At 52.7% G+C, this 70665-nt stretch overlaps 1 protein-coding gene across 5 annotated transcripts; it reads right to left on the reverse strand.

Annotated features, from left to right (window-relative positions):
- Positions 1 to 18245: 18245 nt before the first annotated feature.
- CHST3 (carbohydrate sulfotransferase 3) lies at positions 18246 to 55732 on the reverse strand. 5 transcript variants are annotated; one of them, XM_075534873.1, is made up of 3 exons: positions 55667 to 55732; positions 25204 to 25444; positions 18246 to 24008 (listed from the first exon to the last, which is right to left on the reverse strand). In XM_075534873.1, the coding sequence occupies exons 2-3, from the start codon at positions 25341 to 25343 to the stop codon at positions 22757 to 22759; spliced, it is 1392 nt and encodes a 463-aa protein (XP_075390988.1). In that variant the 5' UTR covers positions 25344 to 25444; positions 55667 to 55732; the 3' UTR covers positions 18246 to 22756. The 5 variants fall into 5 exon arrangements, with proteins under 5 accessions (XP_075390988.1, XP_075390986.1, XP_075390984.1 ...); XM_075534871.1 differs by lacking the exon at positions 55667 to 55732 and adding an exon at positions 55510 to 55606; XM_075534869.1 differs by lacking the exon at positions 55667 to 55732 and adding an exon at positions 55112 to 55499.
- Between the last annotated feature and the right edge of the window lie 14933 nt (positions 55733 to 70665).

Consider the following 70665-nt stretch of genomic DNA (forward strand, 5'->3'; position numbering starts at 1 on the left):
CTTCCCCCTGCTTCTGCTCACTGTGTGTTCCCAGGGAGAGCATTCATTCCGCTGGCCCTCGGAAATATCCACAGACCAAACTGTTCAATGCCAGACCTTATGATTACTGAAATAATGTTTCAGGAGTCTTGCCATGAGCTTGTGTCGAGTAAAGCATGATATTGTAAATGTCATCCAATCAGATTTTTTTTAACTTCCTGAGTACTCTGTATTAAAGCTCTGTGAAAATTTCTCGGTGAATACTTACAAGGTACTGTCTGATCCTGGATAAATCTGCTCCTTCAATAAACGTTTTTCTTTTAATAAAAGCTCCTGTTTGCTCATTGACGTTTCTTGGTGTCAGAGTGGGAGTGTTGAAGAAACCACTCCTCTTCTGCAGCCTCCAGAGGACAGGGACTTGGGGCTCTGGCACCAACACAAGCCATGGAAATGTCCGTGGTTCTCAGGACTCACGGGGTGAGGCCCTCTTGGAGCTTGAGCTCCGCCTTCTTGTGTTGAGCGCTTAAAGAATTGCTGAAGGAATTTTAATTTATTTGTTCTTGGGCTTGTTTTTTCTTTCCTTTTGTCTGGCCTGTTTTCATTTTGGTCTTGCAAAAGTGGTTGCTAAATGTTTGCTCTGCTCGTGGCAGGGCTGTGAGGTTCTGGAAAAGTTACCATCATTGAAGCTTTTGAGTTTGTAGAATCTCACACCTTATGCGCCAAAAAGAAATAAAGGACACAGGATGACCCATCAATGTCAATAGGCCGTCACCAGTCATGAAAAATGGCTCTAGACTCCTGGGTCAGGATAAATGGGCTCCGGGGTGGGTCAGAAGCAATAAGCTGTGCCCATTGGTCACAAGACAATGCTCCTTGTGATTGGTGGTTTTTTGTGCCAACATGGCGCCCGCAGAAACATATGGGTGGAGTTTAGCCTGTCAATCAGAACAGAAATGACCGTCCGAGGCTGCCTGAGTCAGCTGCCCTGCCTCCGCTGTGCTCCCTGTGGGCCGAGCCCACCTGTGGACGGTGGGGACTGCCACCCTGGGTAGGGCTGTGCCATGCCCCGGTGCCGCCCACCTTGCTGGGCCTGTCCTGGTCTTGCCCCCACTCCAGACACTGCACCTCCTGCCACTTTGCATTGCTCCACCCTGAGGCTGCACCACGACCTGCTGTGCTTGGCTTGCTGCTGACCTTGCTGTGCCCAAACAGCTTGTCTCCCTGCTGTCCGCTCCCTTGGCCTTGGGCTAGGGGCCGGTGTGGGTTGGAAGGACCTTCAGTATAGTAACTACTCCACCAAAGTGAGTTAGACTGAGCTCTCTGTACTGCGGTGTGGACTAATTGCTGTTGTATTGCTGTCGCTATATCAATCAATCAATCAATCTATCAATCAATCAATCTATCCATCCTCATCTTCATCATAAGTGTTCTGGTTTTGTTTCTCTAGAGAACATTACCTAACACACCCCTGAAACAAGGTGCACATCGGTGTAAGCAAAGCCCATGTTTCGATCTCTGCGGTGACCCCAACGGGATTGTGTTTCATCTGAGAGTCCTGCTCTTTGGACATGCAAAGGCAAGCCGGAGGTGATAAATACTGGGATCGTTAGGTATTCTTATGCCAACATGGCTCCCGTAGGACCATGTGGGAGGAGTTTAGCCTTCCTCTGGTTCCTTGAGGCTTCCTCATCCCCCATAATCAGGACTCCAATCCTGCCTTTCACTGCGGGCTAGACCCAAACATGTGCACAGGTACAGATAAGAGATAAGAGCTCACAACACCTGGCATCCAGGAACCTGAACTCTAATGGCCAAGCCTTCTGCTTCTCCTGCAGTTTGGGATTTCCTTCCATTTCTGCATCTCAAAGATACTTAGTATGTTTTGGGGATATGACTGTGCCTTGGGTGACGGAGGCAGTCATTTGGGTTTCCCTTTTTGTATTTTTGTAAGTACTTACTGTTTCTGGACACGCACACAAAGAAGTCAAATCAGTTCTGACTGTGGTGACTCCCAAGTGTGGCAGAATACAACTACACATGGCAGTTTTAATCGCTGTGATCTTTTGGAAGTAGGCCGCTGGGTCTCTCTTCCCGATTACCAGTCTAGATGAAATGAAGCTACCAGTTGTCCAGCCAGGAGCTGCATGCATTCCTATCCGGGCAACCAGCGAGCCTCTGGGGCCACGGGACCTACAAGCATGCATGTGAAACCCTTTCTTGACCAGAAGCCACTCGGCTCTCACGGTTTGCCTTTCACATGCGGTGAATTTGAGGTTCAGACACACAAAAGGCGCTGGTAGGGCCAAGCTTTGAAAATAACACACAAGACTATTCATACCCAGACTCTAAAATGGTTAGATGATTTATTCCTGTGAGGCTATGGGAAATCTTGCCCTACATTTCTTCTTTGTTGATTTGGCTGGGAGGCTCCCCGGGAGACTTCAGAAAATAAAAGTGGGGTTTGTTTGCGGAGGGACCGGGAGGAGGGGGGGTAGGTATGGCAGCGGGGAGGGAGCACAGACAGAAGGGCTCTCTGAGGAGGTTGTGAGTTTATCTCCTTCATTGCTGGTGTTCTTCTAACTAGAACAGAGTGGGCCGAGAAATGAACTGGGCATTACTTTTTGTCTTGCTCTCCCGTTTATATGAAGAAGATGTCCAGAGGATGAGACCCCTATTTGCTCTCCCCGACAGAGAGTAGAGAGGAACATTCCTCAGTCTGAACTCGGGCCCTCTGACGGAGCAGTGCCAGGGGCCACACCCAGGGCCCTGCGACAAGCGCTGGCAGGGCGGCCCTTCTGGACAGGAGCGTATCCAGTCTAGTCTGCATTGAAGTCTTTGTGAATTTCCCAATCTCAGGGTTCAAGGTCTACACTCCCCTCCTGTCAGGCCTCAAACCAGGCCCTCATAGTCCCGTTGGCATCCTTGTGGGTTAGAGCCATGCAGACCAGGGGCTAGACAGCCGACCCTCAGTGGTGGGTAGTGGTGCCCACTGGGACTCAGCCTTCCCACAGGTCCAACGGAGTGGACTTCCTTTGTGCTCAGTCTCCGAGGCACAGCACAGGAGAGCTCTACACCATGTGTAAGGGAGAACACTTGTCTCAGCAGCAAGGAAAGAGGGGAGAGACACGAGCTGGCCAGGAACCTCCAAGCTGGTCCTCAGGACTCACCACAGGGAGATCTGGGTGCATTTGGAAAGCAAATTCCACCAGGGCACCACCTGCGTCCACTACACACACATGTGTCACCACCATCCAAAGAGACCTCGAAGTGACCAATACCCTTTCTCCCACCCTGGCCCTTCATAGTCACGATGCTTCCAGCCCCAAAAAACCACAATTCAAACTCTCATCACCATGGAGGAGTTCGGTCTGGTCTTAAGTCCTTCACCTATTAATATACCAGACACACACAACCATGCCCCACATTTTTCCTGAAGGCATTGATGGCTCCAAGGGAGAATTCTCCACTTCCATGCAGGGGACCAGGGCTCAATGCCCAGAGAAGCTTGTGTGCTGCTAGGATGCTGTACAGGTTTGAGCAAAGCTTTCAACTCAGACAGACCAGGAAGAAAGGCCTGGTGATCTATTTCTGAACACCAGCCGTGTGGGAGTGTGCATGTGTATGAAGGGACTGTTAAAGATGTGCAGAAAGTGGAATTAAAGGAGAATGGAATTCCTCCCTGCACTCTAGAGGCCTCCTCATGTGTGTGTCTGTGTGGATCCGACCACATTGGGGTCGCCATGAGCCAGAAGCCAACTTGATGGCAGCTAACAGCAGTCCTTCTTCCCAGGTCCCAGCGAGCCAAGAGCCCCTGCCGAGGCCTCTGCCTCCTCCACCGGGGCAGCTGCAGCCCAGGGCCCTGCCTTCCTGCCAGCGCTTGTCGCAGGGCCCTAGGGACTCCCGTGTGTGGCCCCTGGCGCTGCTCCGTCAGAGGGCCCGAGTTCAGACTGAGAAATGCTCCTCTCTACTCTCTGTCGGGAGAGCTAAGGGGTCTCATCCTCTGGACATCTTCTTCATATAAACGGGAGAGCAAGACAAAAAGTAACGCCCAGTTCATTTCTCGGCCCTCTCTGTTCTAGTAAGAACACCAGCAACGAAAGAGATAAACTCACAACTTGCTCAGAGGGGCCTTCAGGACTGTATTTTGAAACTCTTCTGAGATGCAAAGCTGACACAAGGGCCTTTGCTGGCCCTTAGTTCCACGGAAGTCAGGGTCATGCTTGGCAGACGCTTGTCCTAGACGCTGCCACATCCGTCAGCCCCTGATCCTGGAGAAATTAATTTCTCATCGTGGAGTAATAGGATAGTTGTGGGAAGTGGACAGGGTGGGCATTTCTAGGAATCACAGCGCCCCTCCCCCCGGCCCCCTCATGTCTTTCTCTCTTTATCCATCCTGTGGGCCTTCCCGAAGCTTCACCCAGTGCTTTATGCGGAGTCACCGCAACTGCAGCACCTGCTGGCACTGAGACCGTAGTCTTCTTCTGGGTCTCACCAACCAGAGGGAGAGGTCCGGCTGAACTCCACAACCCTTCTGGAAAGGTGTGTGTGTGCCTGTGAATGTCGGGGTATGCAATATGTATGTGAGGATGTGCCTGTGCATGAAGGATATGGGTATGCATGCGCGCGCGTGTATATGTCGATGTGAGTGTGAAATTTTATGCATGGGGTGCGTGATGGTGACTGTGTGTGTGTGTGTGTGTGTGTGTGTGTGTGTGCCTGTGTGTATGAAGGGGAATATGTCCCTCGGTCCCGCTCTTGTCCCTCACCAGGAGAACCCTGTCACACCTGGGAACCGGCTCCTGCCCAACCAGGGTGGATGGGAGAGGACAGAAACCAAGGGCCGGGGAAGCTTTTCAGCAGCCAATGTTGGCTCCACGGGCAGGTCTCTGTGTTCACGTGCGTCAGGATTTCATCGGTCCTGTGTAGGAGTCTTGCCCCTAGCTGTCCACTGAACCCCACTTCTGGTGATCAACGACTCTCTTCTTCCCTGTGCACCTCTGTGTCTCTCAGGCCCCTGCGGGCCACACAGCAGGCTCTCCTGGGATCCCAAGTCTGCTGGGCTGAGGGAGGTGTCTCAGATCCATGAAAACCAGCCCCAGTTGGCACCAGACGCCGCCCAGGAATGGAAGTGGTCCTCACCATAATGAAACAACAGGGTCAAGAAGTGACGCCAGACTCTCCTAGGCCTCACCAGAAATTCTTGCCACCCTCACTTTGCTCCAAGTACAAGCTCCGCTGCATCTCTTCGCCTAGAGCAAACATTGGCTTATGCTTCCCCTCAGAAGTCATGTTTGTAAACTTCCGTGTCTCCCTCCGAGGCCGGCAGACCAGTGTTTGCCAGACTGCTCCCTCCGAACGCCCTCTGCAAACAGGGATGAGGGCCGAGGTACCGCAGAGGCCGCAAGGGTGGGCTGCAGGCCAGCGGGAGGCGACTGAAGGGCCAGTGATGGGGGGGGAGTGGTGTTGGTGGACAGCCGTCCGTCTGTCAGTGGTGCGGCTGCCTGGGCACAGCGAGCGAGCGAGGTCTGGGCTTCTCGCCTTCCTAACGATGACCACGATCGCCACAATCCCCATGGAAATCATTGCCATCTCGTCAATTCCTGTGAGAGAAAGACGGGCTTTCTACTCCCGGACGAGCCACAGTCCTGGAAGCCCACAGGGCCCACCCTGGCCCGTACGGTAGCAGCTCAGTCCAGTGAGTCGGCTGGGTTCTTTCAGGCCCTTCCTACCCGTAGTGACCATACAGAGCGCTGACCCCTAGGGCTCCCAAGGCGGTAAATCTTCATGGCAGCAGACTGCCTCACCTTGGCGGGTTCCACCGGCAGGCCTTCAGGGTAAGCAGCTAGCCTCCGGGCCACCACAGTGGTAATGACAAGGGACTGACTGGGAGGCCTGGTGCTAAGACCTGGGCATGTGTCTTTTTTTTTAAATAGCACGTTGTTTTATTTTATGTGGCTGTTATATTTTATTTTCCAAGGAATACTGATTAAAAATATTTACAGACCTACTTTTAAGTCCACAGTTTAGCACTCTTGTGTGTCTGGCTTTAAAAGTTATAGCACATTAAGGATTGGCGGGGGGTGGGGGTGGTGGGCGGTTTCCATTCAAACCAAAGCCTGACATATTATACACATGTTTTTCTCTGCACTTTATTTTAAATACATTAATTTCTCAAATGATGCTCATTTCTCCCCCCCCCCCAAGCTGGTGATAAAATACCAGTGCAAACTTTTCATCAAAATAAAGTTTATCACAGATGTAAATAAATTTTCTCAATTGAAATGACACTTCGGTTGTCATTGAATTAAACGCCTCAGCCTAACTTCAATGAAAAAGAATTGGTACAGATAAGAGCCTGAAACATAGGGAATCCTGGATAGATAAACCTCTTAGGGTCAACAATGAGAGTAGAGATAACAGGAGGATTAGGGGAGGGTTGGGGGAGAAAGGGGGAATCGATCACAAGGATCGATCTATAACCCCCTCCCAGGGGGACGAATAATGGAAAAGTGGGTGAGGGGCAATGGAGGAGTATGTAAGATATAGAAACAATAATCTATAACTTATCAAGGGAGGGTGAGGGAGGTAGGGAAGGGGAAGAAATGGGGAGCTGATATCAGGGGCTCAAGTGGGAAGACAATGCTTTGAAAATGATGATGGTGGCATATGTGCAAATGTACTTGACACATTGGAGGAATGTATGGACTTTGATAAGAGATGTAAGAGCCCCCAATAAAAGTATTTAAAAATTAAAAAAAAGAATTGGTGGTTCACATTTAAAAGTAAAAATATAAAATCCTATAGCATCATCTATATCGCTCCTTACCACACCGACTTTGAAAGAGCTAGAGATGCTTTAGAGAAACTTGGTGTTGAAAAGGCACATGGGTGTGGTTTTAAAAACATTTTTACATTCTAGAAATTTCTGTTCCTGTTGTGGAGACGGCATGTGTGACTCTCCGGGTCGACAAGAACGCTACTCAAACTCAAGCAAGCCAGGAGCCAATGTGGAACTGCACGGTCACCATGCACCTTTCCTCACGCAGCCGGGGGGGGAGTTTCCTCCACAGTCAGTTTTCTGCCATGCATTAGAATCACAAGTCTGTATTCTGAGGCACACCACCGCCAAAGCAGAAAACAATAACAACAAACCCCAGCAACCTGAAAAGGAGTGGGGAGGGAGGGTAAGGCAAGAGGAGAGAAGGGGAGGGAAGAAAGAAAGGCGAGCCTGGGGGCGGCCCCTGTGCCTTGGGGGCCTGAGCCACATGCGACTCTGAGCCTGGCTGGAGCGAGGTGGGGGTAGCTCGGGGTGCCAGGGCGTGCAATTCGGCCAGGGAGGGGACCCCACAGCCACAGGCTCTGCTAACGGCCTACAAGCCCTCCTGCCTGGTCCGGGCTCCCGCTGTCCCAGGACCGGGTCCCCACAACGACTCCCAGGGTCACCTCTTCCAACCCCCCCCTCCCATTTCTCTCCCACATCCTACCCCTGATATGTGTCTTTCAATACCCCTCTGAGCGAACTCTTAACAAGCAACTTTTTCATTTAAAATTTTTGAATTTTATACACTTAATTCTTTCTAATTAATAATTGCATTTTAAATTTCACTCTTATAAAATTCCCACCATTACAGATATGGTTGAAGTCGCCCTAGCTTCCCACTGTAATGTCATAATTTTTTTTTACCGTTTAAAAAACGGGCTCTTCTGGGGACGCTGTATAGAGGCCTTCAGAATGGTTCCACGTGACCTACCGGCGTAGGCCGCCCTACAATACAGCCTCTAACAAAACTAGGCTGTCCCGAACCCCCGTAACAGAATTGTTTACCTTTATACAAAGAAGGTTGGGAAATCGCCAAAATCCGCATGTGGCCCAGGCCGACTCCGAGGGGTCCGTGCTGTGAGACCCAAAGTTCTCATGAGGTTGTCCAACACCAAAAAACACGTCCGCAGGGCTATGGTGGGCCCATGTGCGCTAAATGTGTCTGAGACAGGATGGAGCGTGCTTTCCTTAGTGAGGAGCAGGGCATCGTTGTGAAAGTGGTGAAGACACAAGCACAGAGTCAGAAAGCTAAATGAACACAAATGAAGCTTGTTTGAATTTTTAAAAGGGCTATATCTTAGCACAATTTTAGGTTTGCATAAAGGTGTTTAGTGTCAAAGGCATCTATCCCCCTTGCTTCCTTATAGCCCGGGTGACTCGGCAGGTCCCGGACCTCCTCAGGAGGGGTCACTTTCCTGGTCAAAGTGGATGGCCCAGACAGCAGAAATTGTACAAACCCAAGGTCCAACCTTCTGACCATGTTCCTCTTTTCTTGGTTGGTTGTTGGATCCACGAGCCAACAATTGTAGGTTGTGCGTAATGTGCTCTGTGAAGCAGGTGACATCATGAAGAAGAGATCATAAAGCGGATCAGCAACTGAAAGTGCAGAAGGTTCAGGGAATTCCCGCATACCATCTTCCCGGCTGCACACCATTCCCCAGTTTTTAACGCTTTACCGTTTGGTCTTACAATTGAGGACACACTATTGTCCACTACAGTGGTCGTTCACTTGAAGGCCCTCCTCTGCGCGTGGGATGGCCTCTGGGTTTTGGAAAGAGTCAGTGTGAGCCGGCATTAGCTTTACTGCCCTCCCTAGTTTATACCTCAAGGTGGAAACTGGGATTTGAAGGCAAGCAGCTTGGCCCAGAGGGCGGGACCCGCACCCCTGGGTGACTCACACAAGGAGCGCGGGTCCACTGAAGATGTGACCTCCGCATGCGTCAAGGGGACGCCCTGCAACAGCCAGCATGTTGGTCCCCATCCTTGTGATCCTTTCTCTGTGCACACAGACCCCCAGGACAGATAATGCTGTGTTTGTTTGTTTTAATGGAGTTCTGCGGTACTTGTGTTATTAGAACCTCCTTCAGTAAAGAGGTACAGTCTCAGAAACCCACTGAGGCAGTTCTACCCTATCCTACAGGACAGCTATGAATAGAAATGGATTTGATGGCAGTGAGCTGTTTGTTTGTTTGTCACTTACTATCTCCTAAACAAAGTCCTCTGGGTGAGCATTTCACGCTGCAGAGACTCCCATCAGATGCACAGCCATGGTTTATTCCACCAGAATGTTGGACATTCACTGTGTATAAACGACGTTTATAATAAGCATCTTATTGCCTTAGCTCCGTTCCAGGAGCTGGATTTGAGGAACAAGAAGGTGTGAACATATTAAGGTAGTTGATACATGTGATCACATTGCCATATGCAGAAGACTTGTGTTTAGTCTCCCCATAAATGAGTGGATGTTCCCCCACACCTTCTGCAGCACTGGGTTTTCATATTTAAATTTGAAACATGCGAAGTTCAATGATTGCAAAATTCAGTTATTTAACTGTTGCTCATTTAAGAAGTCATTGTTGTTTGTGTTAGCACTTCTCTTTGGTCCTGCCCCATCCTTGGTGGCGAAAGCCAGGTTCTCAAGAGAGTCTCCGGGTCGCACGGCCTCTTTCTTGACCAAGTTAGAGTCCCATGAGCAATTGTCAGCATTTGATTAGCAGACAAGATAAGAACGAATGTAAAACCTGGAGGCTGACTGCCTGGTCTCAAAGCCTTGCTGTGTGGCCTTGCGCAAGATCCTCCACCAGTCTGAGCTGCAGTGTTCTCGTTTATAAATGGGGCTTGAGACAGTATCTACCTCACTGAGTTTTTGAATGAGATAAGTTGACACAGCCCTGTTCAGATGACACTGCAGGGGTTGCTCAAGGTCCCGCACAGCCTGGCCTACTCATCCATCTTGCCACCAAGGGGAGGCACAAAGGTGCTAAGGCCTTGAATGCACTCATGTCCCAGCAGGGGACGCCCAGCTGGACCACCCTCCCTCCACCTCGCGCGCTCTGGTTTCCCCTCTGCAAACGGGTGACGGCAGGCGCTCAGCCCACAGGTTGGAGGGCTTCTCGAGTGAGACAGTGCAGGAAGGTGCTCGGCACGTGGTGGACCCCCGACAAAGTAGCCTTGTCATTACTGTCACTCACTTATGAATATCTCGAGGTTTGCGGGGGAAGAGATTTATTTATTTATTACTATTAATAGTGATGCTTTAATATGTTTAATACTTCAGTACCACATCTGAAGCATTTCTCTAGGGAAGTGACACATACTTCATTAACCTAAAATCTATTTCTAACATTTTATTAGGAGCTCTCACAGATGTGATTACAATCCATAATTCAAGCATTAGATCAAGTATTATTGTACAGTTGCTGACATCATCATTTTCAATACATTTTCCTTCTTCTTGAACTCTATGATATCAGCTCCCCTTCGTTCCCTCCCTCCCCAACCCTATCATCCCCATGAGCCCTTTATATAGTATATATTATTAACCCTAAATTTTTTACAATAGCCTAATTTGAAAATTATATTGTACATATAATGCATGTGCCCGGGCCCATCGGCCCAATATTATAAATTGTTAGGCGCCATTGAATGTGTTCCAACCCATAGTGACCCGGTCTGCAGCAGGACCACTCCCCGGTCCTATGCCGGCCTCACGACTGTTCCAAGGCTTGCTCCCAGTGGGCCGCCCTCTCTTTGCACTGCCCCTCCACTTGCCAAGCGTGATGTCCTGCTCCAGGGACTGGTCTCTCCTGACAACGTGCCCAAAGTGCGCAGACAAAATCGCACCACCCCTGACTTAAGGAGCGCCCGGGCCATCTTCCTCCAAGACTGCTTTGCGTCCTTTGGGCAGTTCATGGCACTTTCAGTGTTCTTCACCAGAACCACAGTGCAAACACATCTATTCTTCTTTGGTCTCCATTAGTCAACGTGCAACTCACCTGCATGTGCAATTGAAAATACCGTGGCTTGGACCAGTCTCAACACAATACAAAACAAACACCCTTGCTCGTACATCTCTTGTCACAATCCATCCATCCATCCGTTGTGCCAAGCACATTTGTACATTTATTGCCATCATCATTTTAGAAACATTTGCTTTCTTTTTGAGCACTTTGTATCCCTTCCTCATGAACCCTTGATAATTTATATATATTTTTTCATGTCTTACACCAACTGCTGTCTCCCTTCACCCACTTTTCTGCTGTCTGTCCCCCTGGGAGGGGGTTATATATAGGTCATTGTGATCAGTTTCCCCCTTTCCGCCCCCCACCTTCCCCTTACCCTCCTGATATGGCTACTCTCATTATTGGTCCTGAGGGGTTTATCTGTCCTGAATCCCTTGTGTTGCGAGCTCTTAGCTGTATCAGTGGACATGCTCTGATCTAGCTGGATTTGTAAGAATTGGGGTCATGGTAGTGGGGAGGGGGGGGTGGATGCATTAAAAAACTAGAGGAAAGTTGTATGTTTCATCATGCTATACTGCAGCCTGACTGTCTCCCCTCTTCCTTGTGACTCTTCTGAAAGGGGATGTCCAATTGTCTACAGATGGGCTTTGGGTCTCCACTCCGTCCTCCCTCTCATGCATATCGATATTTTTTTTGTTTTGAGTCTTTGATGCCTGATCCCTGATCCCATCGACACCTCATGATCACACAGGCTGGTGTGTTTCTTCCATGTGGACTTTGTTGCTTCTCAGCTAGATGGCCACTTGTTTAGCTTCAAGACTTAAGGGCTAAATTACCCTTGATCAAGCCCTACCAGGCATCCAATCCTCTCCTCACCATCAATTTTAGATCACTTGTTGTTCCCTCGTCCCTGGGTTTGTTGGCATCCCCCTTCCTTTCCCCTGCCTCCCCCACTCTCATGTCCCCCAGAACCGTCAGTTCTACTGTTTTCTCCTCTAGATTGTTTATCCCACCTATTTTATCTAGATAGACATGCAGAGACAATAAGCACAAAAACAAGACAAAGCAAAACCAAACAACAAAAATAGAAAAGCCTATAAATAGTTCCAGGTCTGTTTGTTGACCTTTAGCAGTGTTTTCCAGTCAAGTCTGATGGGGTGACACGCCCTGGCCCCAAAGTCTATTCCCTGGAGACTTCATTGCTTTGCTCCCCTTGTTTTTGCCCTTGTGTGGTGGGGTCAGATCGGGCACATTCCCACTGTGTCTCCAGTGTTGTCTCCCAGAGCGCTATGGGTCAGTGAGGGATGTCATGTGTGCCAACCCTATGGTACTCTCTGGACATTGGCTGCTCTGAGCAGAAATATCGTCCTGGGCCAGGATGTGTTCCACTCTCTCTCCTCTGTGTGCTCTGATCAGATGCACCCCTCTCCTTGAGCTGTAGATTCAGTGCTGTCCTCTGAAGTGCAGAGGGGTGCGTGGGTGAGGTGGAGCAGCGGGGGTGTGGGTGAGGTGGAGGGGTGTCCACGTAGTTGGGATTGCGGGTGGGGGGGAATTTTAAAGGAGAAATAATATTACAAATGTTCACTTACTTCAAACATTCCTAGATATATAATGGATATTGGCAGATCTTAGAAGAAAAGCATCAGTATTCTGTTTAACTCTCTTTATTCCCACCTCTGATCAGTTTCCCAAATACTAACTAACGTTTATTACTTTATGCTGATTATTTATATAAATGAGCTTTACTTAATCCTTACAACTCAGTCAGCTGGACACTACCCCAAAACCCTCAAACCCCAAAGCTCACTGCTATCTAGTCAATGCTGATTCATAGCAACCCTGAAGAACAGGGTAGGACTGCCCCCATGGGTTTCTGAGACTGCAACTCTTTATCGGAGTAGAGAGCCTCATCTTTCTCACACGAAGCAGCTGGTGGTTTTGAACTGCCAACCTTGCAGTTAGTAGTCCAACTGGTAACCATTACCCAGCAGGGCTCCTTGAGGTGGATACTAGGGTGCTTAAAACAGTTCATGGAGAAGTCCCATTATCTTTCCCCGCTTTTCAAAGCCTCTTCGTACTATCCTCAGACCCATTTTACAGACGAGGAAGCTGCACCTCAGACAGGTTCAGCCCCCTGAGACCAGGTACTCTGGTTCCAGATTGCACTGATCATTTTCCACACTGCACCGTGGGAAATGCTGTCATCTTCAAAGATGGTGGAGCCTCTGGCTAGTTAAGAAAAACGCCTGACCTCACTTAGACTTGCCTTGAGTTTGCCCTTGACAAGGCTGAACTGGGTGCTGAACTTTTCTGCCTCTGGAAAAGAGATGTTGGGTGTGGATTTGGAGTCCCCCTAAGTCAGCGGTTCTCAACCTGTGGGTCACGACCCCTTTGGGGTAGAATGACTTTCACTGTGGTCGCCTACAGCACCTATTTCCTGTGGTGGGGGGGCGGTCACCACACATGAGGAACTGTATTAAAGGGTCACGGCATTAGCAAGGTTGAGAACCACTGCTCTTAGTCCTGCCGCTTTCTGAGTCTGCTGGATCCTGCCCAGGGCCTATAATGGCGAGGAGTTTCCGGTGGGACCCGCTGTGGGACCGTCTCACACTGTTCTCTGAGCTCTACTCTGCTCCTGCCGCCATGGCGAGCTCCTCGGGCAATGGCCAGATGTCCAGAAACCAGTGAGCGCCAACTGTGGGGGCTGGTCATCTTGTGGCCCCCCCGCCAAGACAAAAGGTGCTGCAGTGCAGTTGCTGGGTCTCCTTGGGGGGCTGGTCAAAGCCCCCTTGGTCAGCTGTTAATGCAGACAGGGGCCGAGTGACTCTCACTGCCAAGGGCAGAGGGAAGCCCGGGAATTGCGCTTGAGCCAGAGAAGTCCAAACCACTTCAGACTGGACAGCCCAGTGTGGGGAGGCACTGGTTCAGACACGGGTCGGATGATGAGTTCTAGTTGGCCCCGAGCGAGACTTTGCAAAAACATGATGACAGTCCAGGCCTCACTGACGTTTTCGATGAGTCTCCTGTAGTAGACCGTGGAAGAGATGCAGCCCTCAGCCTGCCCTGGAGCGTTTGACCTGAGGGGCTGGGACTGTCCAGGTGCTGTGAGCTGTCGGCGCCTGGGCTTCCCTTCATTTCTGTGCCCTGTGCCCTAACACAGCATCTGGCTTAGGACAGGCATGTAGCCACTCATCGGTGGACTGAACCACCTCTTCCTCTTTCTCTCAGTAAAATCCATTCAGCCTTTCTGCGCCTCAGGTTCCTCATCTGCGAGATGGGCGGATGATAGCCACCTGGTTGGGCAGCTGTCGGCACAGTCAGAAACAGTGAGCAAGCACCTCAGTGCTCAGCACGCTTGTTCCAGGGAAGTGCTGCCAACAGTCTAACAAACCCACTGAATGCTGGATAACTAAAGTGCACCTAGCTAGACAATGGACTAAGAGTCTGCTCTAAAAGGAGACGTACTGAGACGCGCTCCAACGTGGACGGACCTTGAAAATGTTGCTAAGTGAACAAAGGCTGCAGACTGTAAGGTCCCACTGATTATGAATAGGCAAATCCACAGAGGCAGCCATCAGCTTATTGGCTGCCAGGGACCGGGGGGCGGGTATGCATGCTTACCATGAAGCTTTCGGGGGGGTTCTTTCAGAACGATGAGGCTCTTCTCGTAGGCTGAGAGGGGCGACTGCACAGCACAGTGACTGTACTACATATAGATGCTGCCGTCACAAAATATCAGCTGAACCCAAACCAAACTCACGGCCCTGGCGTGGATTCTGACTCAGGGTGGCCCGATAGGACAGGAAAGAATTGCCTCTGTGGGTTTCCGAGGCTGTAAGGCTTTGGGGGAACAGACAGACTCCTCTTTCTCCCACAGAGCAGCTAGTGGTTTTGAACTGATGACCTCTTGGCTAGCTGCCAACTTATCACCCGCTATGTGACCAGGGCCCCTACCATCAGCTAGGAGGCTTATAAAACCAGCGATGCCTTGTCTCACCGGCCTGGAGGTTAGAAGTTCAAACGATGTGTGCTCCGGACCATTCTTTTCCCAAAATCCTCAGGGGAAGATACTTTCTTAATCTTGAGCGGCTTCTGGTCGGCCCAGGCCTCCCTCACTGTATCCAAGTATCTTCACCAGGCGGTCTCTCTGGGCATATCCTCCTCTTTCCTAAGGACACCACTGGGATCGAATTAGAACACACAGCACTCTTTAATTTATTGATTACTGACTGATAACACCTTCAGAAACCCTATTTCCAAACAAGGTCTTGTTCACAGGTACCAGGGGCTAGGGCGTCAGCATATCTTTTGGTGCTGATGGGGGGCATAATTAAATCTTTAATTAAGTCCTAATGGCAAATTTTACACTTTATATGTCTTACCACATTTTGAAACATGAAATTGCTTCATTCCAATTTCTGAAAGTGTTTACTCCAACTGCTTGTCTTATTCCATCATCCTTCCTTCTACCAGCCACATTGACCCTGCATTAGGCCCAATGGGAGACGAAGGGAAGAGTGAGATCCTTGGGTGCCTGCTTCCATGGCAAGCCGTGGCACACATCTCTGGAATGTTCCATGACTCTCCAGTCAGGCAGGAAATGCATCAGGGAGCCGTGGGCGGCAGGTCAAGTGCGAACTTGATGCTCATTGGATGATATTTTGAGTTAATTGATTTAAACCAGCTTTTACTTTGGTTCTTAAGTGTCAGTCTCTCCATTCATGGAGTTAGAAGGCAGAAGGTTCCCCCTTCCCCTCCCCTCTGGCAGAGAAGTTGCCAAAATAAATCAACATCAGGTCAAGGGAAAGAGAATATTAAAAAATAGAGGTGGAATTAATGACAACTTCCAAAAGGAAAGAGAAAGCGTGCCTGAAGTCCTATCTGTCCACTCTGGGGGGGTTCCTGAGGGGGACAGGGCGCTGACCCTGGAATCTCAGCTCTTGTTTCCAGTGCGTGTCCTGCAGTGGGCAGCCTGTCTTGGGGGACTGCTGGTTTCATTATAAGGGAGTCCCTGGGTGGTACAAAAGAGGAATGCCCTCAATGGCTAACCGAAAGGCTGGAAGCTCCAGTTTGCCCACAGGTACCCGGAGGCAAGGCTGGGCGATCTTCCTCAAAACCAGCCTGCAGGAGCACAGCTCTGCTCTGACTCAAGCGAGACCCCACATCGCGGAGGCGACTGGGGGTGGGGGCGGGGGGACCCGGTAACTTGATAGAAACCCTGCTTGGCCTCGGTTTCACTTCTAAAACACTTGATGAAACGAGCAACAGACAGGGGTCCAGGAGAGGGTGAGCACAGGGCAAGGGGCCTCTGACCACCTGCAAGGGACGGACACCAACGACCAATCATGCTGTTGAGTGGATGCCAACGGAGGGCGGGCGGCCCGGAGAGTTTCAGAGTACAACTGCCCTCAATCAGGGAGCCAGTGGCTGGCAGCTTTCAGAAGGAGATCACCAGGCCTGACTTCATGGTTCCCTGGGGTGAACGTGAACCAGCAACCTTTTAGTTAGTCAAACCCACTGCCATCAAGTCTATCTTGCCGCATGGCGACCCTAGAGGGCAGGGTATAACTACCCCGCCTTCCTTCCCCCTCCCCCCATTCGTTTTCCTGGGCATCTCCAGCTGAGCTTTACTACCTGCCTGCTCTTCCAATAAACACCAGAGCAGTACTTGGGTCGGGTTTTACTAGCTATGAGAGGCTCACACCTCCAGGGAACCTGTTTACTGACGGGAACCTTTGTGCAGCTGTGTCCGAAACTGGTCCCTGAAGAAGTACCCCAGCCCTGCCTCCTCTGCTACACAGTGCAGGGGGGTTTGCGACTGGCCTGGCTCCCCATCGTCCGCAGCAGTCCCTCAGGCAGCGTGAAGGCGAAGTTGGGGAAGCTCCAGAGACCAGTTATTGTATGGCAGCGGCTTCGATGTCTTGGGGCAGTGAACCCTGGTCCTCAGTGACCCCCAAGTCTCCACAGGCCTCATCTCACCTCTTGGCCTGCAGGTCAGAAGAAAATGGCCCCAAAGTGCCATACAGCCTTTTGGTCCCCCCTACCGACCCCCCGCACCCCATGTCTTGAAAATATTTCATGAGCTGAAAGAAGCAGGGATCCCCAGTCTGCAATGTGCCATGGGCTCCGTGACTTCCCAAGGGCTGCTGGCGGCACCCTGGGGCTTGCTGACCCTGGGCCAGGCCTGGCAGGGCTCCGCCACGCCAGGCCTCTGCTGGCCAAGTCACTTTCTGGGATGGGTTCCTGCTGTCAGCTCCTTCGAAACCCTGTGGGGTGTCAGGGAAGCCCCGGCTTCCAGGGTCTGGGAAGGGCAGGGCGAGCAGGAGGGAAGATGGCGGTGCCCAGGCTGTGCTGGTGGTGGAGGGGGTGGGGCGTCCACCTTCTCAACTCAGTGATTAGGGGCAATTTGTATCTCCAGGGGGACATTTGTGGTAGGAAACAGCCCAGAAATTAAACTAAATATATCCTGTCCTCAGAGAAGTGGTATCTGGGTGAGGGCGGCAAGATTCCAAACAGGGGCGGCAAGACATGCTTGGCCTAGTCATGACTCTATGATTTGGGAGTTAGTCTGTGACCAAGGTGAGACGTAAGGAGGCAGGGGGAGGTGTTCAGGGGGAGGGGCCTGGCCCACCCCTCCTGTGTTGTCTATTGTCTCCACTCTCCCCAGGCTGGGCTCTACAGCATCTGCCCTGCTGGCCCCTGGCCCCCAAGTCCACAGGGCCCCACAGGGAGGGCTCAGTCTTCTCAGCGGGGAAGCGACTCTGTTAGTGCGGCTCATTCTTCTCAACCTTGTCAGGACTCAGCGTGCAGTCTGTGGCTACAATCTGAAAGGACACCCCTAAATCTCTTAGCTGAGGGGCCTTAGCAGTCTCCCAGAGTGAGTTTTGAGAGTTTAAGAAGCCAAATGAAATGGAATCTGAAGTGCTAGCTCAAAAGCAAGGCAGATCAATGGGTTTCCGTCCCTGCTGCCTGGGGCCCACGAAGACTCCTGGCGATACTGCATGCATTCAGAGTAGGGCTGCGCTTCAGAGGGTTTCTACTGTGGGTTTTTCGGAAGGAGCTCATCTGGCCTTTCTTCCGAGGCACCTCTTGGTTAGCAGCTGAGTGTGTTGACTATCTGTACCAGCTAGGGACTCCGTAGAGGGCCTTTTTCTAAAACTATGGTTGCAAATCATGGATCATCCTCCTCACACTAAAGGACACGACTTGACCAAGGTCACGTAGCCAGATGGGACCTGTCCCCAGGCTCCTTGACCCCAAGCATGGCACCCCAGTCTCTGGCCCATGCGGCTCGGGTGTGTCTCTCTGACCTCCTTCTTGCAGCCACCTCCCTCTGGTACCCTCCACACTGACATCTTGGTACCCCCCAAAAAGGCTCAATTTACCATTCAATGGGGAGGGGGATCCCCTGCAAGCCATCCCTCTGCTCTGGCTGTTCACTGCTACTGAGAACAGAGGCCACATAAAAGCAGTCACACGCGAGATTTTGCTTGTTGCATGTTTTTGTTTTTAATTAAATGACTCGAGTGCTTCATCAGGGGACGGGTCCCAAGGTTCACATTCTGTCCTATACGCAGACCCTGCCTGGTACCCCCAGCACTCTGAAGGGCAACCCCTGCGTCACCAGGGAACAGCAGATCATCTGTGGCCACGGCCACACAGAAGTACATTACACACACACAGGTGTGGAGACACCTGTACATACTATGGCCACATATAACCATGGGGGAGGGCATGGCACGCCTGCACCACTGTGGCCCATAACACAGAACCCATGTTGTGCAAGGAGACGAGAGTTGTAGGGCCCCAGAAGGATCCAAGGAAACTCCGTCTGGCCGCTCGCAGACGGAGCCATCAGGGCCTGCCCAGGTGTAGAGGAAGCAGGCTGCTCTATTTCCCACAAGTAGCACCTGGTCCATCATGTGAGCCACGGTCTGCTACGATGGCACCAGGTCTGTACCCTGTGAACACATAACGAGTCCCTCAGACACAGTCACCGGAGACAAGAGACAGGGGGCAAAGAAAGGGTCTGGACCCCGAAGTTGCCAATGCGTCTTATGACCCCGAAGTTGCCAATGCGTCTTCATCCTTCTGAGGTATGGCGCAGCTTCCACTATTGCTGAAACCGCGGGCAGATGAGAGATGAGATGGCTGGCACCCTCTCCCTCCTGCCGGCTGGACCCATGCACTTGGCCGGGGCGGGTGGTGGTGGCTATAAGAGGCGTCGTGAGCAAAGGTTTCTTCACAAGCATACCTACCAGCCCCAGGCTTCCGGAAGTCTGCAAACACACCTTGTTCAGTTCACAAAGCTAGTTGGAAAAGACCTTCCTTTCACCGGTGTCTTTGAAAATGGGTTTTTCCAGGCATCTGTCTGTCTGTTTTCTCTGCTCCCCATACCTCAAGACTGAGCCCACCCCCCTTGAGACCCGCCCAACCTTTGGAGGTGGTCTGGGAGGGGTCGTGCCCAACAGACTGGGACTGTCTTGGACAGCTGCCCAGCCCACTCCCCCTTTCACAGCCTAGGATCTGCCGAGAAGCCAGTCCCACAGTCAATGTAAACAGACCCCAGTGTGGGATCACCGAGGGTCGGCGACTTCAGGGGTCAAGTCCAGACCACGACTTGCTGCGCACTACCAGCCAGGCTCAGTTCCCGTGGTCTATAAGTACCATCAGAGCACACCTTGCTGGCGTACAAGTGGCAGAGATGGTGGGGAAGACGGCAATCGTGATGGGATGGGTGGGTGACTTGCGCTGCTTTGGGGTCCTCAGGCTGAGAGCCCCAGCAGTGAGCCTACTATGCTTCAGAAAGAAGGTTTTGGTCATCTCACGATTGTTTTCAAGTGTGTGTATCAATTAAAGAGACAAAAGGCTTGAATTTGCGGCCTTGATCTTGGTAGCACTGCATGCCTATTGCCTTTTCCTCGCCCAGAGGATTCAGGACTCCTGCCCCACATCCACTCTAAAGTTTATACACCAGGCCCAGGCTGGAGCCAGGCCCGGCCTGCAGTGGGTGGGCTATTTAATCCAGGCCTGGAATATTTAGAACTGTTTTAATGGACAGAACAAACAGGAGCTGGCCTCCCTGAAAACAGACACACCAGTCCCAGCGCTGCCACCTTCCCCACTGCAACTTCCATCTGCAAACCATGAAGGCATGGCCCACGCCCACGGAGTGTAGTCAGTAGTAACCCACCCTGCCCTTCCCCAAGCCCTGGGGGTTCCCAGAACGTTGCCGAGCCCAGAGGGGTACATTTCAAAGCAACACACACTTGGATTGTGTGCCGTCTCAGACAACTAGGCCAAGGGCCCTAATATTGCATCTTCAAATCTATGAGGGGAACAAACAAACAAACAAACAAACAACTTCCTTAAACAATACCCCGGGGCCACTGAGTCCGGGGACCCTGGGTTCAGCCCCTCATTCTGAACTGTCCTCGAATGTCCTTGTGGGTATGGCTATTATTTTGTCCTTTTGCTTTTGGTACAACTTTGCATCCCTGCCAATCATAAGGTATTTTCTGTTTCTTCCTTTCCCCAAAATAAATAAATAAAGTCAACATGCAGTGTACAGAACATCAATGTCCTGAGAAGTTGTTCCAAAGGTCTGTTCTCGGTGAAAGCCTCAGAGAGCTGAGTGACCAGAGCCTCAGGAAGGAGGGGCAAGCCTGCTGTCTACTCCTGGGGGTCCTCTAAGAGCCGGTGTAGAGGTCACTGTCCCCCACCTCACCCCACTTGGAGAAGAGAGGATAGGGCAGTGTGGGGGCTGGGGAGATAAGTCAGCATTTCTGAGCCGGCCAGAAACGGTCCAGGGTCAAGTTTTCACAGCTGGAGTCCTTTGGACTGAAAGCCAGTTCTCTAGACAACGTCCCCTTGACCACGCAGAGTGGAGCGACGTCGGTGAATGGCTGAAGAGAAGGGTGCCGGAAGCACAGTGCAGCCCAAACCTGCTGACTGTGGCAAACCCCACAGGAGGGCTGCGTCCTGCGCCCTTTCAGACAGCAACTTCCTGCGGCAGCACAGCTGGATCCTGCGCTTGTCTGTGTATTACTCAGACCTGAACTCAGCCCTCAGCTTGAGAAGGGCTCATCTCTGATGAAGAAGCTGTCCGGGAAATCAGAAGCGGGTCCCTAAGCAGGCAGCCCCTGCTGAACTGTCAGCGCCTCCCCCAGGGACGGAGGCCTGGTACTGAGTTCTGCTCCAGGTTTGGGCGGGGCGACGTTGGGGACATGTAGTGCTTGGCTGTACGGCCTCTGGCCCTGAAGGCAATGTGTTGGCTTCAGAGGGGTTTCTTTGAGACTTTTCAAAGCTGGCCTCCTCTCAGGGAGGAGGTGAGGACGGCCAGTTGGTGCTGCTTTCTGGACACGCAGCATGTTGGTGGCTTCTGAGATTCGTTCCACATGGGGCTTAAACAGAAGGGCCTCAGGGTTCAGTGGACCACCACGTGGCCCCTTAGGACAGATCCTTCAGGGAAAGCCTCAGCGCCCCTCCCCCCTCTTCCTTCCTCTTCCCTACCCCCACCCCTACCCAGCCCCGTGTTCTCTAAGGGTTCTCCCCCAGCCGTGGCTGCCTCCAAGGGCCACTCTTAGGAGACAAAACTGACCATGCAGGCACCAAACCATAAACAACTTCAAAAGAAAACACTCAGCTGGACTCTAGTTGAGCAGTTCTGTTCCCAGAGCCCTAAAGGAGGAATTCCAGACACTGCTGTAACCATGGTGACTAGCAGCTGACCATAGTCCCCAGGAGAGCGGGCTGGGTCCTCAGGGGAAGAGGGATCCTGATGTGCCTTCTCCCTCAAGCGTACACGGTACTTTCTTGTTGGTCCTGCCTCAGATGAGGTCTGGCTGGAAATGGCAGGGCTGTGGGGCGGCTTTTCCGCTCCTGGGACTCCAGCTGCTTCAGCTGGTCAGACTGGAAGCAGCCTTCACACCCGAGCACGTGCACTGGACTGGCCGAGTGAGGATGGGGGCAGCCATGTGAGGGTCAGCCAGGATGGGCAGGGACCACAGACTGGGTAGGTCTAAGCCGACTATCATTCACTCCTAACTGCTCTGGGCACTGGGTGGGACTAGATGAGTGTGCATGCCCACACCTCTTGCCTCAAGGATTCTAAAAACACAAGTAAAGGCTCCTTAGGTGAGTGGAACTTCGTGGGCACGAAGCAGCGGGAAGTCTGATGTCAGTGTGTGTGTGCTTGTCCTGGCATGTGTGTGTGTGTGTGTGTAGGCGGGGGGGGGGGTGGTCAGCAGGGCACAGGGCTGACGGCCATCAGAACACCAGCACAGCCACAAACGCAAAAGCAAACCGATGCCATGGCGTCCACTTCAACTCCCAGGGACCCCACGGGTGACAGAGTAGAGCTGCGCTCCATGGGGTTCCCCGGGGTGCATTTTTCCCAAGTAGCCCACCAGGCCTTTCTTGGAGGCACCTCTGGGTGGACTCCAACCTCCGGTCTCTGCATTAGCAGCTGAGCAGGTGACCTGTTTGTACCGCCAGGGACTCCTGCACAGTTACGCCCAAACTCCACCATCAGCTCTCCCAGCTGCGGTCACCGGTTGAGCCTCAAATGGTCCCTCCTCACACAGGACACCAGGAAATCCGATGGTGCCTGGCCAGGGCCCACTTTCACGTTGCTGTGTTTGAACTTTTTACCCAGAAGGCATACGAGCGTTATTTGTATTTAATGTCTATTTCCCCACGCGTGTGCGTGGCTTGACACAGGCCCAGGTCTGCCTAGGCCTGCACTGAGACTGCAGCCCCTGGGTCTGGGTTGGACAGCCCCCAGGGGGGTGGGCACTGTCTTGTAATCAGGGAGAAACCCCAAAGCCACCCCCCCACACCCCGCTTCGCTGGGAAAGCCAGCAGGGCCCAGGGCGCTGCACAGCACACACCTCCCGCCTGCCCTCCGAGGCCACGGTCTCCCTGCAGGCCAAGGAGGGAGGACGCAGGGTGGGATGACCATGAGCCTTGAAGGGTGCAGGTGCCCCCTGGCTCCCTAGGTGACCCAGAAAGTGCCATGCTCCTCCAGCAGGCTGATGGAGCGATTGGTGAGGGAATCGGCATCCCGGACCAGCTTGTACCCAAAGAGGCGCATGGCAGGGCCGCAGGCGGACTGCACCACCTGCGCCAGCTTGAAGGGCATGCTGAAGCGCCACTTGTCAAACTGCTCCGAGGAGTTCTTCTGCGTGGAGTAGACGCCGCTGCCGTCCTGGGCCGCCTGCGTGTTCGTCTGGATCCAGTCCTCCACCTGCGGGGTCCAGGGAATGCCCGCAAAGCGGTACATCTGGCGCGCCTTCTGCAGGGGCCAGCGCGCCACGTCCTCGTAGCGCACCAGCAGGTAGCGGCCCCGCAGCCAGGCGGGCTGCCGCAGGCCCAGCTCGGCCGACAGGCGGATGCTCTCGCAGTTGCCCCGGAGCCGCTGCACCTCGTCCTCCCGCAGCCGGTCCTGGCCCTCGGCCAGCCACTTCTTCCAGGTCGCGTACTTGCCGGCGAAGGCCACCATGCGGGAGGCCAGCACGGCGCGGGGGTCTCGCACCAGCTGGATGATGCGCAGGTCCAGCCGGGGGTCCTCGGCCAGCGGCTGCAGGGACTCCAGCTGCCGGATGCGGACGGCCTTGAGGGCCACGTGCTCCTTGCGGCGGCAGGCCTGGGCGGCCAGGGTCACGTTGAGGGGGCCGCAGCGGCGCTCCTTGCAGTGATACTTCTCGAAGACCCTCTTGACGAAGGGTGTGCACACGGGGTCCTCGCAGAGGGCGCGGCTGGAGCCCCGGCGGAACAGGGCGGGCGTCAGGTGCTGCTCGGGGCCCGGCCGGATGAAGTGCTCCAGGCTGTACAGGTCGCACAGCAGGAGCCGCTGGAGCACGTCGCGGTAGACCAGGGCCCAGTGGGCCGCGCTGGGCGCCCCGGGCTCGAAGGTCACCGTCCGCTCCACGTGCCACAGCGGCTCAAAGAGGTAGAAGACGTTGCCCTGCTGGTTGAAGAATTCGCCCACGAACGAGGAGCCCGTGCGCGTGGAGGCCATGAGCAGCACGTGGCGCCGGGCCCGGGCCGAACCCCCCCACGCCCTGCTCTCCGCGGCAGGCTCCAAGCCCAGCTGCAGGCTCAGATTGTGCAGGCGCCTCTGCAGTCCGGAGAAGGCGGACTCGAGCTCGCTCAGGGACAAAAGGGACGCGTTCTCGGCCAAGACCAGGGCCGAGTCGGTGCCGTTGGTATCTGCTTGGGGTATCTGCTTCAGCTTCTCCGACACCCTGTGGGGAGAAATATAGAGTAACTGGCTGGCCTGAATGTCCCGCAGAGGAGGACCAGCCCGGGAGAGGCAGGGCCGCCCATGGAGGTGGGCAGGATGTTTGTAAAGGACTCAACTTGATGGAGTTCCCCTCGCAAGGGCGGGTGCTGGAAGCAGCTTCCTCCAGGATCGCCCTCCACCTGGCTGAATGGAGGTTCTCCAGTAGCTGACTTTAAGGCAGGGATTTGACTCAGTGGTTTATTGGGGCCAAGATCACAGCAAGAACTCGAGAGGGGAGTGAGGCGGGGGAGGGAGAGCAGGCTATCAAGGGTCTCAGGGTGTGGAGCAGGCTGTGGGCTCATTCTGACTGGGGAATTCCATCTCAGGATTGGTCCCCCACTGGCCTGCAGAGCATTCTTCCCTGAGGTATCAGCTCTGGGCCCTGCTGGCTGGTGGAGGGAGGTTTTGGGCGGAGCCTACAGAAAGACCTTGACTACGTGAACAGATCAGTTCAAGCTGAGGAGCTTCAGCCCGGCCAGCCCCTTGCCTTTCCATCTCAGGCCCCTTTCTATGTCCGACAGGCCTCCCAGCAGGGCCATCGGCCACAAGGGTACCCTGCCAGCCCTAGGGAGCGTCTCTCCCAGTGCAGCCGAGGAGAGCGGCCCTCTGGGGTCTGAGCAGTTCATAACCTGGACCACTACACCTGGCAGCCCTCCACCAGAGTACCCACACAGGCCCAGCCTCACTTGGGCTCATTCTCACCTGTGACCATCAAGACTGGTAAGGGGCTGCTGGTTCACGTGGGGTATTAATCTAGGCCAGAAAGGTAACTGGGTCCTAATCATCAGAGCCAGACAGAACTGGATACCAACCCCATGTCAGCCAGGGAGCTAAATGTTTCACATTTCACTGAACCCTTGCAGTTCGGCAGGCATTGTTAGCACCAACTTCCTACAGCAGGAGACCTTACTGCTCAGCAAGAGGAAGTCACTCACCTAGCTAGACCTGATGGCTGGGAGAGCCGGACGTAGCTTTCGACACCAGGGTGCCTGAGTGCAGAGGCCAAGTTCCTACCACCCTCTCTTCATGAGGACAACTGATAGGAACCCAAGCAATAACAGGGAGGTGTTGTGTCATTCCTGGGGGAGTGAGGGGATACCCTCTCCACCCCGACCCACCCTACCTTGATAAGGAAGGCAGGCGCTCGCCTCTCTCACCTGGAAATGATTTTGTTTTCCTTCTCGATGAAGACAAAAACTACCACCACGAAAGCCAGGAAAAGGGCATATTTGCCCCTCATCCTCAGGCCACGCAGAAAGTCCCGGCAGTCCTGGGGCAGAGCCAGGCCCTTATCCATGGGGAGAGGAGGGCGGCAGGCTTCTCAGCCAGTCCCGGGACTCGGCTCGGGGGAGTCCCTCGTGAACTGGTTCATTGACTTCAGGGCGCAGGCCTCCTTGCCTGTGGAGAGATGGGCAGTCAGGATAGCCTTTGTGGGCAGGGAAGACCCTTCCCCGTGAGTCTTGAATGGATCAAGCCCAACTCAGCTGGCAGAAACCCAGACCATTTCCCCCCTACCACCCCACCCCCACCCCCACCCCGGTGCTGCAGAGACCCAACATCAGCCATCCCACCTCCGGAATTTATCCCACTGACACACTGGCTCACAGGCCGTAGACCCTACATGGAAAGGAATGTTCTGGGAGCATACGGGCTTGCAACAGCCCAGACTGAGAACACCCCAATAGAATGAGGAAGCATCCAAGCTAAGGGTTCTGATGTAGCCACAAAGAATAGCAGGGCTGGCTCTGCAACGCAGGAGAGAAAGGATCTGCAAACCTCCTTTTAAAGAGCAAAGTGCAGAGACAGCGCGCGTCCGCAGGGCGGGCTCCCTCAGGCCCGGCACCATTGGCATTTGGGGCTGGCTAATTACTTGTCATGAGGAGGACAGCCCTCTTCCAGACCACAGCCTGGGGACCTTCCACAGGGGGTGCCTTGTCCCGTGCACCATAGGGGGTTAACAGCGCCCCTGGTCTCCACTCATATCACGCCTGTAGCACCATCAAACTGCCTCTAGACATTGCAGGGGTGGGGCGGGACGGAAGAGGAACAGAGCACTGAGGTGGAAGGAGCCCTTGGCCAGGGTGGGGTACCGAAATGTGCACACCTGGACTGGCTGCAGGGGACAATGGTGTCAGCTAGGGGGATAACGAGTGGGGTGGGGGTGGGGGAAACGGTAGGTGAGTGTGCACCTGCTGGGTACCGAGTGAAACTGCTGTATGTGTGCCCCTCTGTCTACAGTATTCCTAACGGGACGTCGTGCTCTGTGAAGGCTGACGGCTCATTTGAAAATGGGTAGCGGTGATGACCCAACCACAAGAGAACCGGACTCACGTTCCTGAAGGTGCACAGAACAATGCTGAAATGGCAAACGTTTCAGTCCGTGAATGTGTGTCACAATAAAAAGCTAACTCTGTCTCCGGGGAAGACAAGCCCTCACCAGGCCACAGGGAATCCAACACACTCCCGAGCAAGGTGTCAGTCGGCAGGCCTGCCAACAGTTGGGAAGCGTTTATATGCACATGGAAAGTCAGGGAACGCCTGAACCTCTCAGTGTTGTGGGCGGTCCATCTTCTTGCTTGGCAGACTGTCTTTGAAGACCCATGACCCTGGGCAAGGACCTGAACCTCGGGGAGGGCAGTCCTCATCTGCAGCCTGGGCGCTCACAGCATTCAGTGCGTCCCCCGCTGTGATGACGTTGGAGAAATGCTGCATCTGAGCCCCAGGGGCAGTAAGCAGTGGCTCAGCTGGCAAGGAGCTACGGCTCTATGCTTGTGGGCACTACAGACCAGTGGCCTGCCCTCTGCTGCTGAGTGTTGGAATGCGGGTCCCAGAAAATCAAACCCCACTGCTGCGGAGTTGATTTTGCCCCTTTCTCAGTCCTCCACGACACAGAAGGTGAAGGAAACAGCGGTAACCAGCTGGAGCCACTGCCCGGTCAGGCACCCATTCACTCATGGGTGACCTTTGATCTGGGCATCCAGCCTGCCTTTCCAGCCTCTCCTGGTCAAAAATAGCTGGTTTTCTCAGTCCAAGCATTGCAGCCCCCTGTGACACCGAGGCAGTAGGCCAACCAGAGCGCCAGAGACTCCACAGTCAGACTGCAAAGCTGCTCTCTCCCTAGTTTCCCAGAAGGCCAGAGCACGGCATACACCGCACATGGTGCGTGTGGTCTGAATGCCAGGGGATTGGGGTCTAGGGTAAAATCGTGTTGTCAGCAGGGGCTCCGGCAAGCAGCCCCCCACAAAGGACCATGGCCTTTCAAGTCTAGTCCTCTCCTTCTAAATGTGCAAAGCCTCCAGGTGGTGCAAACAGTTGATGTGATTGTCTGCTACCTGCGCGCCTAGAGGTGCTTACAAGAAAGGCCCAGTGCTCTCCTTCTGAAACTAGCATGGGAAACCCCGTGGGGCATAGTTTTACCCCGACACACATGCGGGTGCCGTGAGTTGGACTGACTCAGTGACACACGCAATTTTGGCACCAATGTGCCTTTTAGAGTGGGCAGTTTTCTGAAAGGCTCATGAAAGATCTGTTCACACACCACCCATCATGAGAAAGCCTGGCTCTTGCCTAAGACGGCAAAATGCCAGGGCTGGACAGGACTTGGGAATGCCCTTGTTTGCCCCTTTTCGATGTGCAGTTCTAGAAACTCAGGCAGAGGGAAAGAAAGTGTTTGACCAGAGCCATACAGCTTAGAAGAGAAAAACTCAACTTGATCTGTTTTCTCCCAGGTTAGAGATGGCCCCCGCCCAACTTTACCACCATGGTTCTCATAGCTGACCCCTTTCCGACGCCTTCAACACAGGGATGGTAGCAATGGCGGGCATACTCCCCTACTTATGAGTCCTGCAACTGGAGCAGACATCACTAATCAATTACCGACCCACTTCCAACGGAGATTGGAGGTAGCCTCGGGTGCCTTTCTCAATAGAATACCACTCATTAGAGCTGGATGTGAGATGAAGCCTATCGAGTACTCCAACTTTATAGAAGACGCCCCTGTCTACCAAACAAACTTCTTCACCACCCCTCGAGTTTGGCATTCTAAGCCAACACCAGACCCAATTTCAACTCTCCTCTTTTTACGAAAACCTCCGTTCAAGCACATACGCTCCATGCAGTCCAGCCTCAAAAAGCCTCTGCTGCTGCCCGCCCAGCCCTTCAGCAAGCGGAACACCGCAGAGGGTACAATGCACTGCGAGGTGCTGAAGTGTGATAAAACAATCGACGTTTGGGGGGGTGGGGGATACTTCTTATGAAGAAATGCTGACAGTGGTTGGAAGGCTATTCTTTCTCTCCCGAAGCTTCCACGAACAGTAGAGGCAGGGTTATGACCGACCGAGGAAATTTCCCAGGACCACTCAGTGCCAATGGCTGGCAAAGACATTTAAATGACGGATTTTATATTATTACTCAAGTGCCTTAATAGGTTTTGATGAACAACAGCCAAAATTCTTTAAAGTCTGAAGGCATCTCCACCAAATGCTTTTTTGGGGGGGCTTGGGGAACATGTTGCAAGCCCATGGGAGCGCGCCTTGGGTGCGAACTTCAGCTGCTACAGGGATTCGAGTGGAGAAGAGGCCGAGGGCCCCTGCCAAAAGCAACCACGTCGGTGACAAGTAAAATTGCATCTCAGTGCCAGTTTTGGAAACCTACTATGCCAGTTTTGGCATGGGACAAAATATCCTGGCACGGGTCGAGGTGAAATGCTGAGGACACTCCCTATGGCAGAGTTGGGGTTCCTGCAGCATCAATGAGCTCCCAGTCTCACCCCCCAGCAGTAGAGTTGGGGCCGGCTTCAGATCCATGGGTTGTGGGCTGTTGCCATTGAGTCTAATTTCCATTCATGGAGACCCCATACGCAATGGAACAAAACATGGCTTGGTTCTGCTCCGTAGCTGCGATTGTTGGCGTGCTTTAGTCTGGCGGGGGGGGGGGTGCCCTTTTTCTGCCAAGGACCAGTTGGATATTTATAACATCACTCACGAGCCATTTGGGTCAAATATTTCATCAGCTCGCCCCTAATGGGATGACTAGGACAGCTTCTCTTTGGTGAGGTGTGCAATGTTACATGCCGGACGCCCCCACTCCTGTTTCAGTCCACCCTTGTGACGACGGTGTGTTTACAGAGCTTCCGACTAGGGAGTTCATCTCTAAGCATGATGGCAAACAGCATTCTGTTGGGCCCCATAGGGTAATTCTCAGTAGAGAGCCAACCCTTTGTTCTCAGTCTGCTTCAGTCTGGAAGCTCCACTGAGCTGCCATGGGTGCCCCCTGGCATGTGAAATGCCAGTGCCAAGGCATCCAGCATCACAGCCACCCACCTGCCAGTTTGCTGCCCTGGGGCGATGTGCATGAAAGAGGCGCAAGCAACTTTGTAGGCTGGTCCTTAAAACGAGCCCCCCAGCCCCTGGCCCTCTCTTCCCTGGTGTCACCATGCTGAGGGCCACAGGGTCCTCAGAAAGGAGCCTGGACCCCGAGAGTTGCTGCTTGGAGAGCCGCCCAACCCGAGTGAGATGTGGGGTGAGCGACGAGTCTGCGAACCCCCAACGATCTGGAGATTGAGTTGTTACTCCTGCTCAGTCTAGCCTGGCCCGACCGACACCAAAGATTCCCACTCAGCATCGATGGAGCGGCTTTCTGAAGGACCATTTGGCAAAACCGTCGCCATTTGGAATATACAGACTCTGACCCAGGAGAAGGCACCCTGGTGGTGTGCTGGGCCGCTGACCGAAAGGTCGGTGGTTCAAACAGACCAGACACCCTCTGGGAGAACCAGGAGGTGTCCGCTCCTGGACAGCTGCAACAGTCTCGGAATACGATAGCTGTGAGTCGAAATCAACTCGATGGCAATGAGGTTTGGTTTGCGACCCAGCAAGTCCAATCCTGGGATACTTTCACAAGGACACATGCAATCAACTGTGAATAAAGTGTCTGTATTTTCAAAAGGCCATGCGACAGTTTGATAGATTATGGTACATTGATCCGGGTGCTGCTGTGACGGCTGCAGAGATGCTGTTCAAGAAGCAAAGCATAAAACGTGGGTAGGTGTATGTGGCGCACACACAGCCCACTGTGCAATAAAGCGTGCGGCACGGACCAGTGCAGGGCACACATGGAGTATCTCTAGAGAGAAAACAGAAATGGGCAAGAGTGGCCGAGGGGCCAAGAAATTAGATGGGGCGGGGACTCCCCTTGGGCTCCTCCAAAAAGAAGTGGTCATAAAGTACACAGAAATCATGAATGGGGCTGTGTCCCAATCCACACAGTGCTTGATGGCTGCTGGGCTGAGCAGGTCTTCCAAAGAATTCCGGTATGAACCTAATCCAGCACAGGCAAGAGGGAACTTGACCAAGAAGAGGACTGGATCGGGTTCTCGGGATCCTGAACCATGGTTTTCACCTCAGTTGCCACTGACTTGATTCCCACTGAAGGTGATATGCCCCATAGGGTTTTGCATGGCTGATTTTTCTGAAGTAGATTACCAGGCCTTTCTTCCAAGTGCCTCTGGGTGAATTCAAACTTCTGACCTTTTAGTGAGCGGCTGAGCTCAGTATCTGTTTGCACCACCTAGGGACTCTATATTGAACTGCTGAGTGCTGGTAAGCTGAGGACGAGAAATTGTTTTCATTTCAGGTGCCAAAGCCAAGAGATTGACAACGGCTACCTGGGGCACTATCAGCACACAAATTCTGAGGTCAAGCTTGGTTTGAATAGGAAAGACTATGATAGTTGATTAGTAATGTCTGCTATGTGTATAGGCTAGGAGAATGAGAGAGAGGAGCAGTGGGGGTCTCCACCCACACATCTACATTGCTACTCTCTAGCATCACTCCTGGCCATAACAGACCCTAGGTCTATACAGCTCTGGGAGGGGGTGGGTGGGGTCTGAGGCTGGGGAGGCATGTCCAGGGGTCAACTGTCTAACTTCCCTGAGTACTGGACACAGGGCCCTGGACATGGAATCCGACTAGGCTTGGATTCCAACTCTGCACATTGGCAGTGACCCTGTGCAAGTACGTAATTCCCCTGAGCCTTGGTAATTCCCTCAGGTTGTTGTGAGCTTTGGCTACACATGTGGGAAGCTCCGAAGCCCTGACAGCTGCACACAGGGTGGCCATTACCTCAGTTCTGGCCAAGCGTGATCAGGGATTGGGCATGTCTGGACTGTGAGCTGCTACAGGCAAGACACTGGCTTATTCATCCCGCCTTTCCCCACGGAACCAGCCTGCCGAGCCTGTTGCCACCAAGATGACTACTGGTCAAATGCACACCTTTCTAGCACATCTGGACAGGTCTGGACATGGCCTTAGCCAAACAGTCCAAGGCTTCCCAGCTAGGATGGCAAGTTGATTTCAATGTCCAGGCCAAGGTTGATCAACTGGAAGTGGCTGCCTGGAGTGGAGTCTTTCAAAAGGCTGATCCTCACCAGGAAGAGTTCGGTAATTGCTACTCTGCCTGGGCAGAAGGATGAGATGACTGCGCTCTTTGTGGAGTCAGCTTTAGAGCACTGATTTTCTTTCTTTTTTTTATGTTATTTTTTTAAACATTTTATTAGGGGCTCATACAACTCTTATCACAATCCATACATATACATACATAAATTGTATAAAGCACATCCGTACATTCTTTGCCCTAATCATTCTCAAAGCATTTGCTCTCCACTTAAGCCCTTTGCATCAGGTCCTCTTATTTTCCCCTCCCTCCCTGCTCCCCCCTCCCTCATGAGCCCTTGTTAATTTATAGATTGTTATTTTGTCATATCTTGCCCTATCTGGAGTCTCCCTTCCCCACCCCCTTCTCTGCTGTCTGTCTCCCAGGGAGGAGGTCACATGTGGATCCTTGTAATCGGTTCCCCCTTTCCAACCCACTCACCCTCTACTCTCCCAGTATCGCCCCTCACACCCCTGGTCCTGAAGGTATCATCTACCCTTATTCCCTGTGCCTCCAGCTCCCATATGCAGCAGTGTACAACCTCTGCCCTATCCAGTCCTAGAGTATTGATTTTTCAACGCTGACTTCATGATCCAATCTCCTGCTGAAAGAGCCCAGTGCCATCGATGGAGTTATGCAGACCCACGGCAACACTATTGGGCAGGGTCTGCCCCTGGGGGTTTCCAAGACTAACTCTCTACACCACTAGAAAAATCTCATCTTTCTCTTGAGGAGAAGCTGGTGGTTTTGAACTGCTGACTTTATGGTTAGTAGCCCAATGTGCAATCTCCATGCAACCTGAGGAGTTTAGAAATTTCTGGGGCCAGACCCCCGGGCATTCAGGCTTGTTTATTTGGTTTTTCTCAGGGGGATGAGCAAAGATTCTAAAGCTCTGGTTTGCAGCCCTCAAGTTCTCCAGGCAGATTCTGGAGCATCTCAGAAACAGCAGGGGTACTTAGTAACCCTACTTGCTGGCTCACCAGGGCCCCCAAACTGGCAGGCTTACTGGATCTCTCCATGACTGGGGCCTAGATGCTGGCTGAGTCTCTCTGTAGTCCTTGTTTTATTTGGGACACAGCATTTAGAGAGCTCCTGGGACTGCGTCTGAATAGACCATTTAAAATCACCTCCTCCAACCAAGATCACGATAAAAAGTTAAAAATAAAACGAAACAAAACCAGCCCTCCCCTGCCAGCCCCCTGCATGGAAAGCCACTCAGCAAGAAGAAAGAACGAGTGACCGGCCCCCACAGTGACCCAGAACACTCCCTCCCCAGCAGATGATGCTGAGCGAGACCGCCAGCCCCCAAAGGGCCACACTACACGATTCTTTCTGTTTATATAACATTCTGCAAATGATGGGATTATCACAACAGGCCTAATTAGTGTTTACCATGGGTCAAGGAGGGGTGGGGTGAGAAGGAAGTGGGTGTGGTTGTAACAGTGACACGTGGCTTCTTTAGCAGGAAGACGCTCGTGCTGGTATCCTGACGGTGCTTCCACTGTAGCCCCGGTCATGAGCCCTGGGCCAACTGGGGAGCAGGCACATGGCTGTCGCTGCAGGATGTCTTACAGTTGCATGTGCACCTCTAAGTATCTCAGATTTAGAAGTTCAATTTTTCCAAAGAGCTAGCTCTCCACAGCAGGCAGGTTTAAAGGAGCTTTTGAGAACCAGAGCTAAAGGTGAGGCAGTACGTCTGAGGAGACCTCTCTCCTTGGGCAGCAGAAGGCTCCCGGTGCTCTGTCTACTGCCTGGGCCTTTGTGAGGGAGGCTGGTGAGGATGCGGGACGTGATGGGGAAGCCCCAGTCTCACGGTCCCATCACCGTCACGTGGATTCCGGCGCATGTAGAGCCCCCGGGGTTTGCCCACAAAGCAGACTGTTCCCAAGGGCTTCCCTCGGAAGTCTTGATGGAGGCAGGTTGGCAAGCTGTGGGTCTCCTGAGCACCCGAGTGGACTTAAACCCCTGAACTTTAGGTTTGTGGCCAAGTGCCCTTAGAGGAGCTGTTGTATGCCACTGCGTTGGCTCCGACCCCTCATGAGCCTGGGGCACAGAGCTGCCCACAGGCCTCGGAGGCATTGCCAGCCCTTGCCTGCCTGGAGCCGCTCGCCGGTGGGTTCAAGCCACCACTTTTTGGTTGGCAGCCAAACACGTAACCACTGGGCCAGCAGGGCTCCTTCACAGTTGGCTGCAATGCCGCGCCGTCGTGTCTGCACAAGAGACTGAAGCACGGCCCGGTCCTGCGCCATCCGCCCATTTGTTCTTGAGTCTGAGCCCCTGTTCCACGCCGTGCCAACCCAACTCACAGAGCGCCTTCCTCTCTGGGGCTGCCCCTCCAGTTCACCAAAACAAGGGGACCGGAATTTGGCCCCAAGAACACGACCCAGTTGGAGGACATGGTGCGGGCCCCAGTCCGGAGGATCTGGTCTGTTTTCACCGGGAAGCTGACAGTTTGAAGCCACCAGGCGCTCTTCGGAAAACAGACGAGGCTTTCGACTCTTATAAAGTCTTATAGAAACAGAAGAGCTACAGCCTCAAAACCCACAGGGGCAGCTCTACCCTGTCCTATGGGGTCGCTATGGGTCAGAATCGACTCGGTGGCAGTGAGTTTGGTTTGGTCTGTTCTATTATCTAGTTCACTGCAGATCACTCGGGGTCTTAAAAGCTCGCAAGCCACTGTCCCAGGCACTGGATTGCTGTGTGCCTGGAGCAGCAGAGGGAGGAGGAGGAGCGGGAGAGGGAGCAGGAGGAGTGGGAGGGGGAGGAGGAGTGGGAGAGGGAGGAGCAGGAGTGGGAGGAGGAGGAGAGGGAGGGGGAGGAGCAGGAGAGGGAGGGGGAGGAGGAGGAGTGGGAGGGGGAGGAGGAGGAGCGGGAGGGGGAGGAGAAGGAGAGGGAGGGGGAGGAGCAGGAGAGGGAGGAGGAGGAGCAGCAGAGGGAGGAGGAGGAGCAGCAGAGGAGGGAGACACAGGATGCTGCCTCCGTGAACACTCGCCCCCATGGCATGAAACCAGGAGCATGGACGGTGCCTGAGGCACAGTTTAGAATGTTTGACCCAAGATTCTATGGAAGATTCCAGATCAAAAGGGAGAACATACAGAACAGAATTGAAGCCCTGAAACTATTGCCTTCAGATCCTCTGTAAATATTAAACCAACCCCCGCCCCCTGCAGTCTTCCTAAAGCCAAATAGCAGCTTGGTTTTGCTGGTAATGAATTTTTGCCCTGAGCATTCTGCTCTTCGTACGTTAGCTCCATGGGTGGGCTTAAATTAAGAGCAACTCAAGATTAGCGTTGCCATAGTACTGTTTAGTTTCCCTACTGCTAATGTAACCAATTAGCACAAATGTAGTGACTTAGGACAACCTGAATTTATCACTTTTCAGTTCTGCCTATCAGAAGAAAGAAACCAATGTGCTGGGCTTAAATCCAGGTGTCTCAGCTAGAGCAGAATCTGTGCCCTCCCTTGTCCAGCTTCTAGAAGCTACCAGCTGTCTGTGGCTCGGAGCTCCTGCCTCCCCTCGAAAACCAGCAACAACTAGGGGTAGGGGGCTTTCTCACTTCTCACTCAGATTCTCCTCTTCTGTAGCCAGCTCTCCCTGTCCCCCCTTCTGAGGACCTTTGTGATGATCCTGGGCCCAGCCAGATAATCCCGGATAATCTCCCCACATCCCAAGATCCTGAACTTCGCGTCTGTTGGCAAAGGTCCTTTTACCATGTGAGTGAACATACTCCCAGGTTCTGAGGGGTCAGCTGAGGACATGTTTGGGTGAGCGGGCGCGCGCGCGCGCGTGTGTGTGTGTGTGTGGGGGGCACAATGTTAGCCTCATAAGCACCTAGCCCAGAAACAGGTGTGCCTGGTCCAGGCTTCAGACAGAGACTAACCGGGAGCAGGTAGAGATGCTCACTTCCAGCTGAGCCAAGAATCACTGAGAGAACAAAAAAAATTTTTCCCCACGATCTAGATTCCACACTGAAGATTTTGACCTGATCTGTGCATCAGTTTTATAAGTTCCCTCGTGACTCCCGAGGCCCGGGCGGTGTCATGGTCGTGAGGTTGGCAGTTGGAATCCCCCAGGGGATTAGGGGAGGCTTTCTGCTCCTATGAAGTGTTGCAGTCTCGTACACCCGCAGGGGCAGGCCTGCCCTGTCCTGGAGGGGCTGCCGGGAGCCAGAGTTGACTGGATGCAGGGAGCCTGGTGGTGCTGTCAGGTCAGCGCTGGACATTGAACCACAAGGTCACAGATCCAGTAACCCTACGTAGAGTTGCTACGAGTCAAGGGAACGTGTGGGTGGATTTCAGTGACCCAAGGGTGGGTGGGGTGGGGTGGGGGTGAGGGTGGGATAGCCAGCCTGTGATAAGCCCTGAATGCCTGTTACTGTTGCTTTACCCCACGGCCTCGGCCCTGCCTCAGTGCCCTGGGGCTGCTCAATGTATGCTTGTTGGACTGCACCGAGGGAGAGGGGGCTTCCAGTGGACGCCGGAGGGTCTGAAGAATGAGGTTCTGTGGATAGACAGAGGCTGAGGTCTCTGAGTCAACCTCACACCCAGAAACGGCTGCCTGGGGGGCTAGAGTCCTTTCTCCTCCCTGAAGTCCAGTCGAGGGGGCCACCCCAGACAGAATCCAATCATAAACGGGCCATTGTTACGGGAACAGTGGGGCTCTGTGCCCAGTTAACACTTCCCTCCCCCTCAAGGCCACTCCGGCGCGGGGTTAGCTTCTGCAGGGCGGCGAGGCTGGCGAGGGGCCCCAAACCTGGGGACTCAGAGACTATGGAGGAGGGGGAGGGTCAGTGTGGACGCTGAGGGTTCCCCTGGGAATCTGGCCCCGACTCTGCAGTCAGCAGGCTGGAAAGTGGTCATGCCAGCACTCGGCTCCGATGCCCGAGACAGGTCCGGGTTAAAGCTGGGAACCTGGGGAGCCCATGAAACCTACCAGACCCTAGTCAGGACTGGCGGGGTGGTCATGCCTGACCTAACTTCTTCCCTTTAAAAACACAGAAAAGGTGCGACTCGCATGCTAATGGTTCCTTTCATTGCTCTGTAGAACAACAGTGCTTCCAAAAGGCTGGGGAGGTTGTATGTTCTGCGGGTCTGGGCTTTTGAGAGGCAGGTACTTCAGCCAGGGCAGGCACTAGCGCTCCTCTGCTTAGCCCCTCTCTGACCCACAGAGCTTCATATTATTAGCATAAGCCAGATTTCAGGAGGGTGTGGTTAAGACCTGCAAAGGCAGCATCCGATCAGCACCCCCAAAGATCTCCTAGACCCACAAATGTTAGGCTTGGGCATCAGCAACTCTCATCTGGTCAATAGGCAGAGCCCCTACGGGTCATGACCAAGGGAGCAAACTGATGCTAAGAAGATTCTAGGGTCTCAGCGTGGTCCCTGGGCCAGCGGCCTCAGCATCACCTGGTGCCTGACAGAAACACAACTTTTCAAGCGTCACCCCGGACACCTGCGTGCGGACAGGCTCTCTGGGGGATTTTCATGCACCCACCGTCTCAGAACCACTGTGGAGGAGGGCAGATTAGCTTTTAACTGCAGAATAAAAAGCCATTTGGTAAACCCGTCAAGCTTTAAAAAAGAACAGAGTAGCCTAGTCTGGGACAGACAGTATCACAGTGCATCTGTCACAGGCGGGCACTCAGAAGTCCCCGAGTAGTATAAACGGTTACATACTAGGTGCTACCCAAAAGGGTAAGGGTTCGAGTCCACCCAGAGGCCCCTCAGAAGATGGAAAAGAACAACCAAGGCCCAGAGACGCACTTCTGAAGAGCCGGCCACGGAGATGCCCCTGTGAGCGCGGCTTGGCTCTGACACATGCGCGGCCGCCCTAAGCAGGGGTCCAGCGGGCAGCTCGCTGCCGTGAAGGATTGTTTCAGTCATGTGTACGAGGGCGGGTCAGGAAGCACCTCTAGGAAGGATCCAGGCCCTACATGCGTGGATTCTTTCCAAATGAAACCATTTACATGTGTCTCGGTGACCAGGGTGGGCTGCCTCGAGTCAGTCGACTCACAGCACCCTGTAGGGCGGTCGTTCTGGCCCTGTGAGTTGCTGAGATGGTAACTCATGAGGTAGTTAGTTTATTGTGCCAACCTGGCCGATAAACGCATGTGGGATTAATTGAAGGGCAGAGAGATAAACGGCTCGGTGAGCCTCGCCTTTCTTGTCTCTTGCTCTTTGATCATCGGACCAGTGAGAGGCTGCCTTGCTTGTTCTGTGCCTCCATTTACAAGCTGCACTACCTGTGGGACACCTAACCCACGGACTGTGTCACCGTCACTTGAGGTTCCTTCAAGACCTGCTTCGCCACACTATTGGAATTTACATCTCTGGAGCTGGGGACTGTCAGACCCTGTCATCTGGCTGACTGTTGGCGACCTGCCTTGCTGTTTGCTGCCTGTGCCCGGATAGCCTGAAGTGCTCCATGGAGGACTATCCAGCGGCCCTCCAGACTTGAAGGACTGACAGTGTCTCACAACTGTCTCACGAGAGTGAGTTGCACTGAGCCATTTGTACTGCCTTATAATTTAACTGTTTATTTCTTGTGTTATCTTTCTATCTGTATATAGATATAAAATTATTAGCAATCTGGTTTTGTCTCTCTAGAGAACCCTGTCTCACACACTCGTCACGGGAGTAGCCAGCCAGAGGACGGGGGAAGAAAGACGCCAAAGATCGAATGAAAACTGTGCAGCTCAGAGGTTCTAAAGACCCATGGACTCCTGGTCTGAGCCCAATAAAGACTTAGTTCTTCAAATAAAAAAAAAAAAAAGAAAACTGTGCAGCTGTAGAGGGGTCTTCTGGCCTCGGGGCCAGTGACATTCAAGGCGGGAAGTCAGCTCAGCGGGTTACGGTGACGGAGTTTTGAGGAGCCCAGATGGTGTAGTACTTACTCATTGGTCTATGAACTGCATGGTCAGCAGTTTGAAACCACCAGCACCTCTGAGGGGGAAAAAGTGAGCTTTCTGCTCCCATAGACAGTTACAGTCTCAGAAATAAGCAGGGGGGTGCCATGAGTCAGCACTGACTCGATGGCAGTGCGTTTGGTTTGCTATCCCCCAAAGGGCCGATCTGGATAGATTTTTTTTCAAAGGCTACAGGGACTTATCAGGAAGAAGTATGAAGGAAATGGAGGATTGCACCGGTGAGAAAAGGCAAGTTAGGCTGTGCTGATCAATGATTTCCATCACCAGGATGCACCTGCTCCTGACCACATCCACCCTACAGCCTGATCCCACCCTTTCAGACTTCTCTCTGGTCCCCCAAACTCAAAGAATACTGAAACGGAGCACGATTTGAGTCCTTTGAGGTTGTCCCAAAGCGTCATCCTATACACCCTTTACTCAGTGCCGGCACGGTTCTACAAGTTTTCCAGACAGTTACCACGTTACCCTGGCAACAGGGAGTCCGTCCATCATGACATGGTAGCCTTTTTACAGAGGAGGAGGCTAGTGCCCAGGAGGATGTCAGATACGAGGGTCCTGTGTAAGGGCAGGAGGGGTGCCCTTAGAGAATACAGAGTGGGCTCCACCCGCACTTGGAGAGAGCTGGCCTGGCCCCTTCTGCCCAGGCCTCAGAAATGGCCTTCAAGGGGCTCCTATTCAGCTTGGCTCATGAACTTGGCAACAGATCGTACGTATTCACTCCAGGACAAGGTGGGAAGTGGTAACTGGGGCACCAGCAGAGAGACGGTGCTACGTGAGGAATGTGCTTGAGTATTGCCCCCAGGAGACCTTGCCCTTGGAGCTGGGTGCCTTTGGGCAGATCACTTAGCTTCTCTGAGCTGCCACGTCTCATTGGACCAGACCATGGAGGTGATGGAGGAGAGGGGGATGGGAAGCCTCCAGCTTGCACAGAAGACTAGTGGGAGGCTCGGGCAAAGAGGAGGAGACCTGCGGGGCTGAGGATGGTTTTGAGGGTAGGAGCAAGGGGCGCTCTGGGGACATGCGGGGCTGGGCTTGTCCATGAGACCTCATAAGACGGGGATACCAGTGAGCCAGTTGTCCTTTGCTGTCAGTTCTGACTCCTGGGATTCCCTGGGGCAGTGAAGCTTCACTCCACAGTTTTCCAAGGTTGACTTTTGGGAAACAGATGGCCAAGCCTTTGTTCTGAGTTACCTGGGGGTAGGCTTTACCCGCAGCCTTCCCGTTAGCAGCTGAGTGTGCGAAGCACTGTACCACCCAGGACGGCACAGGTGGAGAAGGTGGAGAAATGTTTGGCGGGCACCCCCCCTACCCCCCTGCCACAAACTCACCCACGACATGGATCCTCCTCTGTTCTGCATTCTTTGAAGCAGACACTTCACGGTTTATAATAATGACAAATGTGTAGTATATGATGCAAGAGTCAAAAAAATAGGTCAATATCCTGAAGAAAGCAAGAAATCACCCCAATCCTACCACCCGGGCACAAGCGCCTCGGGATTCGGCCCACATTCTTCCAGACCCTGCTCTCGGTGTCTTTTCAAAGAAGGCCGGGTCCACAGAGACAGGAAGTGGTGGAAGGATGAGAGAAATGCAGCAATTTCATGTCATTTGGGCCCCCCTGAGAGTGGGAGCCTTGGTGGTGCTGTTGGATCACTAAGGCCAGCAGTTCAAACCCACCAGCCTCTCCCTGGGAGAAACATGAGACTGTCTGCTCTCATGAAGACTGACAGGCTTGGAAAGCCTACAGAGAGTCTCTGTAAGTAGAATCAGCTCGATGGCACTAGGTTGGGCTTGGGTTTGGGCTGGCTGTTCTCATTTGTAACACGGGGTCCCATGAGTTGGAGGGACTCTGGTAACAAGTGGGGCATGGGAGCCCCCGCCGAGCAAAGTGAGTAGGCCTTTGAAACAGTGCTATCCTCTCTGAGAAGCCGGTGGTGGGGGTGGGTGGGGGAGCTTTGTGACAGGAGCCAGCTGGTGACGGCTTGGTTTGGAGCACGACTGAGTCCATTTCAACTGTGTGACACCAGCAGGTGTTCGGCTGCTCTGCTCTCAAGCTTGCTTTGTAAGAGGGGGTGGCAGTGCCCCTCACCAACCCACTACCATTGAGTTGATTCTGTCTCCGGGGGACCCTGTGTAGGATTTCAGAGACTGCAAATTATCTCTTCTTTCTCCTGGGGAGCAGCTCGTGGGCTTGAACTGCCAACCTTGGGATCAGCAGTCTAACACTTGCCCAATAGTGCCCCCAGAGCACCTCATGGGTTGTCATAAAGATGAAATGGCACAGTGCGTCCCAGCCGGTGGTGCAGTGTCTCACTGCCATCGAGCTGATCCTGACTCCGAGTGAGCGAGTATGCAGGGCGAGTCTGAGGAGGGAGTGGTGTTGCTAATCTGGAAGGCAGGGTGGGTGTCTCCTGGGTGCTCCCCCCCACCCCCGTCAGCGACTGTACATGTGCAGGAAGGTGCTATGAGGCCGGGAGAGAAACAGACCACCCAGAATCTTTGATGTGATGGAAAAGGTGAAATTGTTCACAAGACATTCATAAGTTGACGCAGGTGAGCCCAGGCTGACTTTGCTGAGAAATGCAACATGGATGGAATGCTATGCGGACCTCCCTCTCCAGGAATAATCTATGGGAAATACTTTTTATTTTTCAAGTCAAGGTTTGGGATGGACAGGAGCAGAGAGGGCTGGCCTCCCCTGATCACACGGCGGCTGGGGGCAGGGTACGGGTGGGGTGAGGTCTAGAGCTCAGCGAAGCCAGAACGGCCTGGGAGAGAATGGCCACCTAGCCACGATGCAATCAGGGTCTTTGGACAGATTGGCTATCCTTCCTGGGCCCAGGATTTCCCAGGCTGGGTCAAAGTTTATTTAACCGTAGGGCCGGGAGCCCAACGGAAGAGGATTCAAACTGTTTTGAAACTGGACACATTTAAGCCTAAAGATACTGGCATCGATCAGGTCAAAATTTGTTGGGTTGCTATATGCTGGGTTGAGTATGTTTTAATCATAATAAAAATTGCAACACACACACACAACAAATGAATGGTTTCATTGAATTGTGTGCTTTACAATGGTTTACAAGGCGGCTTTTATGTGCCGTGCATCTTACAGAAATGAACGCAAACATTTAAAAACAGCATACACGCAAACTCACTGCACCGGGGTGATTCTGATTTGCAGATTTCAGGGAGCCACTTTTCGGGAGCAGAAAACCTGGGGTCTCTACCCACCTGTGCACCAGACACTGGTCGTGCTGGCTACGCCGGTGGCCAGACCCGGGAGTCTGTGCAAGGCGCGGGGCAGAGCCGGCTCTGCACCTTTCTGTAGAGCTGAGGCTTGGTACCATGTGCATGTGGCCCCTTTAAAATGAAATAAAGTTATGTGCTCACTTTCGGGTGGAGGGTCAACCCCAGTGAAGGACCCCCCAAGAGATGGGTGAGCCCACAGTGGGCTCCGACACGCCAACAGCTGGAGGAAGCGTGGCCGCAGGTGCCAGAAGGTCGCCACACGCCGGAGCCAACAGGCAAGCGGTTTTCTACCTGCACAAGTCCCTTGTCTGGAAGCCTCTTTAACAAGCCTTGGAACGTCAGCAGAGGACAAGCCCAAATCCTATCCCAGAACAGAAAACTCGTGAGGTAGGAGGTGTTGCAGTCTAGCTTCAAAGTCCACCTTCTCTCCAGGATTCGCGGTTGTCGCAGGCTGGCGACAAGGGGGCTGGGGGCCAACTGCTAACAACATACCCTCAAGACAAACTCGTAGCCGTGGGGTCTGGGCTGACTTAGGGGGACCCCGTGGGACAGAGCAGAGCACACCGAGCCTATACCTCTGTCCAGGACAAACGCCTCATCTTCCTCCCAAGCTCTCTACAGGGGGTTGACTTTGGAGTGATGGGGATGTTTGAGAGTAGCTAAAGGGGTGGTGGGTGTACAGCACTGTGAACGTACTAAAAGCCTCTCATTTTAACAGGGTTGCTTACTATGATATGGCTCTAGATCAATCAAGAAATACAACAAACTACCTTCTGCCGTCAGAAAAAGCACAACTCTCCAAAAATCATCATGGTAGTGACTAAGCTTGAGACTGGTATCTGGTTTGCCTCTGCTTCCCCCACACCCCCAATTCCTGTTGGGGAAGAATGCTTATCCCCAAAGCCTGATATGGACTGAGGGGCACAGGGCTGGGAGGGAGTCCCTGCACTTCCAGGAGAGAGGGAACTGAAGTTGTGCTAACCATGTGAGTCTGGGGCTTGGGGTGTCACTGCTTGGGTATTAAAGGGTCTGGGGGACCCCAGAAGGCTAGGATGACCACAGACCTCTGGAAGTCCAGTGACTGCCCATTGAGCAACAGCGAAGCACTGTATGCTGGGGAACCCCCAGAGGCAGGCTCGTTCTCAAAGGCGGTTTCTTTCCAGCCCTCTCTCGCAGACGGGCTGGGCCAGGGTGGGGCTGGCACCAGAGTGGAGAAGGAGTTGGTTCCCAATGCCTTGTAGAGGGCTCCTTATGGCTTCAAACGGGCTCCAGGAAAAAACGGTGACTCATGGCCCACGGGAACTAAGAGCTTTTCTCTCACCGGGGAGGATTATTCATAGTGCGGTCGGTGGACAGACCCATTGCCCGTCCACGGCAGCACAATGTATTGGAAAGGCAAGTCCTACACAGCCTGAAGACGGCCGGAGAGCCATCTTCCAGCAGAGGCCAGGCCCTTGGCCCTCGGCAGCGTGAGTCCCCAAGCCTTCTCTTTGGACTAAGGGAGCTCAGGCGAGCCAGACAAACCTCCTCAGCCTCACTGTGCGTTTCTGGGACAACCAAGCCTCTTCTGTAAGGTGGTGGTGAAGACGAGGTCGTTCATGTGCTGGGCCTTCCAATGCACGTGGAGAGTCTTCTCGGTCCCGTCCGCCCTGCCGCTTTGCCCTGGCTGTGGGCTGGAAGGGGAGGAGGCTCAGCCCGCAGCAGCAGCTGAAGCCATCTGGTGTCTGGTGCCCCCAGCCTGGTCCAAGGAGGCTGGCACTCACCCCGACTTGACTTGTTCCCTTTTCCAGGTCTGACCATTGGGAACTGCACAGGCACCTCTGGGGGCCCGCGCCCCTCTCTGAGGAGAGGGTCTAGAGAAGTTTTAAAGAGCCCCTCTCATTCCAAACAGCCACAGCAGCAGCATTTGCCTGGCCAAGAAAACTGGGCACCCACCGTCTAGAAGAACCTGTGATCTCTAGGAAGCTCTGGGGGGCCTCACGCTCGGAGATCCAAATGCCCTGCACCTCCTCCCTGTGCTGCACACCTGGCAGGCTCAGAGTGGGGAGTCCACCACCCACCCATCCTTGCGCGGAGGCTTCCTTGGGGCTGGATGGCAGCGGAAGTGGTGACAGGCCTGCAGTCTGGAGCTCGGCAGCCACAGGCCCGAGTTCTGGCTGTATGTGCGGCAATGACCAAACTACTTAACCCCTTCGTGCCTCTGTTTCTCCGTCCGCCGTGGAAACCACATGGGGTGATAGGTGGTCATGGAGTGAGTTTCTCTACAAGGGGACTTTAAAAGTTCACAGAAAATCGAGTGAAAAGATAAGGTAATTTCCCCACGAACTTCTTGAAGCTCCTCATATCAGTACTCAGAGCTGTGTCTGGCCTCCAATAATCACTCAAGAAGGGTGAGCCGTTAGTTCTTTAAAAAAAAAAAACCACCCAAAAACACTCGATTAAAAAAAAATGCAGCTAGCAAAGTGAATGTGGTTGCACAGGGGTCTTGAATGGCATTAATTTCCATTCACTAAGCCCCGCCACAGCACCTCTGTCTTCTCCCACCGACACCCGCAAGGTTTTTAGTAATGTCTCCATTTCACAGATGCGCAAACGGAGGCTCAGAGAGGCCCCGCAGCCAGGCGTCAAAGGTGATCATCACACCCAAGTGTGTTTGCCACCAGGATCTGCTTCACACGCGGAGGCAGGGCCGGATGGATGGGGCTGGTGGTTGGGGGGCCTGGAAGGAGAGAGGCCAGGCAAGTCTGGAGGGCAGGGTGCTGGGAGTCCTAGGGGACACAGCACATGGCTCACCCTTCACAGCGCAGAGCACGCTCTGGAGGCACTGGGAAAACATGACACTACTGAGTGTCACTCAGGGTCTGCTGCCCACCTGCCAGGCTGTGCTTCTGCTGGTGACTCAGAGCCAAAGCCAGACCTTTGAGCCTGGGCGGAAGGGTGGGGCTGGCTCCCCACCTCTGTCCTCCCTGCCAGGGGCCCTCCCCCAAGACCCGCCCATGAGGCTGGAGCATCTGTGCATGAGTGCAGAGGGCACTGGATTCGGACCCTGGGCAGGGAGGGGGTGGCTCACACCCTTGGGCTTAGGTCTGCTTTTCCTGGGCACCTGCTGCTCTTTGGGAATCACTTTAAAAAGACTTAAACACTTAAAAAGCGGTTGGGGTGTGTGCCCAGCCCCCTATCAATCACCGTCCAGTCCCGCTGGACTGTTCACCAGTACGGCACTGGCTCTGGACCCCCCAGCTCCAGGGTTTGCCATGGTCCCTTCCTGTGCTGGGGGTCTCCCTCCCCCCACCAGGGCAGCTTCTAGGCTTGGAACTGGACCCTGGAGCAGTCCCTTCCCACCTGGAGGAGGCAGCGCTGGCTAGCCCTGTTTCCTTCTCTGGGCTCAGAAGCGAGGACTGGAGGCTGGGGAGGTTTAAGGGACATCCACAAGGGGGCAAGATCACTTCCGCATCCGCCCCCCCTCCCCTCTCCCTCAGACGGGGCAGTGCTGTGGACTACAGAAACCCACAGTCCAATCCCCCACAAACTCAAGTAACTCACAGGGGTGTCATCTGAGGGAAGTGAGGGCGGGAGTGGGCTGGAGGGGGCTCTCAGCCCCGTCTTCAGTCTGGCCAGGACAGAAAGGCACCTCGTTCAGCCTCAGGATCCCAGCAGAGTGTCCTCAGGGCAGGAGCCCTTGACGGGGTGATCTGCCTGGGCCTGCCTGTCTCAGGAGCTCACCTTCTTGCCTCAACTATAGCCTTGGGCCCACGCCAGCTAACCCTGTTGCACCTCCCCCTACCCCAGCCTTTGTGATCCACCACCTTCCCCCATTGGGGGCATCCTGGACTGGGACTCAGTTTCATACCCCCACCCCCACCCCCCAGCCAGCAGCTCCTGTATCCCAGGTCCCTGTCATGTCTCTCACTCACTTGCTCCACTTACTCAGGCTGACACTGGGGACATGCGGCAGCTGCCGTCTTTCCCTCACAGCACCCCCACCCAGTGGAATCCACAGCCCAAGAAGCAACAGTAGCAGTGTGGGGTGACATGTGACCCGCTTCCAGCAGGATGGGAACAGGACATCTCAACAGAGGCTGGTGAGTCATGAGCGCTGCCAGAGGGCGGAGGGGCAGTTCTGGGAGCGGGAAAGGCTACAATGAGAAGGAGGACCAGGAGGACAGTTTGGGGGTGCTGGAAGGCTGGGAAGACGGGGACTGATCAAAGAGGCTGAGGAATGAATATTCGCTGAAAGATCGCTGGGCCCTGAACAGCCTGGCACAGCCCATGTCCCGAGCCACGTGGGGCGGCCATGAGGAGGCCCACTCCTCCTTTTAAGTTGACTCCCTCTGGCGAGCAGAGCAGGTCAGAGTAGAGGGAGCAGTATCAGCAGATGGCCAGGCCAGAGGCCGTCGAGTGCATGGCCCCCGAGGATATTACACAGGACGAGAGACACTAGTCGCCCACGTGGGGCGGGATTGCACGTGTGGGAAACGTTGTTCATTGAAACGTTGTTCAATGCACAGGGAAGCGCCGGAGGTGAGTGGGCTTTGCACTCACCCTGCCTTCTCATCTGTGACAGAGGGGTCTTAAGGAGAGACCCCCGCAGAGCTTGGGGCAGTGCACAGTGGTGCCACATCTCATCGCTGTCACCCGCACCTGCACCAGATTCAAACGGCAGAGGAGTGTGGAAGAGAAATAGCATTTATCAAAAGAAAAACAAGACAAGGCCTTGAGCAGCGGTCCTCAACCTTTGGGGGTAGAACGACCCTTTCACAGGTGCAGCAAAATGATAGTAATGAAGTAACAACAAAAATAATGTTATGGTTGGGGGTCAGCACCACATGAGGAGCTGTATGAAAGAGTCGTGGCATCAGGAAGGTTGAGAACCGCTGCCCTAGAGTGCCCTGAGAGAGCGCTTCCCCCTTCCCCCCTGACTCAGAGGTTCTAGGCTGGGAATCTCAGGGCATCTCCAAACATGTCTGTCGTCAACCCTGCCGAGATAGGCCCACAAGCCTCTCCCCGACTCCCTCACAAGCCCTGGGCTTTTCTCCACCCCCTCCCCCTCCAACCCCACTCTGTGTTGTGAAATTCCTTGCTGAAAATAAGTGTAGCTTCAGCCAGAGGGGTGGCCCAGTTTATTTTCAAAATATTTCCTTAGATAGATAGCACTGCTTTAGCTCAGACACGTTAGCGCTTTCCAGAACCCTGCAGATGGTGCAGCAGCTGGAGAGGAAGGGAGATGGGGGTGATGGGGAGCAGGAGAGGCCAGGGCCAATCCTCAGGGAGCTTCAAGGGCCCAGCTTTGCCCAGGTGAGGCCTGCAAGTCTGAACAAGGGTGCACACCCCCCTGCGGTGGGGGTTTCCACACATTTAAATGGCAGAGACTTTTAAGAACAAACACTTCCCTCAGAAACCCAGTCTGCAGAACAAAAGACTGGGTGAAGGGCATGGAACACCTCCCGTGCCCCTCCCATCAGACACACACACACACACCGTGGACCTCGGGACTCCACAGGACTTCATTTGGAAACATCAGGACATGCATGTAAAATTGGTTGGACATAATGACTTCCTCAGGGAAGGTGCTCATCCAAGTACGTTCCAGTTGGGAGTCGAGGACGGGGAAGACCACATCTCCTGGAGAAGCCGGCCGAGCAAGCGCGGAGCCGGCCTCACTCACTCCCGGCTGTGGGTGTTCCTCGCTGAAGGATGCCAGGCAGAAAGGAACAGTGACTACAGCGTGAACTTGCTCTGGCTTCTGGGGCTCCTACTGCAGAAACAAGCTGGTGGCTTCCGTGACAGTGACTTCTTCTTCATAGCCCAGGACGCTGGACGTCCACCTGCTGGGCCCACGGAAGGCTCCCTCTCTGCTGGCTCTGGGAGGAGCTCTTTGTTTCTGGGAAGGTGCTATTTCTCGTTTCCTTGGTCGGGTCGTTATGTCATTTCATGTCAACGTGAAGATAGATCAAAGCGGAGGGGCGCCTCCTTCTGGGTGGCCTTCTCATCAGGAGGGCCAGGGGAAGCTGCTTCTCTCTCGGCCTTCACCTTGCAGCTTGCTGGCCACCCTGACAGCTCCGGGAGCCCTGTCACTATTGCACTGAGCCTGCACCCACGTGGCTCGGCACCCACTGCCTGTCATCTTCCTGCATTCTGCATCCACGTGGCTGCGGCTGCGTGAGTCACAAGAGGGGCTTGTGGGCTGGTGCAGGCCTTATGGGCTTCAGTTGCATTGGGCTGCAATATTTGCAATTAAGTAATCTGCCCAAGGTCATCCGGTTCTAAACTGCATGATGGACATCCCACCCCGGGCAGCGTGGCTTTAGGATCTGCATGCATCCCCACGGCATTGTTTGTCACTGAGATGAGGATCCCTGAATGTGACGATCCGCATGTATGCACACAAGCACGTGGGCCTGCAAAGGTCTTGATGTGCATCTGTTATGCGTCCAGCTGTTCCCCGGGTCACCTTTCTGTCCACGACAACATGAGTGATGCTGTGTGACGAGGTGGTGGGGAGCCCAGTCCGCTGGCCCCTCTCCCACGAGGCTGCAGGCTGTGGTGTTTCATGTGCAGCATGTGTGTGAAAGCGGTCTGTCAGTGTGGTTAACACCTCCAATCAGGGTGAAGGAAGGCGGATCATGTAGCTGGGCCTCATTCAATCGGTTGGGTGCTTTCAAGAGGAAAAATGAGGATGACCAGAAAAGCAGAACATTCTGGCTCGAGGCTACAGCATCAACTCCTCCAGACCTTGCAGCCTGCCAGATTGGTCTGTAGATTTCCAAAACCGAGTGAGCCAATTCCTTACAATAAACTCATCTATACTTATCTCTCTACTTATTTATCTCTGCTCTATTCCACCACGCACCTGTCCGGTTCTCACACTGTGGTGGTTTGTGGTTGCCATGGTGTTGGAAGCTACGGCCGTGGTAGTTCAGGTTTGAGGCAGGGGGAACTTCCAGACTGACACCGACCAGGAGGAAAGTCCTAATGGTCTACTTCTGCAAATCGGTCATAACCCCACAGAGATGGATGTCCACCAAAGGAGCCCCTAGATTGGAGAGCATGACACAAAGGGCCGTGACAATGACCCAACACATACTCATGATTGGGAAGACGGTGCAGGACAGAGCCAAGAATCATTCTGTTACATGAGGGGGCTTCAAAAAGTTCATGGACAGATTCAATTATCTTCCCGCTTCACTTCCCCACGAACTTTCTGAAGCCCTCTTGTCCATAAAGTGACTCTGAGTCAGGGTCGACTGCTAACAGTAACAAGGCGTATCAAGGTCATCCACTGTCTCCTATTGGTTCCATCTTTCAGGAGAACCTTCTCTGGCTCAGCAGCAGCAGGACAAGTAGCTCCCTTCCTGGACGGAGTGTTCAGCGCCTTCAGGGAGCTCCCAACTCCACGGATCTGCCGTTTCAGGGTTTGCTGAGCCAACGTGGTACAACCACATACGAGAGAAAGGCTCCCTGGGCCAGTCCCTGTGCCTGAGGTGGGTGCCCTCAGCTGCCGGGTCCACCTTAGAGCCAGCCCCCCCCCCACCATGTTCTAGAGTTGGTCAACCACAGAAATTGCAATCATCAAGTTATGTTATGATGAATTTGCTTCCTACCCCGAAGACACAGCCATTACAATTATGCTCCTGTGGTTCTTGTCACCAGTGGTGTGACGTGACATACCACAACACCTCGAAACGGACGGGAGTCCCACCCAAAGCAACGAAGCTCTGCACTGCACTCAGCCTGGGAAGCCCCCAGCCTGGTAGACCCCATTTTGGAGGGACACTCAGGCGGGGACCACCTAGCCCCTCCACCCAAACCAATGTCTAACGTGCAATGCTTTCTCAGATGGAAGAAAACAGGGGGCGAGCCCTAAGGTTCTCCACCATCAAAATCAAACTCACCAAAAAGGAGACGGACAGACCACCCGTCATGTTACCACTCCTGGCAGTGCTGGGCTCAAAGACTCACTCGGGGCAGGGAGAGCTGCGATGGACCGCCCGGCTCTGTCTTGGCCCTGACATGCTCCTTCTGGTGCACCTGACCCAGAAGGACAGGGACGGCGAACTGTTGATGTGTTGTTGCTAGACGCGCTAAAGGCTAAGAGGAGGGCCTTGGCGGAGGGGACAGGACAGAGGGAGGTGAGTGGGAGGCAGCCAGGGAGCCAGGTGTAACCACAGAGGCGGAATCCACTTCCCAGGCTGGCTTCAGGGGTGGGTGTTTACCGTGGCGTTCAAATGCGGGAGCCAAGACCTGGCCCATTTATTTTCCACACTCTTCTTCCAACCCCCTTTCAGAAATCCTTCCTGAGCCCTGATGATAAATTTCCTAGTGCACATAAGCCATCTTTGTGAACAGGCCGGTGGGTATGCAGAGGGAGGCTCCCAAGGCCCCTCCCTAATCTGGTGAGGGGCCAGGAATGACCAAGCCCATTGGGGACAATGGAGAAAGAAGGCTGAAGTGTCCCCCTTCCAGCCCCACATAAACCCTCCAGGCTGCAGGTGGCAGGGCAGTGGGACCCCGCGCTCAACGTGGGCAAGCACCGCCTCTGTGGTCTGCTCAGGCCCCAGAGAAGAAAGAGCCTTAGCACCAGTGCTGTTGAAGAAGGAGAAGGACCATCCCCAGAGTTCTCGGAGGCCCTTTCCTTGGGGCAAGCTTCCTTCCACCCCTGGCTTTCTTTTGACCTCCCAGCAAAGGTGCCCGCGGGTTCTCCCTGGGCTTTATCCTTCGATCCAGACTGTTCCCAAGCACAGGCTGCTTCTCCCACACCCAGCTCTAACTTCCATCCCGGGCAGCAGGGTCCCTCGGGCAATGAAGGCGGGCCAATCGGAAGGCACTCAGAACTCACTGAAGTGGGTTTCCTGGGGAGAGGAGGCAGAGGCTGATCACCCTCTGCTCCCTGCTTCCTTTTACAGATGCCAGTTTTGCCCATACATTGGGCACAATATGCCCCTGAGGCCCTGGGGGTGGGTGAACAATGATGACCCTGGCCCAGCCGGGCTAAGTTGGGTCCAGAATACCAACCAGACTGAAAACCAAACTGCACCAGGGCCTCAGGGTCAGCAGGAGAGGCCTGAAGGCAGCAGGGCTGACAGCTAGTGCCATGAGGCCTTGCCTGTCCCTGGAGAAGGCACCACAGGCAGGGGCTTGGGCCTCTGCAAGCTCCCCCTTGCTAGCTTCAAGACCTTGGGAAGTCCTCAGCCCCTCATAACCTTGAGTGTGAAGTGGGGACCATGACTCTGCCTTTCCAAGGAGACGTGTATTTTGAAAGCCTCAGCGCCAGACCTGGTCGGCATGGCTGTCCCCTTTCTCAACCGCCTTGGCTGCCCTGTCTCCCTCCGGAGGATCAGATGCTGTAACTGAGACAGCTCTGCCGGGACACGTGCATGATGGGTGCGAAGGGGCTGCCTCCTGGACGGGGTGAGGGCCCAAAGGGGACAGCACGTGACCATCTGTTTGAGGACCTTTCCAGCTAAGTGATCATGTCTCTCACATTCCAGGGGCAACCAAAGCAACACCAGTGTCCCACTTCTCAGAGAAGCAGAGATCGCTTTAGAATGACTGCATTCACCCCTGAACTGCCCCCCTCCAGTCCGCCCCCAACTCCTGAGCCATGGAAGGTTCCAGCCCCTGGGGCCACCTCACCATTGATGAGGTGACCCAGGCTGCGCTGGGTGCATGGAAACCAACCTCCAGGTCAGTAAGTGGGTTTGGCGCTGTTTCCTTGTTGTCATGGAGACCCAGGAGGGAACCTTAGAGATAGCCTGACATGATGGAGACATCAGGGGACCCAGGAGGAAAGCTTAGAGACAGCCTGACATGATGGAGACACCAGGGGTCCCTGAGTCAGACTGCCCAGGCTCAAATCCTCACCACTTGCGTGACTTTATAAAAGTGACTTCACTTTGTGGGCTCCCAGTTTCCCACAATCTGTAAAATGGACGTGAAACTTGATACATATAAAACTTGCGCCTCATAGGGCTGTAGGGCCTCAAGAGATAATGTATGTGGGCTTCTGGTTCCAAGAAGACGACATTTCGGTAGCGAGGTAAAAAGGAAGAGTGGCTGTCCAGGCCAACCAGAAACGGGAGGGCAGCCAAAGCCAAACTGGAGTCTCTAGCTGGTGCGAGAAGTCAAAACATTCACGCTGTGAACGGGCAGGCTGGAGGTCTGAGTCTCTCCAGATGTACCACAGAAGAAAGTCCTGGCTATCTACCTCTGAACAGCCAGCCTCTGGAAAGCGTCTGGCGCAGTCTACTCTAACACACAGAGTCACCATGAGTGGGAATTACCGACAACTGGCTAAGCTGAGATCTGGCCCTCTCCTTCTGGGCCACTGTTTGAGGCCCCACCCACGTGCTTTGCTTATTTTCACGAGTGCCACTCCGAAGCTTGAGAAGTCTAGTCAAGTTCCTTCACAACGGAGTGGGGAACGGGGCACTTCTTTGCCATTACACGCCCTGCCCACCCCTACCTCCTAAACTAGCAGGATATCGTTCCCCAGATTGCTTGCCATCCCAGTTCCAAGAACAGGAGATGTTTCTGATCCTCTGAGAAGCTCAAGCCAGTTGGCACAAAGGAACCCACACCGAGGCTCAATGCAGGGACTGTGTGACTGCCTCTCCACCTGCCACCACCGCAACTACAGGGCCAAGTCGCTGGCATAGCTCCTTCGGGAGGCTCATCTCCAGCCAGGCCTCCGAGTCCACCTGCTCCCTAGCCCAGTTCCTTCTCCCGGTTGCCACCCTTCTTCCCCGCTGGCAGATGGGATGGTTGATGGACTGGGGTGCCCTCCTGCTGTAGGTCGGTTGTTCTTGAAGTCTGCACCTGGGAGGAGTGGAGGCCTTCAGGCAGGCAGATGCACTCTCTCTGAAGAGCTCTCTCCTGCTCTGGGGCTCTCCCACAAAAGGCTCTAGTCTGCTCTGAACTCGGTAGGGATACAGCCGGCCCATGGCACACAGATGGCTGTTGCTGAGTTGTCTCTGATCCTGACAATTCCTCTTTGAGACTCCCCCAAGCCGATATCCAACATGTCATCAAGCTGGACTCGATCCACTCCCAGTTTAGCAAAACGGAGCTGTTCCTGCTGCCCCTCTGTGGGGTTATAAAGAGATTTCCCCCCAGATATGCCAAACATTAGAGACTATTTGCCAGCATATGGTGGGAGGCCAGATGCTTAGAGACATTCTCCCTGAAGGCAGTCCATCAAGGGACCAGAGAGTACAATAGGCTACTTCTCCCTAAGGGCTTGAGGCCATGGTTTGGTCCCTGTGGGTGGGGTTTACACCCTACTGATAATGGTTTCTATGGAGATCCAGAGAACAGGTCAAACCTGCTCAGTGACACCCAAAGTTAGGCTGCCATCCTGAATCTAGGATCTGCCTTTCTTGTCACATGTGTGCCCCCAATCCTTCTTCCTATTGGGGGTATATCCCTAGATCACCCCCTCTCATTGCTATATTACCTATAGCACAGCCTCTTCTTTACCAGTAATTAGTGGGCTTGCATGCCCCCCAAAGATACTTAAGCCTTGGTTAGCAATAAAGATTCCTATTGCCCTCTGCTCCCCCTTCCTCTCCCCTTGTCCTGCTTCCCCTCCCCCTCTCTCCTGCCCTCCGGTCTCCAACCTACCACCAAGTGAGGGGCTGAGGTGAGCAGGCTACCACAAAATGTGTCTGACTCCATTATTTCAATCTCTCATGCTCTCTATGACTTTATTACAATCTTTATATATATATATATTAACCATACAATTGCGCCTATCAAACCCTCGATTAGTTGTAGGGGGGCAGGCCTTTCCCCCACACCTCTCTCTTAAGGGGTCAGAGGTCAGGGATGAGACTCAAGTCTCCAGTGCCAACATACAGGGCATTGAGGCCTGTGTAGACCATCTCCCCAAAGAGACTAGGCTGGGCTCCCTACAGCCAATCCAGTCTGCCCCCTCTGCAGAAGGGGCAGATAGATCGATTCCAGCAGAAGATTGATTCCAACCCCACCGAGGTCCACGGAACTCAGCTCAGAGGGAGTCCATTCTGAATACTGATTCATCGAGCATATTCAACATGCAACTACTGATCGAGTCCCCACTACGTGCTTCACCCACTGAGCTTTCCACTTGTCTAGCCAGTGGATTCTGACTCATGTGCGTTTGTGAACAGAACTGTGCTTCTCGGGGACTATTTCAATGGCCGATGTGTCTGAAGTAGACCAAGCCTTCCTGCCAAGGTGTTCTGGGTGGACTCGACTGGCCCCCAGTTGAGTCAGCCGTGGTGTGTTAGTCACCCAACAATGACTAACTGGACTGAGTGGCTGTGGCCTTTAGGTCACTGGGCTCACGATGTCCTTAAGTCCAAGCGAAGGAACCTGGCACCGGCCATGCCCGTCTTTGCTGTTGGAGCCCATTTCTGCCTGCAGCCAGGGCCTTCCATTCCGTTGGCCTAACTTCGTCAACATCATGTCCTTTCCCAAGGACTGTGCTGGGGTCAGGAAAATCCTTGGGCCAAGCCCTGCTATCCCCCACCCTCAGGAGACCACGCAGACATCAAACACCACTTTGGGTGCAGAGAAAATCGGTCAGGCTTCAAGGACCTAGCCTGGTTTCTCCATGGGAGTTTGAGACAGCCCCCAGGATCCCTTCCCCTCGCCCAGTCCCGGCTGTTAGGATACTGGGTGCAGTTGAGTCGGGTCGAGATAGGGCGGCCCTATGGACACCAGAACCAGAAGTGGCCGCCCCAAGCCTGACGATGGGTGCTTGAGCAAATGAATGCATCCAAAACGCAGCGACCCTACAGTCAGCCGAGAAGCAAGGAAGACCGTCCACAGGATGGATCGGCAGTGGTTCCCAACAATGGGAAGTCCCTCCGCCAGCATATCCGCTGGGGGAAGGGTCTTGGATTCCTGGCCGACCAAGTCGACGCCAAGTAGCCGCCACCAAGCTGCCCAGGGCCGCCAGCCTCCCGCGTCCCCCTCTGCTGAAAGCAGGAGTGTAGGAGCCACTCCATCCTTTCCCGGCCCGCCTCCGGAAGGTCGGCTCGCACTGGGACCCACAGCCCAGACAAGGGCAGCCCTTCCTTGGCCGGTCGCGCCTTGGGGACTCCCTCTCGCGGCGGGGAGGGGTTCCGATGGAGCCCATAAAGACTGGGAGTGGGTCTGAGAAACGGGAGGAAGTGCCTGGCTTAACCATCTAGCCCTCACCCTTCCCTGGCGCGCCTCGGATCCGCGTGGCAGGGTCCAGAGGCTGTGCGCCGTGGGGCTGCGGACTGCTGCTTGCCAAGCAGCGTGCACCTGGGGGTCGCGGGTCCTCGGGGGCCCGCATGGGGTCCCCGTCCCCGAGCCGGGCACTCCCTGGCCCACTCGCTGCCCTGGCCCGTCTTCCTCCGAAGTTTGGCGAGCACGTCCCAGTGGGAGGCCGGGCGCACGGCGAGGCGGCCTCCGCGGCCGGGAGGAGGTCTGGCGCAGCCGACCGACTTACCCGCGCCCCGAGCCGCCTCCGGGCGGGGCGGGTCCGACTCTGGGCGGCTGGGCCCTGCGGCATCCGCTCACAACTTCGCTCGCCCCGGGGAGCTCGCGGCGGGAACGGCCCCGGTGCCTGCGGCCGCGCGGGCCGGGCTCCGCGCCTCTCCGGGGCTGCGGCGGGGAGGCAGGGAGGGAAGGAGCCGCGGGCCGGCCGGTCCGCACGCCGGGCGGGAACCGGCGCCAGGCGGGCGCCCCCCTGCCCCGCGAGCCGGCGAGCCGGCGGTTCAGCCCGGCGCCCTCCTCTCGGGCCCGAGCCGGCGGAGACCGCCGATTTCTGAACTGTGGTCCGGGCGCACGGCGGCCCTCCGGCTCGCGCTCCTCCTCCTCCTCTTCCTCACCCCACCCAGCACCCACCTCCAGCGCGCCCCGCAACTTGGGACCCGTTGGCGAAGTTGGCGCGGCGCGGAGTGCGCGCCGCCGCCCGGCCGCGGAGTGGAGGCAGGGGAGCGGGGGGAGGAGCTGAGAGAAAGGGGGGCCGCCCCCGCCCCCGCCCCTGGGGAGCCGCGCCTACCGGGACCCCTCTGTGTCTTTGTTTGGGGCGCAGCAATTCGGCGCGTCTCTCCCCAGGGACCGACTTCGGGCCACTGTGGTCCCCCCCGCCCGCCCCCTGGCAATGCTGGGAGGAGCTCCCGGGCCCTGAGTTGGGGGAAGCTGCCCCGAGGTCCCCGCGACGCCACACTGCCAAAGCCTCCCAGGGGAGACCCCCTCCCCTCCCCGCCCCGCTAACTGCGCGGGTTCCCAATGAACCCTGTACGGGGCAGGGCTTCCCTACCATTCTGGAGTAAGGAATGACACCCGGATGGCCGGTTACTGGTCACCTACTGGCCCTTCTCAGTCTTCTCACGCCGCCAGCCCAGGACCAGTTAAAGTGCGACCAGGAGGGGGGGAAGGAAGCAGGGCCCCGCCAGGGCCGTGGGATCCCCGCCAACGTTCGCGCCTAGGATGAGGGGCTAGCCTGTACCCCGGTGGGCTTGCTAGGAGCGCGGTTCATGGGAGGTCTTTGAACCAGGCCAGCGGGGTCTTCCTCCTGGGACAGGCCAATTCAGAGCCGGCTAACCCAGTGGCCTTGACATTCAGTGGGAGAGTATTGGGTTTACTGTAATCAGTCGTTTCCTGTACAGACGAAATAGGAAAATAAAATTAAAAGCGAAACCTCAACATCTGCCCTGGCCTCTTCCTGACATTTATAGATGAGTGCAGAGACAGCCCCCAGAGTTTGCAGTGCGCCACTCGCTGTCAAAGAGCCTCAGGAGCCAGATCCCCACAGCTGGGGGCAGTGAGATCCGTGATCTGGACAAGTGAATGAGAAGATTTGGGGACACCAAAGTTTGAGGATGGGGGGGGATCCAGCTTCAGGGCATCTCTTGACTAAACTTGACATCTTTCTCCACACCTCACCTGCAGCTAGCTACCTTCCCATCAGGGCCTTACCTCCTCAGGGCCAGCCTCTACCCTGTAACCCACCCTTTGCTTTCCACCTTTCAGGGGCTCCTCCAACCTCTTCCCCTGTTTTCAGAAGGGAGGGTCCCTGTTTCACCCTTACCCATCAGTCAAGAAGTTCTTGAATGGTACCTGCTGGCCTGACAGGTTTGTCTTTCTTGCCCCATCACATCCTTGGGGTCTTGGATTTTGCTGGACATTTTGATGTGCCCAGACGGCCACAGGGCCTAAACTATAACTGTGTCGTCACCAGATGGCAGAGAATGGGACTTCATGCTGCTGGGGGCGGGCGGGGGCCCGGGGAGAGGGAACACTGGGCAGTTTCAGCACTGACTGAGCACAGAGGCCAGCAAGCCGCAGTCCACCTTCTACCTAGAGAAGACGTCCTGGTGACACAACAGTTAAATGTTTGGCTGCTAACCGAAAGTTTGAGGGTTCTAAGCCGCTCAGTGAGGCTCTCCTGGAGAAAAGACTGGTGATCTGAGAAAACTCTTGGGGCAGGTCCCCTCTGTTACTGGGGGCCCCGGAACTGGAATGGACCCCACGACGAACAACAGCGGTCCGGAGAACACAAGCTTACGTCCAAAGAAATACTACTGCACGTGGAACGAGGTGAGGGAGGGGTTTCCATAAGAGGACCACAGGCAGAACTCCAGAGAATGCCATCTACATGGCCAAGGACGCGTCTGCTAGTCCCTGGGATTGTGCGATGTGGTTTCCTTTCAGTAGAGCTGTAGACCAAGTCCTTGGCTTTGAGAAACCTAGAAAGACGAGCTGCAGGTAGAAAAGGAGTCATAGGTAGAAACCCAACCCCCTTGCCAACAATCGATTCCAACTCGTAGCAACTGGGCCATTGTCTCTAAGGGTCCGGAGAGTTCTACCGTCTTGACAGAAGCAGGCTGCCCAGCTTTCTCCCACAGAGCATGGATCCCAGCCGCCATCCTCCCAGTTAACAGTCTGGTGCTGTGCCTCCAGGGCTCCAGTCAGAGGTGGAGGAGCAACTGCTTAGCAGAGGGGAGAAAGGACACGCCTTCCCCAAGCTAGCAGCTGGCACGAAAGCCCAGGCCTTCAGTGAGGGTTCCTGGGTGTGAGACGAATGAGGTGAGAGTCTGACCCAGAGCTTTGAGAATTTTCCTTCGAGAATAGGCTGCAGGCTCATCTGCTCAGAATTGTTGTCAAGATCATTGGTCTCATTTTTCTCTCCTTTTTGAAACAAATGAGAAAAACTATCCAGGTAGAATTGCAGCAGGGCTAAGAATGTGGAGCTTGCGAACCATCATAGCCCAGTCAGCCAAGTTTACGTCACCAATGGTGGGGCAGTCCGACAGCGTGTGGGCCGCGTGGCATGCACTGAGAACACGACATTGCACATACTTGCATAATATTCCTGCCAGGATAGGTTTAATCTGCATCTAATCATGAAGACGTGTCAAACCCAGGGACATTTACGAGACAACTGGCCTGTAAGAGTTAAGAAGTCAATGTCATGAAAGAGGAAATAAAGCGAAGAACGTGTTCTAGATTGTTCTGGAGCTGGTTAGCTGCCATGGAGTTGGCCCCAACCAGTGACACAACGGATGACGCAAAGGATCCAATGCTGTCTGGCCCTGTGCCATCTCTGTGCTACACTGTGACCCACGGGGTTTTGCTGTCTGACCGCCTGAGTCCATCTTAGTCGACACCGTGCCAGCGTAGAGCTCCGCTGAAACCCTTCACTATCATCGCAACACAGAAGGCTCCACTGACAGGCGGGTGCATGAGGATCATTGGCCAGGAATGATCCCCAGGTCTGCTGAAGGCAAGGTGAGAATTCTAACAGGGAGCCAGCAATGAGCTCACTGTTCCAGACTAGAAGAGGCTAAGGAGACATGAACACCGAGATAGGCAGTCTTCTAAGACGGCGCGCAGCGAGCCCTCCCTCCTGGCATTTCCTCCCCTGTGTCATTCCTTCCTTGTGAGTGTGCACGAAAGTAGCAGGAGCTTGACCCGGCTGATTTTCACTACTTACTGAGGCCCTGAAAAAGACCCTCTTGCTCACCTTTTAAAAAGCCACTAGGTCCCAAGGGGTGTGGTGACATACGCAGACTCACTGCAAATACATGTATTGGGTCACATAATGTATCTGCTGCTTTACTGAACACACATATTTAGGTCCAAGGCTATGCTAGTCTTAGAAATACAAGGATGCACGACACCTCTGTCATTGATATAATAATGCTCCCTAACAAGATCCACCCCCAAAGCCAGTGATTACTGCAGCTCTTTACAGGAGTAAAAGGCCCCTCCCTCGGAGAACTGGTGGTTTCAAACTGCTGACCATGAGGTTAGCAGCCCAATGCATAACCACTACACCGAAAGAGCTGCTGACAAATGGACCAACCCCAGTCTCTCTGTTGGTTGTCACTGTCCTGCTCCTGATCATCGCCCCCAGCCCCATCCTCCCCTCCATGGGCGCAATAAAACAATCAGAGAACTCAGAAACCTTTTCTTAGGCACACTGCTACTTGGTATAGCTAGAAGGGATACCTCTCTAGAGCAAAGGCAAGAGTTCCGAGCCTGCGGGTCCCTTGCCCACAGGATATACATGTTCTGTGCATGCACGTTCTCACTGACCCAGAAGGTCTCAAGAGAGAACTTTAAGGTCTCGAGTTCCCTAACTCTTGGGACCTTAATGAATATGCATGACTTGGGCCTTCATACATAGTTATGGTCAATCCAATCAATGAATATGCACACCTGCAAGGGCTCCCCTCCCCTCCTACAGGTAGTGTACCACCTGAGGGGCTCTGCCTGCGGTGATGGAGCGCAAAGGCCTCTTGATGAGTTGGATTCTTTTCAGAAACCCAAGCCGTAGAGCCAAGCCAAATTCTTCGTCCCACATCTACCACCCCCAACATAAATATTGCTGCTAGGTGCCCTTGAGTCAGTTTAGGCTCCAAACAACCCCGGCCGTGCGCCACCCTAGGTTTGAGGGTCTTCTTTTTGATGACTCCTCTGCCTTGGGAAACATGATGTCCTTCTCCAGGGACTGGTCCCTCCTGAGCACACGCCCCAAGCATGTAAGAGGAAGTCTCGCCATCTTCAGCTCTGAGGCGCATTCTGGCTGGGCTTCTTCCAACGCCGTCTTATTTATTATCCACCTCGGTAGAGACAAATCACCAACAAATAAAACCCGCTGCATCTGTGTCAGTTCTGACCCTCCACCCTGACTGGGCCTCCTCCGCTCCTCTTTCCATTTCCTCACTACCCACTGGCTTTCCAAGAAGTTCCTGAACATCACTTTCATGAGTGCCCTAGAGGCCATTCCAACTCATAGCAACCTGTGTTCGTCCAGGCAGACCAGAGAAACAAGTCCAGGGGCGCTTGTACATGTAGAATAAAGAGATTTATATCAAAGAGCAATTGTCTGTTGTGAAAACATCCCATCCCAGTCCAGATCAACTCCGCAAGTGCGATATTAATCCACATGTCTGACACTAGTCCATAAATTCCTCTGCAGACTCACACAGCATAGGCTGGTGGGTGAAAAGTCTTATGGATCGTGGCTTCTCCAGCTCTCTGCGTGTGGCTTCTCAATAGAAAAGTGAAGCAGAGAGATAGCTCTTGCCGGTCTCAGCAAGTCTTTGTGTGGCTTGTGAACACAAAGATGAAGACCCAGAGAGGAAGTTCCCAGAATCCTCATGAGAAGGCCAAACCCACAAGGAGGCATCATCAGGCTGTATCCTAACGGGCTGGCTAGACTCTCCCCCTACACTTATCAACTTGGCATGAAAGTATGTAACCACCACACAACCCTGTAGGGCAAAGTAGAACTGCCCTTGTGGGTTTCCAAGAATAAATCCTCACGGAAGTAGAAGGGCTCATCTTTTTCTTGCTAATGGGCTGGTGGTTTTGAACTACTGACCCCATAGTTAGCAGCTCCTTCTAGGGCTGAGTGGAAGATTGTGAAGGTTTACAGAAGCAGACTGCCACATCTTTCTCTGGTGAAGCAGGCAGAGTGGATTTGAACTATTGACCTTGGGTTTAGCAACTGAGCACTTTAACAACGGAACCACTAGGCCCCCTAGAGACAAAGCCCAAGACGCTTGTGATAATATCTATGTGGAAGAAAGTAGAAGGAAAGAATTCAGGCTTGTGATGGGGCGGAGAATGGGAAAACACCCAAATCAGCAAGCAGCACTCACGTGGGAGGATGGCAGCTAAAACGAGTGTATTCTGCAGGATCCAATTGGCACATGAGCACAAGGGGCCCACTGTGCAATAAGGCTTGATGATGCTGGAGTCATCTGGGCCCTATAAGCTCCTCTTCCTCCCCTATAAACTCTTGAAGATAATAGGATGGTGCTTGCCCTGGGACTTTGAGAGTAGACTCCAAATGAATCAGAACAGGCACACTGGGGACAAAGAGAAGCTCTGGGTAATAGTGCAGTGGGGGACCCAAGAGGCAGATCTCAGAAAGCACAAGGAACCCTATGTGTCAGAGTAGAACTATGCTTCACATTTTTGGGTTTAAAAAAATCATTTTATTGGGACTCTTACAGCTCTCATCACAATCCATACATCCATCGATGTGTACATCACATTTGTACATATGTTTCCACCATTATTTAAAAGATATTTTCTTTCAAATGGGTGAAGGGAGACATCGGATAGTGTAAGCCATGACAAAATAATAATACTTTATAAATTATCAAGGGTTTATGAGGGAAGGGTGGTGGGGAGGGAGGGGGAAAATGAGGAACTGATACCAAGGGTTCAAGTAGAAAGCAAATGTTTCGAGAATGATGATGGCAACAAATGTACAGATGTGCTTGACACAATGGATACGTGTATGGATTGTGCTAAGAGTTGTACAAGCCCCTAATAAAATGATTTTTTTAAAAACCCAAACAAGCAAACGAAAAAAATATTTTCCACTTGAGCCCTTGGTATCAGCTCATTTTCCTCCCTTCTCCCCATCCCTCCCTCATGAACCCATGATTATATATATTATATTATATATATTTATATATACCATGTCTTACACTGACCGCTGTTTCCCTTCACCCACTTTTCTATTGTACATCCTCCTGGGAGGGGGCTATATCTAGATCATTGTGATCAGTTCCCCCTCTCTCCCCCCTCCTTCCCTTCCCCTCCTGGTATTGCTACTCTCATTATTGGCCCTGAAGTGTTTATCTGTCCTGGATTCCCTGTGTTGCGAGCTCTCATCTGTACGAGTGGACATGCTCTGATCTAGATGAATTTGTAAGGTAGAATTGGGGTCATGATAGTTTGGGGGGCGGGGCAAGCAATAAAGAACTAGAGGAAAGTAGTATGTTTTATTGGTGCTATACTGCACCCAGACTGCTTGTCTCTTCCTTGTGACCTTTCTGTTAGGGGATGTCCAATTGTCTACAGAGGGCTTTGGGTCTCCACTATGCCTTCCCTTTCATTCACTTCGATATGATTTTTTGTTCTGGATCTTTGATGCCTGATACCTGATCCCATCAACGCCTCATGATCACACAGGCTGGTGTGCTTCTTCCATGTGGGCTTTGTTGCTTCTCAGCTAGATGGCTGCTTTTTTATCTCAAGACTTTAAGACACCAAATGCTATATCTTTTGATAACCGGGCACCAACACCTTACTTCACCACATTTGCTTATGCATCTGCTTTGTCTTCAACAATTGTGTTGGGAAGCTGAGCAACACAGAATGCCGAGTTATTAGAACAAAGTGTTTTTGCGTTGAGGGAGTACTTGAGTAGAGGCCCAAAGTCCGTCTGCTACCTTAACACGTAACATATAACCATATGTACCCAGATCTATTTCCCTATCGTTATATAAAAATAAATGTGCATATATACATGCCTGTATTTTGATCTCTATAAGCGACCATTTACCTCCTAGTTCTTTCCTCTATTTCCTTTTCCTTTCCTCTTGTCCCACTCTCATGTTTGGCCTTCATGCAGGTTTCAGTAATTCCTCTCAGCAACATTGCCCTTGATCCAGCCCCAACAGGCATCCTTCACTCTCTTCACCGTCTATTTTAGATCACTTGTTCCCTTGTGCCTGGGTTTGTGGATGCTCCCTATCTTTCCCCAGCTTCCCCATCTCCTGTGTTCCCCAGGAACCGTGGGTCCCATTGTTTTCTACTCCGGATTATTTATCCTGCCTATCTTATCTAGATAGATGTTCCACGGGTTTTTTATTGGCTGCTTTTGTTTTGTTTCATTAGTTTCATTTTGTTTAAGTTTCAGTAGATCCTCAGACTTTTCTTTCAAGGCACCTCTGGGTAGACTCAAACCACCAGCCTTTTTGTTAGCAGCTGAGCAAACTAACTGTCTGCATCACCCAGGGACTTTATTATTTGACTGATTTCATGATAAACAGAAAGGCCTCCAGGAGAGATGAGCACAGGGTCAGGGACCTCTGACCATTTTCAAGTATGGCAAAACTAAATCTAACTCACTGCCATAGCACTGATTCTAACTCATAGTGACCCTGCAGGACAGGGTAGAACTGCCCCTAGAAGTTTCGGGGACTATACATTTTTACAGGAGTAGAAAGCCCCATCATTCTCCCAGTGGAGCAGCTGGTGGTTTCAAACTGCTGACCTTGAGGTTAGCAGTCCAATGCATTACTACACCACCAGGGTGAGTAAACAACAAGCAACCATTCCATTGAGTCAACCCATAGTTCTGGCGTTTCCCCCACCCCCACCCCCCATGACACCCTTTCCCAGTGAACTTTTAGCCCCAGCACCAACACTGCGTCTGTTGGCAGATGTCTTGGGCTACCAGAATCCCCTGGGACAAGCTTATACAAGCAGCCCTGGAAGTACCTGGGGGTTCACACCCTATTAGGTCGTCTCTTCAACAGTCACTGCAACCTGCAAATGGGAAGCTGTGGAGCCTCCAGTTCCTTGACCTGATGGGGTACCCCACTGTGTGACTGACTCACTCTGCTCCTGAGCTCTCTACAGGACTGTACTCCCCTATGGGTGCATGGCCTGACAGTGCCCTTGTACCCTGGCTGGGCATCCTTCCCTCTCACTTCCATTTCCTCATTCCACTTGCCTTTCCATGAAGACTCCGAGGACCCTCCCAGCCCGACACATATCCTGTGTGACCCTGGGTGAGCCCTTCCTCTCTCTGGGCCTCAGTCTCCCCATTGAGACAACAATGGTGAAGCAGCTGGTGCTCAGGGTGGGTCCCTGTGGCTCTGCTTCAGCCCTTCTGTGGCTCTCCACTTCCTAGACTGTGTGCCAAGGCCAGGCATTCTAACCTCCTGCTCAATGACCTGATGCCTGCTGCATCTCGGTCTTTTCTGAGGATCTTGACTGGATACAATTCTTCCAACTGGAGGCCCCAAGCCACTCTGACCCTCTCCCGGGGCAGCTGGGAGAGCAGGGGCTTGGGGCCCACGGGATGCTGTCCAAAGCTGTCAACAGAAGGGTGAAGAATGCCAACGATGTCACTGGGTTGCACGTTAGAATTGGGGTGTTTGGGACTGTGTCTATTCACAACGACAGCAAAATAAAATTTAAACAAAGCAAGCAAGCATGGGGCTGGTTTGCATGTTAAGCAAGAGCACAAAGCCCCATCTGACTCTGATTATAGACCTGGCAACTGGAACTGTGCCTTGAGTCCAAGCTGGCCAAGGGCCTGCCTCTTTGGCTGTGGAGGGAGATAAGGGGGTGGGGTGGCCTCCACCCTCCTGGAGGGTGTTGAATGGGTTTTCCTGCCAAGCTGAGAAATACTCTGGGCACCTACAACTCACTCAGATCCCTCTGCTTGACCTTGCCAGATAGGAGGTGGAAAGAAGGAGTGTGGGTGTTTGGCAACCCCCTTGGGCAGCCCTGTCCACTAGGGCAGCGGTTCTCAACCTGGGGGTCATGACCCCTTTCGGGGTTGAACGCCCCTTTCACAGGGGTCGCCCAATTCATAACAGTACCAAAATGACAGTGATGAAGTAGCAACAAAAATAATGTTATGGTTGGGGGTTCCCACCACATGAGGAACCATATTAAAGGATGGTGGTATTAGGAAGGCTGAGAACCACTGCACTAGGGGCTCCACCAGGAGGGCCTGGGAATGCAGGGCCTGAGTTCAAATCCAGAGCTCAGCTGCAAGCTTGCCATGTGGCTTTTGTCGAGTCACGTAACCTCTCTGAGCCCAGTCTCTTTAGCAGGATGGTAGGATGAGAAAAACACTCCCTGAGGAACTAGGAAGACCTAGGCTTCACTTTATACTTACTCAACCAAACCTGGTGTGTGTTATCAATGTGCCAGCCCCTGTCTTAGCTTCTGGTGTTTAGCTATGATCTGAGCTGAGCAAGATTCTCATGGGGTGTACCATCTAGGAAGATATCCAGTAATATAATTGCATGCATTCTGTGATAAGACATGGTGTTAGATGTTATGAAGGAACATAACACAGGGCAAGAACAGAGAAGGGCTTGAGGCTGTGACCCTGGGGGAAGAAGTTTCCCTTCTGAGGATGCTGTGACAGGTAACACCAGGTAATCAGTGACATACTAGATTTCCCTCTTTTTTTGTTTCAAACTATGGGACATATATAAGCAACAAGTCAATTGCCCTTTCAACATCTTCACCTATCCAATGTAGTGACATTAGTTAAGTCTGCCATGTTGCTCAACCTTTAACATTATCTGTATGCCAGCTTTCCCATCACCCTTAACTCAAGGTCATTGTCCCTAAAGTGTGAGATCCCTGAGTAGACCTCATTCCAGTGTGCCAAGCCGTGAGGGTGACGTTCCTGCTCAGAGCAGCTCGTTCAGAGAGAGGACTGTAAGGTGGGCCTCAGCTTGAGACATGATGTCCCTCCCTGGACAACAGTGCTACAGAGGACAGCACTGAAGGTGCAGTTTGGGGAGTGCTGTTGGCTTGACCCACCCACATGGGGGCCAACCAAAAGGGGAGGGCCACAGACCAGCAATGGGAGCAAAGCCATGAAGTCCCTGAGGAATCTCCATTGTAGACTACGGACTCAGCGGGGCAGCTCTCGGCACCTCCTCTCAGGTGGTTGGGGGATATTCACAAGGGGCCACACTGAAAGTCGAAAAGTGCAGTAGAGTGGTGTGGGACTAGACCACTCCATCCTCGACTACAGAAAAAACGATGGGGTCTTGTAGAAGGTGCGCCTCTCAGATAAGAACGCTGAGATCTGAAAGGGTATAAGTGCTGTTAGCTAAGCGGCCCTGGGTTATGGGTCCCTGAAAGGAAAAGGGGTCGGATGGAGAGTAACAGGACCTGCTCGCTATTTAACAGAGGGATAGTCATCAACTCCAGGCCAGGACAAACAGGTAGACGTGGAACTATTTATATGACCTCTTTTTTCCCCTTCCTTTCCTTTTTTTGTCTATCTGTATAAGATAGGCAGGATAAACAAACCCAAGGAGGCAGTGACAGGATCCACGGTTGGGGGTGGGGGCGTATGGGGGAGGAGGAGGAGTGGGGAGGGGAGTGATAAGCAAATAACGACAGGAACAAGGGAATGACGAGGGAATCTAAAATTGACAGTGAGGAGGGTGTAGTATTCCTGGTCACGTTTGATCAACTGAAATGTATCTGAGAGGAATTACTCAGAGGTGAATGATGGGTAAACATGATGGGGGTGGGGCAGGAGGAAAGAAAAAAGAAAAGGAAAAAAGAAGAAAGTAAAAATTATATATAGGTATAAATATAGATGTGCATATATGTAAATATATCAAGATAAGTGTCTTTATCTATCTATCTATCTATCTATCTATCTATCTATTGTTTATCTGTCTACAATAAGGAAACAGACAGACCTTGGGCCTCTACTTAGATTTTACCTCAGTACAAGAATGATTTGTTCAGTGGAGGGAGGGTGGGGTGTAAAGGAGGAATCAGTGACAAGGATCTACATGTGACCTCCTCCCTGGGGGTGGACAACAGAAAAGTGGGTGAAGGGAGATGTCAGACAGGGCAAGATATGACAAAATAATAATTTATAAATTATCAAGGGCTCATGAGGGAGGGGCGAGTGGGAAGGGAGGGGGGAAATGAGGACCTGATGCCAGAGGCTTGGGTGGAGAGCAAATGTTTTGAGAATGATGAGGGCAATGAATGCACAGATGTGCTTGACATAATTGATATATGTATGGATTGTGATAAGAGTTGTATGAGCCCCCCAATAAAGTGATTTTTTTTAAGTACAAACTTTAAAAAAAAGAATGGTTTGTTCAAATAATGTGGCATTATATGATACCTTCCTGGCATGATTGCTAAAGACAAAATGGGTGCATAAGCAAGTGTAATGAATAAAGCTGATAGTGGCCAGCTTTTAAAAGCTATAGCATGTGGGGTCTTAAAGGTTTGAAGTTAAACAAGTGGCCATCTAGCAGGGAAGCAACAAAGCCCACTTGGAAGAAGCACACCAGCCTGTACGATCATGAACTGTCGGTAAGCACAGATATCAGAAATTCAAAAACAAGCAATTAGATTGATGTGAAGGAGCACAGACCCAAACCCACCTGTAAGATAGTTGGGCAATCTCTCACTGTGTCCCAAAGGTTTTGATATGTTGTGCTATCATTCTCATTTGTCTCCAGGAATTTTTTAATTTCCTCCCTTATTTGTCTTAATATGCAGTCATTTTGGGGTATTACATTGTTCAGTCTCTGTGTGTTTGTTTTTGTGTTTCTGTTCATTTTATTGTTGCTTTTTTATGGTATAGCTTTGTGGTCTGAGGAAATTGATGGTAGGATTTCAATTTTTTTTAATTGCTGAGGCATGGTTTGTAGTTAGTACGTGGTCTGTTCTTGAGAATGTTCCATGTGTGTTGGAGAAGACCGTATACTGGGTTTTTGTTGGATGGAGTGTTCTGTATATGTCTAAGAGGTCATTTTTGCTGATTGTTTTATTGAGCTTTATTGTGTGTCTTTGTTGAGTCTTTGTTACGACATTCTGTCTTTCCTTGAGAGTGATACATTCAAGTCTCCTGGTATGATTGTCCATGTGTCTAGATCCTTTTTCAATTCTGTGAGGATTTGACTGATGAATTGCAAGGGTCTTTCTTTGGGTGCATATATGTTTATTATAGTTATAGCTTCTTGAGCTACTATACCCTTTATCATCTGTAATGTCTATTCTTATCGCTTTTTAAATTGTTTGCTTTGAGGTCTACCTTCTTGGAGATGAACATTAGTACCCCTGCTTTCTTTTGGTTGCTCTTTTCTTGGTATGCTTTTCTCCAGCCTCTGAATTTTAGTCTCTTCATGTCTTTGCTTGTGAGGTGCATTTCTTGTAGGTTGCATAATGATGGATTTTGCTTTCTTATCCATTCTGCTACTCTGTCTCTTTACTGATGTATTTAGTCCATGAACAGCCAGCAAAATTATTGATATGTATGTATTTGTTAGTGTTATTTTGCTTTATATATGTGTATGTGTTTGCATGTGAATTATGTTTACATTCTTTGTTCTTCCTGCGTTATTTTCTTGCTTTGGGTGTTGCTCAATGTGTGTTGGTTTTTGTGTGGAATGTCTTGTATGGTGGTTTGGGGTTTGTGTGTTGTTGCTGCTGTTTTGTTGGCCCTAGTCCTTTATTTTGTAGTGGTGATCTTGTTCTTGGGAATTCTTTTAGTTTCTCCTTGTCTTGGATACTTTTATTTCTCCATCATATTTGATCGATACTTTTGCTGGATTCAATATTCTAGATGACCATTTTTTTCCCCTCCAATACTCTGTATTCATCATTTGATTGCCTTCTTGCCTGGATGGTTTCTGCTGAGAAATATGAGGTAATTTTAATTGCTTACCCTTTGTATGTAATTGATCTTGTTCTTTGGCCGCTCTTAGTACTTTTTCCTTGTCATTGATTTTAGACTTCTTGACTACCATATGTCTGAGTTCTTTTGGGGATCTTTCCTGGCTGGTGTTCTTTAGGCTTCCTGACTAATTATCTTTCCCTCCTTTAGACAATGAGGAAACTTCTCTTGCAGGAGCTCTTGGACTATTCTCTGTGTGAATGTTTTTTCCCTTTTGCTTCCTTCTCTTCTGGAATCGCTATAAGATGCAGGCTGCTCCTCTCAATTGTGTCCCACATTGTTCTCAAGCTTTTCTCAGTCTCGTTTGCATATTTTGTTATTTGTTTTTCTTTTAGGTTGGAGTCTATAGATTTGTCTTCTAGCTGACTAATTTGGGTTTCCATCTCTTCAGTTCTGTTTCTCTGTTCTTTTATAGGATTGTGTTGTTCCTTCATAGTGTTGTTTCATCCTTCTATTGTAGTGTTTGATTTTTGTGTTTCTGCTTGGAGTTTTTCTTCTACAGCATGTTGTGAGGCTACTGGCTTTTCTCTTATTTTACTTTTTTTCTCAGACTCTTCCTTCAACTGTTGCATGAGATAAAGCATCATTCCTTCAAATTCCTTTTCTCGTAAATCCATAGCCTGTTCAATTTCAGGCACTACATTTAATTCTGGTTGGTATTTGGTTATTTGTTTCTGTTTCTCTGTGTGTGCACGTGTGCACGCGTGTGCACACACACCAACATCTTCTGTTGTTTTCTTGACATCTTGGCATCACTATTAGGGAGGTGTTGCTGTATAGGATTGGTTAATTCTGTTTGGTGGTTCAGTAGAGGGGTTATATACAGTTTGTAGTAAGTATCAAGAATAGAGTGTTGGGTTAGGTATCAGGGAGCAATCAGTGGGGGAGGAAGTGTTAGAGGAGGGAGAGAGAGAAAGGAATAGTAGGTAAAGAAACAGGAGGCATTGGGGAATGTTATTAGGTAAGTTAAAGGAATGGAGATTAGACCCCCAAAATTCCTGATTTGCAATGATGGGGGAAGGGGTACTAAAATTTGATAGAAAAAAAATGCCTAAGATTGGGATGCACCAAACTGTGCCTGAAGGAAAAAAAAACAAAACCTCAGGGACTGTGGGTTGGTTTAGCCAAATTGAGCTGGAGCTTCCTCTTCTTGTGAAGAGCTGATCTGTTCACTCTTTGCACCCACTCCAGGCAGCTCTATGGAGTTCCCCACATGAGGTTTACTCACAGGAGAAATAGGATTAGGTGTTCCAGAATAGGTTTTAAGTAGCTATATGATTCATAGGAGGCCTTCCTGTTAAGTATAGTAATTTCTGATGAGTTGTACCAGAGAGTTATAAGAGATGTGCTGTTACTTGGTAGGTTATGAGAGCTTACTGTGAGATACTGAGGGAGGGAAGCAGAGTCTTGAGGTAATGGGGGGTGGAGTAGGTGAGGCATATATTAAGCAATCTAGTAGAACCATTTATCAACCCTGTTATATTATATAGGGAGAGTTCAGCCATTCTGAGATTGCATTTCAGTGTGGGTTTCTGCACAACTCAGTACTGTCTGCCCTCTGAGTGTGCCCTCTGAGGGTGGAAATCGGCTATTGGAGTGAGGGCCCAATGGGGAGGGCGAAGAGGAACTTCCAATCAGGACGCTTTCCTGCTAAGAACAGTGAGTCCCAGTGTCCACCGGATGCTTAGATAGGTGAGGGGAGCCAATGAGAAATCCAGGAATGTGCGGTCCAGTTCCTCTGGTGGGTTTTTTCTCAAAAGAAAATAGGTACAGATCTCAGATAATCTTGGAGTCCCCAGAGGGGGCCAGTGGTGCTCCTGTCCTGCTTCCAAGTTAACTGAGAGTATCCATCTGGAGAGTCTCACCCTTGCAAGGAAGGGAGGAGTGGGACTCCAGTAAGGGAATGAAGCGATGCAGTCTGTTTCATGGGCTGTCTGACGCTCTTGAATTCAGGACACCCAGAGCTCCACAAGGTCATGGGTCGTGAGATGCCCTTGGGGGATTAACTGGCTGGGGATATTCCCCCAAGCTGGTGGATCACAGAAGTAGTGGGTAGGGGAGGAGGCTGGCAATCGATGTCCCACTGACCCTGCGATAGTAAGGGAGAGAAGAGGCCACCCACTCAGGGTAAGGGATGCTGCTGTGAGCTCTCTGCGTTCTCTGTGGGTAAGAGTCAGAGTGAGAGATCTGAAGAAGTCCCAGAGTGCCAAGAGTCTAGGTCCTACATCTAAATTCCTGGAATTGGCCTCCTCACCTTTTCATCTTTAAGCCAC

The sequence above is a fragment of the Tenrec ecaudatus genome, chromosome 16 (genome assembly GCF_050624435.1).
Source record: "Tenrec ecaudatus isolate mTenEca1 chromosome 16, mTenEca1.hap1, whole genome shotgun sequence".
Taxonomy (NCBI): Eukaryota; Metazoa; Chordata; class Mammalia; order Afrosoricida; family Tenrecidae; genus Tenrec; species Tenrec ecaudatus.

Coding starts and splice junctions, on each gene's coding strand:
- CHST3 (XM_075534873.1), bottom strand. CDS start 25,343: ATGGATAAGGGCCTGGCTCTGCCCCAGGACTGCCGGGACTTTCTGCGT. Junction 24,009..25,203: donor GAAAACAAAATCATTTCCAG/GTGAGAGAGGCG, acceptor TTCTCCCCACAG/GGTGTCGGAGAAGCTGAAGC.